At 32.3% G+C, this 72,089-nt stretch overlaps 3 protein-coding genes, 1 non-coding gene and 1 pseudogene across 14 annotated transcripts; 4 read left to right on the top strand and 1 right to left on the bottom strand.

The window, feature by feature from the left end:
- Positions 1–11,374: 11,374 nt before the first annotated feature.
- Positions 11,375–16,009, bottom strand: LOC108458573 (germin-like protein subfamily 2 member 1; annotated as a pseudogene).
- Positions 16,010–18,341: 2,332 nt separating this feature from the next.
- On the top strand, positions 18,342–26,147 carry LOC108460902 (beta-hexosaminidase 1-like). The gene is made up of 15 exons (XM_017760602.2): positions 18,342–18,856; positions 18,954–19,037; positions 19,835–19,870; positions 20,165–20,276; positions 20,362–20,432; positions 20,569–20,699; positions 21,215–21,231; positions 21,649–21,697; positions 22,061–22,161; positions 22,789–22,848; positions 23,591–23,624; positions 23,810–23,908; positions 24,431–24,490; positions 24,597–24,847; positions 25,640–26,147. Exons 1-15 carry the CDS (start codon positions 18,497–18,499, stop codon positions 25,813–25,815), a joined length of 1,641 nt encoding a protein of 546 aa, XP_017616091.1. The 5' UTR covers positions 18,342–18,496; the 3' UTR covers positions 25,816–26,147.
- A 2,202-nt stretch (positions 26,148–28,349) lies between these two features.
- LOC108460478 (protein-tyrosine-phosphatase MKP1) lies at positions 28,350–34,187 on the top strand. 10 transcript variants are annotated; one of them, XM_017759995.2, is made up of 6 exons: positions 28,356–28,533; positions 28,763–28,818; positions 29,052–31,629; positions 32,582–32,765; positions 33,360–33,590; positions 33,940–34,187. In XM_017759995.2, the coding sequence occupies exons 3-4, from the start codon at positions 29,134–29,136 to the stop codon at positions 32,636–32,638; spliced, it is 2,553 nt and encodes an 850-aa protein (XP_017615484.1). In that variant the 5' UTR covers positions 28,356–28,533; positions 28,763–28,818; positions 29,052–29,133; the 3' UTR covers positions 32,639–32,765; positions 33,360–33,590; positions 33,940–34,187. The 10 variants fall into 10 exon arrangements, 9 of the variants coding, with proteins under 9 accessions (XP_052882975.1, XP_017615484.1, XP_017615483.1 ...); XM_017759994.2 differs by having other exon boundaries at positions 33,360–33,625; XM_017759991.2 differs by having other exon boundaries at positions 33,360–33,701.
- A 680-nt stretch (positions 34,188–34,867) lies between these two features.
- LOC128292404 (U5 spliceosomal RNA) lies at positions 34,868–34,985 on the top strand. The gene has a single exon (XR_008282389.1). It is a non-coding gene; the product is annotated as a U5 spliceosomal RNA (small nuclear RNA).
- Positions 34,986–43,280: 8,295 nt separating this feature from the next.
- LOC108460535 (spliceosome-associated protein 130 A-like) lies at positions 43,281–48,185 on the top strand. Of its 2 annotated transcripts, none has more exons than XM_017760050.2 (4): positions 43,281–46,428; positions 46,661–47,152; positions 47,251–47,413; positions 47,842–48,185. In XM_017760050.2, exons 1-3 carry the CDS (start codon positions 43,414–43,416, stop codon positions 47,386–47,388), a joined length of 3,645 nt encoding a protein of 1,214 aa, XP_017615539.1. In that variant the 5' UTR covers positions 43,281–43,413; the 3' UTR covers positions 47,389–47,413; positions 47,842–48,185. The 2 variants fall into 2 exon arrangements, with proteins under 2 accessions (XP_017615539.1, XP_017615540.1); XM_017760051.2 differs by having other exon boundaries at positions 43,287–46,428; positions 47,251–47,389.
- The last annotated feature ends 23,904 nt before the right edge of the window (positions 48,186–72,089 follow it).

The raw sequence follows: 72,089 nt of genomic DNA, 5'->3' as shown, positions 1-72,089 counted from the left end.
ATCATCCACTTAGGATTGAGGTATGTCACACCATGAATGTCATATGTGAATAAATCCATAAAAGAATTCAGGATCTATTCTACTTGGGTCCTGTCTGATGTACTGTCAGTCTAGTTAGTCACATCTATGTCTATATGTTCTAGGAGTCATCTTCTCCAATGCTTAAGATAAAGTATCTCCCCATTTAGACTTGATAGATGACATATTAGTCTTTCAATCAGTTTGCTCATTTCTGATTAGACTAAAGACATTTTAGATTCATCTAGTACTATAAGTTTTCATTTCGTATTACGATCTGACCACATAATACCTCTTATTATTAGTTAAACATTAGATAACCAATGAACTAATATTTACTTCCATTTTGTTTTTCGTGCAAAAACTATTGAGAAAGATATATGAAGGGTATTGACTGCCTCCATACGCACTAACGTCAAAAGTGTGAATACTGTAATAAAATAAAGAATTACGAAGCGATATTCGCAAGTATACAGATCGAGTTTTAATATAGATTTTACAACGAAATAGGTGAGTACTCTGAGGATCATACCCAAAGGAGGCGAGTACTAAATCAATTTTAACTCAAACAACTAAAGATCTAATTAATACTCTTTAATAAGTTATAGTACGAGAGTAAAATAAGAAGTATTTTTAGGGTTTGTAAACTAATAAAGTAAAATCACATAAAAGAATTAAAATTGTAAAAGATAGAGATAAATAAAGTGAATCAAATCTGGAGATAAATAAAGTGAATCAAATCTGAATATGGGTGATTAGCTCGCTTCGACAATCCCAATTAACTGTTGTCTCGAGTTCCTCATCAACCAACTAGTAGCTATCCTAGCAGGATCTTCCAATCTTCCACTAACATAATGAGTCAACAAGAACTACTTATCTTCCGACCTCACAATTCACACTGGCTTGGGGTAAAGGAGTTCACAAATAGGCAATACCAATTTTGGGTTAATTCCCACCTTGATAACTTCTCAGGGTTGTCTGACCTAGGGTTTGTTTCACATTCTTCCTTTCTCGAACAATTGATCTGTTGAGTAACCCTGCAAAACAGTTAAGAGATTATGCCTCCACTTGCTAATCCCCCATTGAAGGATTAGTTCTTTATAGCTTTCATAAACAACATGGAATAAATGGAAGAATTAATCATAAGGAATGGAGTGAAATAGAGAGTTTAAGAAAACCTTATTGATATTGATGAATAGTGTGAATCCACAAAAGTTGATCTCCTTTACAATTAGATCTCTTAAAGAAAACAAATAACTAAAACTATGAAAACTTAAGAAAAAAATAAAACAATTCTTAAACATAAAGAGGAAATATAAGCCAATGGAATACCCCTATAACATGTGCCAGAGAGGTCTATTTATAGCCTTCAGGTAGTCATCGTCCTTAACCCTAGGGTAGCTAACGTTCCTGAACTTAAAGTTCAGTTTTTCAGACCAAAATGCCCATGCTTCATGTTTTATTCTCGTCACAGAGTCGATTTCGCGACACATTAAGACTTGTGTCGTGACATAGCAACCAGCATGTTCCTCTGTAGCCATCTTCAGGGGTATGTCATGACACAGGCTGAGGGTGTCATGACATTGAATGCAGTTTCTCACTTTCTCTATTTTGCTTTCTACATTGCAACATTGGATCCCCCATGTTGCAACATAGTGTCTAATATTGACCCGAAATGCCTTCCGATGGTCTCTTGCACAATCACTGTAACAACCTATTTTTAATAAAATCAAAACAGTGATTTTGAGACCACAAATTCGATGAGTAAATTAGTATTTTATTATTTTTTTAATGTCTATAGGATGTTATTAAGGTAGTATTAAAATTGCGGTAAGAAATTTCAATGTTTACATGATTAATTAGGTAAAAAAGACTAAACGTAAAATGTGTAAAAGTTGAGTTCTAATAGCTAAAGGAGTCAAATAGCTATAGAACCTGAAATTAAAAGACTCAAATGGTAATTAGACCATTTAAGTAGTAAGTGGATATACATGGCATTGTTTTATTGAAATTCTATGGTTTTAAAATGTTAAATTAGTCATTTAGTAATTAGAAAGAAAATTAAATAAAAAAATATGAGAAAACATTGTCATCTTCATCTTTTGCTAATTAGAAAACCTAAAAACACCATTGGAGAAAGGGGGTATTCGGCCAAGCAATCCTTGTGTTCATGGTATGTAATTTGCCCCGTTTTTAATGATTTTTATGTTTTTAAAGTCGTTTTAGCTTAAACTAGTTAGCCCAAGGTTTGGTGTTTAATTCTAGATTATGAATCTTTGTTGTTGAATAAACAAGTTTTGTTAAGTGAGTTTTGATGAAATTTGCACTTACGGATTAATTTGTAAAAATGGTAAAACTTATGTTAAATTCATGAAATAAGGGTTTATTTGGGTTGATATAAGTCCTTCATAAACTTGGTTAGCTTGAATGAGGATTTAAATGTTTAGATTTCAATTTATGAGCTTAATGACTAAATTGTGAAAAGTTAAAATGCTAGAGGCAAAATAGTAATTTTGCATAAAAATGAATTATGGATTAAATTGATTTATATAAGTACTCAATTGAATGAAACTATTGTTTTAGATCATGAACGGGTTGACGATCGCGAAAAAGGAAAGATTTCGGAGTAGTTCTTATGTTTCACAATTACTACAATATGGTTCGGTAAGTTCGTTATATGCTTATTTTTAGTTGAATTGAATACCTCGTTAGTGATTAATCTTTGAATTCCATTAAGAACTATGTTTAAATATAGAAGTATATTGTTATTCAGGCTTTATGCCTAGTAGACTTTGTGCCGCTGTTATTCGGGCTTTGTGCCTAACAGGTTTTGTGCCAGTGTTATTCGGGCTTTATGCCTAGCAAGCTTTGTGCCGGTGTTATTAAGTCTTTGTGCCAGTGTATTAAAAGTTAATATCCATTTGGAAATTTTTAGTTGATAACAAATGAGTCTATTATCGAACTTACTAAGCTCTCTTATGCTTATTAGTTTGATTTGATTTTGTAGGACTCTTGGAATAGTTGCTTTGATTGGATCAGCTCGGAAGCTTACACACTTTCATCATTATCTTGGTAGTCATTTTGGTTTTTGCTCTAGTTGGTTAAAGTGGAATGTATTAGGAAAGGTCCTTAGTAATATGATATTTTAGTGAATATGTAAATATTAAAAGTTGATATGTTTATGCTTGTTGATAGTGAATGGTATTTGAACTGGGTTGCATAACTAGGTAAACCTTTTTGGAACACTTATATGTAGTAATGTTCAAACCTTTTTGGTGCAAACTGTTGGTGCATGAATGCTTCAATTATGTGGTGTATAGTATCTTAGTAAGTAATGAGTTGTGATCCTTAATTTGTGATAGGTTTTTGACATGTTTCGATAAGATATGATTGAATGCATTTGAGGTGCCTTGTTGACATATTGGTTGGATGAATTTATGGTCTATTAAATTGATTGTTTCATGCATGTATTGGTATGTTTTGATGCCTTGAATGCGGGAACAAAATACTTGTAGGTGCATGTTTGGGTTGGGGATGGAAATGGCTTGAATTTGGCCAATTTCATGTCCACATGGCCTGAGATACGGACGTGTATCTTAGCATGTGTGGTACACGGCCTGACACACAGACGCGTGGCTTGGCCGTGTGGCCCAACTCAGAGAGTTACATGGGCACGGACACGAGCTAGGACACGGTTGTGTGTCCCTATTTCGATTGTTACACGACCTGAGACACGGGCATGTATAATACCCCGAAAATTTTTACAGTAAGATATTATCCTTGATATAGTAAAATAAGAAAATAAAGTGACAAAAAGGGAAATTTTGAGTTATGTCAATATTGGTAAGTATATATGATATATTAATTCAAGAAATGACTAAATTGTAAAAGAGTGAAAAGTTTTGTTGCACAAGAGTAAATACTCAAAATTTGAGCGGTTAAAGTGTAAATATGAAAAAATTGAAAGACCAATAGTGTAAATATTTTAAGGGTGGAATGATCTAGAAACCAAGGAAAATGGATGAATTAGGACCAAATTGAATAGGTGAAGAACTATGAGGGACTATATTGTAATTTTACCAAATTAAATGATGACTTAAGGATTAAATTTTAAAAGATAATAAGGCAAAATGGTCAATTTGAAGAGAGAGAAATCTAGAAAGTAATAATGATGCTAGAGATATTTTGATATTTTATAATTATTTAATTAGATAAATATTATTTTATTAATATTTTTAATAAGATATTTTATTATTATTTTATTAGTATATAAAGAAAGAAAGATGAGGAATTCTCATCCATTTTTCCTATGCAAAACCAATGTGAGAAGAAGAAGAAGAAAAGAAGTTTTCATTTCTTTACAATTTGGTCCTTTTACCAAAAATTTACTATTTTCACCCAAAAATCAAAAGAATTTCCATAGCTACCAAGAGAGAAAAATGTTAAGGAGACTAAGTTAGAATATCAAGTTGGATTTAAGAAATAGAAGTTGAAGAAGAGAGAAAATCAAGATGAAGATTGAAATCAATAGAACAAGATAAAAACATCATGATTTCAATATATTTTTAAGTTTGATATTATTGAAAAAAAGCATGGGATTAATGTTAATATAGAGTTTCCTTACATATGGTCCTATGTTCTTGATATGTTAGTGAAGAGAAAATAAGAGAAAGTGATGAGAAATAGTGTAGAAAAAGAAAATAAGGGTGTAATAAACATGGTAATTAATATTTTGCACTAAAAGCAGTTTTGGACTAGTAGTAATAGTCTAACTTTAAAAATCACCAAAAATTATAGAAATTGAATTATAGGATTAATAAAATATTAAATTAAATATTATTGAGTCTAGTTTCTTATAGAATAAATTATGTAAGTAATGGAATTGTAAATCATGAGATATAATAAATTTTGTGAGATAAGGTTAGAATGATTTTGGGTTCCCTGTTTCGACTTTGGAAAATCATAAAAATTGGAGAAAAATAATTAGGGCTTAAATTTATATTTTATAATCTTGAATGAGTCTATTTTCAAAAGAAATAAACTGTAACATCATTATAAATATGTATGAGGAGATAATTAATTTTTAGTGAAGAGGGTTAGAACTATTGGACAGCAAAAGCAGGGGTAACTTTAAATAATAAACTATACTTATTGGATAAACAAAAATTCTAAAATTTTATGGTAAGAATATATATGAGTCTAGTTTTAGGAAAAATTATAGGATCTTAATTTTAAGTTCTATATCTTCAGATATAAATAATTTAGTGACTATGACACAAATAAACGACTTGAATATTCATAAAAGTAAAAAATAAAATTATAGATAATGTTACTTACAAGTGTGTTATATACATTAAGGATGTGGAATGGAGAGTCGGAGAAGGAAAATATATATGAATATTCAGCTAGCATGGCTAATTTGCATGTTTTAGGCTTAGGACTAAATTGAATAAAATTAAAAATTTCAGGGGGAAATTTTGTAAAAATGTCAAAAATGACCAAATTGAAGGGAATGAATTGTTTTATTATTTAAATTAATAAATTGAATGAAATTATCAATTTAAGATCAGGTGAAAATTGGGAAAATAATAAATTACCAAAATACCCCTAAACCTTGATATTTCTGCAATTTCGCCAAGTAAGTTCGTGTAACTTGAATTATATTATTAAATGCTTGAAATGTATGTTATTGATATGAATATGATTTGAATGTTCATTGTATGAAAATTGATGAAACATTGATATATTTGATAAAAAGGGAAAGAAATCCCGGTTGAATGAAAGGAAAATTCGATGGATCTCTGAAAAGGAATTGATGGTAACAAAGGATCTAGCCCGGACGGGTGATCCTATCCTGTTATAGCCCTCCCGAAGAATATGTGCAAAATGGATTTAGCCCGGACGGGTAATTCGAATTAGGGTCTAAATTTAGCCTGGACTGGTAATTCAAATCCAAGCTCATTAGAGTAATTGTCGTTGCAGGGGATTTAGCCTGAATTGGTAATCCAAACAATACTCTATGAGTTTATATTACAGGGGATTTAGCCAGGACTGGTAATCCCGCTGTAAGGATGAGCTTCACGGGAGTGTGCTCTCCGAAATGAAATATGTAAGACCATGGTTGAAAGATACCATGGCAACTTGTGTGTAAGACCATGGTTGAAAGATACCATGGCAACATGACAGAAAATGAGTAAGACCATAGTTGAAAGACACTATGGCATCATGTCAAAGATAAATAAGACTGTGGATGGGAGACGCTATGACATCTGTTGAACAATTGAAATTTAGGTAATATGTATCAGATGATGAATAGTTATATGAAATGGTTGTGTGAAATGTTTACAAGAACTGGTCATATGGAAATATATGTACAAAATAGTTTTATGAAATAATTATGAAGATAGATAAACGAAATAAGTATAAGTACATGGAATAAAATTTATGTTAAGTTGATATAAACTATTATGGAATAAATATACATAAAATATATGGAAATGATAGAGCATGAAATATTGATATAATGAAATGAATGATATATACTTATGAAGAAACGGTAATATAATGATATGTTTCATGACATGTACATATATGATTATCTTTGATATGTTGATACAAGAAAATTATGTAAGTAAAGACAATTATTAAACTCAAGTGTGACATGTCGAGAAAATAAGTATATCAATGTTGAATTTATATAAAATATGTACTAGTATACTAACAATGTCGATGTTTGATGCTTATACAAGTGCCAAGCTGTTGATTGAATGGTAATATATTTATTTATATGATACATTGAATCGGTAAGTATTTAATTGAATTTTTTTAGGTGATCTGCAAATTCTAGTAATGTCTCGAAACCCTGTTTCGACGTCGGATACGGGTTAAGGGTGTTACAGCACGTGTCTCAGCCGTGTCAGTCACACGGCTTGGCCATACGGTCGTGTGACCCCTGTAGTTCGATTTTTCTAATTTTCTCTTAAATGTTCCAAATATTTTCTATTTAGTCTCGAATTGTTTCTAAAGTGTTTCTTAGGCCTCGACGGCTCGATTAAGGGATGTTATACATATACATGAATGGTGATTGATATATTTATGTTGAGAATTTAAATGTATGTTTTAAAGTTATGTTTTTACAGTAATGCTCCATAACCTTATTCTAGCGACGAATACGGGGGAGGGGTGTTTCACTCACAAAGTATGTTAGCTCTCCCTTAGGCATCATTCGTCCTTTAAGGTTAATAAAAGACTTAATGTGCACATTTAATTGAATGTAAACAAAACTAAAGAAACTGAATTAAAACATAATGAAAATGTTTGTATTCAAGCTCCTTAAATGTGAAAACTAGTTTAATTCGCTACACCGAATTACGACAGATCAGGTATTAATATAATTCATGAATAATTTTTATAAAATCAATTTTTTCGAAAAAATAAAAGTGTATAAACGAATATACTACACTTAGGGCACTAGATCCAACAGTCTCCCACTTGCCCTAGTTGAGTAGATGAGTCATATTTCACATTCACATGCTCTCCATGTTTTTCTCCAAACTCCTAGCTAGTAGAGTCTTGGTAAATGGGTTCGCAAGGTTTTCCTCTAATTTGACTTTGAATACATTTGTGATTTTTTTTTGCTATTACCTCTCTTATTATGTGATACTTTCTATTAATGTGTTTCGTCCTCTTTTGGCTTCTGGTTTCCTTGGTGATAGCTTTTTCCATACTAGCAAAAACTTCAATATCCTTAAGGAACTATTGAAGTCATATTACTTCTTTCGTAGCTTAAAAAACAACCACATATTTAGCTTCCATAGTGGATTCAGCAATATAGGTCTGCTTGACACTTCTCCACACTATAGACTCGTCGCCTAGGATAAAGACACAGCCCGGTAATGATTTCCTCAAATTCTGACATGTTTGGAAGTTAGAATCGGTATATCCGATAGCAGTAAGATCTCCTCTAGAATACACAAGTATATAATCTCTCGTTCTTCGAAAATGTTTGAGTATATACTTAACTGTTTTCTAATGTCTTAGACCGAGATTCACCTAATATCGACTCACCAACCCTACTGTAAAACAAATATCTAGATGTGTGCATAACATAGCATACATGAGACTTCCTACTGCTAAAGCACAAGAGATCTTTCTCATGTTTTATATTTCTTTCGTTGCCTTAGAACAATCCTCCAAAGAAAGATAAAATCTAGAAACAAAAGTTTGAGTTCCCTTATTAGAATCGGTCATTGAATAACATTCCAATATTTGGTCAATGTATGAAGCTTGTGTTAATGCTATCACTTTGTTCTTTCGACCCCTTAGGATACAAATATCTAGAACAAAATTAGCTTTTCTCAAGTCCTTCATACTAAATTGTTGAGTAAACTACAGTTTAATCAATGACAATGTCCCTACTTCATCTCCACTGAATAGAATGTCATCGACATATAGAACAATAAATACCATATTTCTATCCCTAATATGTTTATAAACATAAGGTTCATTTATGTTTTTCTCAAATTTGAAAGTTTTGATCGCTTGATCAAATCTTTAATTCCATAAGCGAGATGTTTGCTTAAGTCTATATATGGATTTATGAAGTTTGCAAACTTTATGCTCATTTCCTTTGCTATATATTCGATGGGTTGTATCATATAAATGCTTTCTTTAAGATAGTTGTTCAAGAATGCTGTCTTGACATCTATTTTCTAGGCTTCTTGTTAGTGTTATTACAACATTCACCAGGTGATTATCTTCTTCGATTTTGAGATACTTTTAGTTAATGATTATATATATCACAATATCAATAAGAGTAAGAATAGTCTCGATCAATGCCCTAATAATGATTTTGAGATTATAGGAATTCATAAGATTCTATAAATTTCAACAGCGGGAAATTAAATGTATGTTCAAGCTTGTACGCATTTGGATATTGAGTACATTGTTGGGATATTGTGAAAACATTTGAGCAATTCAGGTATGGATCATTGGAAAGAAACCAAACCATTCATACATTATATTTAGAAAACAAAATATTACTTGCTCACATACCGGAGGTTTGATAAGTTAGATATTGTCAGGTATACAGACTCTAATTTTATGGAATATAGACATAAAATTTTGTCACTAATGTGCAAGTTATGACAATAAATTGCAGTCTTTTATTCTAATAACAACAAGAGCACATCAAAGTCAAAGCACATAAACTTTAAAATCCTAGTTGTTAAAGAAAGACTTCAAAGTGGTCAGGTGTCCATAAAGTATATTGCAACAAACTCCATAATTGTGGATCCGCTTACTAAAGGATTACCACCCGAGGTTTTTTATGAGAAAACTGCTCACATGGGCTTAATTTCATTTTGGTATATCTAGTTTTAGTGGGAGTTTGTAATTTTAAAAGTTTTTTTTGTTATAGACACATTTTTGGTTTTTAGTTTACAGTTTTTAATTTTATTTTCTTAGACTAAGACTCCACGAAAGATGAGTCCCTATGTTCAGAATTTGTCACGATACCGCACAAAGAAATGCCACAGGTGAGGGAGAGAAGATACGATTGCAGTAAAAATAGAAGCAAAAACTGAAAAGAAATGAGATGGGGAAATTTTTGGTAGGGAGAGAGAAAGTAAAATCCGACAGGAGCAAGGAAGGAAAAAATTGAAAAGATATCAGCCAAAATCTAATAACCCCCATCCTTTCCTCTTAATTCTCTCTGCCAACTCCCCACTACTTAAATTTTCAGTGAAACTCAAACTCTTAGCTGAATCACTCAGCAAAAATAATTCCTTTGCTTACACGGTGATTTGAACTCCAGACCTCCTACATTCCAACACACACCTTAACCACCAAGCCAGCAGGCCCATTCTGCTATGATTCTACCACTATTAAATAAAAGCCTATTGAACCCAAATAAGGCTTTATTCAGAAAAAATACCAAAATTTTCCAAGGCCAATGCTTGAACTTGGGACATCTCACACACACCCAGAACACTGAACCAATGAAGCAGATACAGTTTTACGTTACTATCTAACAGAATCAGAAATATAAATTTTGGGGTGTTACAATTCTACCACCTTAAAAGAAAATTTTGGCCTTGAAATTTACCTGATCAGCCATAATTAACAGAATCTCACCCGTGTCTCGCACACTGCCTACCAGCCATTACACGGCTGTGTCGATCACGCTTGTGTCGCATGTGCACTGCCTAGTTTGTCGATCACACGCTCATGTGCTACCACACGGCCTACCACACGGGCGACCACACGCCCGTGTGGTATCGATAGAGAGCTTTTCGGCTTTCTCTGAATCTCATTTTCTGTGCAATCGGAGTATACACCTGTTACAATTCGATGCTTAAACGATCCTCGAGCACTCTAGAACCCCCTACGCCTCGAAAGATTCGACTGAGACTCCATGAAAGAAGAGTCCCTCTATTCAGAATTCACCGCGATATTGCACAAAGAAACGTCACAGGTGAGGAGGAGAAGATACAATTGCAGTAAAAATAGAAGCAAAATTTGAAAAGAAAGGAGACAGAGAAATTTTTGGCAGGGAGAGAAGAAGTAAAATCCTACAGGAGCAAGAAAAGAAAAAACTGAAAAGATATCAGCCAAAATCTAATAACCCCTATCCTTTACCTTTAATTCTCTCTGCCAACTCCCCACTACTCAAATTTTCAGTAAAACTCAAACTCTTAACCAAATCATGCAGCAAAAATAATTCCCTTGCTTACACTTCTACTATAATTTTACCACTAATTAAATAAAAGCCTATTGAACCCAGATAAGGCTTTATTCAGAAAAAAAAAAAACCAAAATTTGCCAAGACCAAGGCTTGAACTTGGGACCTCTCACACACACCCAAAACATTTAACCAATGAAGCAGATACAGTTTTATGTCACTATCTAACGAATCAAAAATATAAATTTTGGGGCGTTGTAGTACTATTGCAGGAACGACATGGAAAATTCCCCAAACTAAAATTTCAATCTATTAGTATTTAGTATTTAGTATTCAGTTGGAACACATGAGAAATTAGTTATTGAAGCGTGATAAATATTTTTAATAAATCAAAAAATCATGTAATTTATATACAATCACAATTTTTTTTCATATCGTTTAATTCTTAAGATAAGCAAAAACATATAATAATATATGCTACTCCTATTATACCAACTAAAATGTCACATTTAGCAACATGGTTTGTTTGCAATCAAATCAAGTCAAGTAAATCCATTTATAACAATATTTTCTTGGTTATTAATAAAGAAAACAAAGCTTGTAGTTTTAGATCAAATTATAACTTTGTGCTTCTTTAATTCTTAATATAAACAACAAATATTAACTTAATTTAGTCTAATTTTTAGGTTTCAATTTCAACTTGATTTTCTCAACTTCGTTGGTATCAATTTGGAATGCCTTGCTCAATAAATCAGTAGGAATTGTTGGCATGGCTACAAATAAGGTGGATACAATAGATTGTGTTCCCAGATTTTTGCTATTAAAGGTAGTAATAACAGCAGCAAGCATCCTTCTAATGTTCTTATGGAAATGAACCAATCCTTTAGGGAACAAAAATATTTCACCCTTTTTTATCAGCTTTGATATAAACATGTTAGATGTAGTTAAAAAGCTAACCTCTAGCTCGCCTGCCAAAACAAACACTATTTCCATTACTCACGGGTGTGTGTGGAGAGGGTTGACCCCACTTAGGGAATAGTCAATGTAAGACATGGTAACGAAAAGGGTGTTAAGACATAGGATTTTTTCCACATTAGCCACTGTGACAAGCAAGTCTATGGTGTTGTTTAGGACGCCTGGTTGGGCAAACCAGCAAAGAAAAGTCATTTGCTCTGTAACACCGTACATTTGACCGATCGCCAAATTCAAGAATGAAATGTCATATTCATTGTCGAAGCAACTCAAACTACTAAAGCACAAAATACATTCAATTTATTCATCAAAATAATTCATAAGCATATATTCATAAATTCAATGACTTCATTTTAATATCTACAAGGTTATATAGTTTAATGTTAGAGTTAGAACTCAAATCCAAACTTAAATGTCAAATTTCAAATTCATGTCTCAAGACAGGTAATAAATTATTTAGGGATTTTTAACTTTGAAGTTAGCGTGTCTCGAGACATTACACATTATGTCTCGAGACTAACCTCCCCTATTTTCTTATTTTTGCTTCAAATTTTGATTATCTCAAGACGGATCAATTATTTCAAGACTGTACAAATATGTCTCAGGACCTCAGGTTATTGAATGCAAAATTTAAATGAAATAAGTTTCAACAGTCTTAAGACATGTTCTTTCAATCTCGAGTCTTAATGGTCAAATGGAAAAAAAATGCACAATTTCAAACATTCAAACCTCACCTAATTGTACCTAAAACATACCCAAATACTAAACCAATACAAAACCACCAAATTAACACATGTAACCACAATCAAACGTCATTAAATCATAGTATCCAAAACATTAAAACTTAATATACAAATTAACACATTCAAACTTACATAAACAAGCATAGATAATCACAATTTAAGTGATAAAACTTAACCTTAAAAACCTTATAAGTCATAATACAAAAAGTACCAAATATTAACTGAAGAGCATACTACCCAACCTAGGTACATGCCACAAAACTCGAAACTTTTACAAAAAGATTGAGATGTCTTTTGAACTAATTTTGGAGCAATTAGATGCTTGAGCTCGAGTCTACTAAGCTCTTGACCGAGACCTACACATAGAACAAACAAAACCTTACGCTAAGCAATAGGGTGCAGTGGTGCTAACATGATTTAAAATAATTAAAAACAAAATAACCAAATACATTTAATATGAAATTAAACTATAATATAAATCATGTTTACATCATGTATTTAATATCATGTTTTATGCTTATTATCATGTCATATATCAACATTTGAATTCATCTATTATTCTATCTCAATTACATACAAATTTAGATATAACATATAAGCCATTTTACCTTTTTCATTTCTACTCAAATCCATTTATTCGTATTATAACTGTATCGGCTCGTGAGGCTTGTAATAACTGTATCACATGGTCTTTCACATGCTATTATCTATGTTATAATGTTGATATAAAAAATCAACATCATCATTCAATATTCATTATCATTTATCAATTTGCATATCTAATAATCCCTATTAATCGGACACGGACTCAAGACGGATAGATGGATCAACCAACCATCACACCAATATAAGTTGCACTTAGTGCAGCATCAGAACGTCTGAAGTATATTATGCTTTGTGCCTCATCGATATAAATCGAATTAATATATGTAAATGTGCCTAGTATTTCATCAATACGTCCAAAGTATAATGTGCACTCCACATCTTATCGGTATAAACCAAAGTAAAATATCGTACACTAATCCTATGACATGTTAACTATATCTGACTCTATCGAAGACCATTAATAGGTTAATCAATATCTCAAACATATATATATTTCACATTTTATCAACCATCACATGGCAAATTCATATCAATCAAACCATTTGCATATAATTACTTAACATATCACATATCTTCAATTTAATCATAACATGAATACTTACCAAACCATGAGACAAGTATCAGTGTTACCTTAATTAAACTATACTTATCAAACCCTATACTTATTGAATTCAAAGTCATGAAAGCACAAACCAAAATAGGCTACTCATCTACGGCCTTCGCCTTTCCTTTTTCTCGAGATGGCCCGACATTGTCTTTTGCTACATGCGATAAATTCGATAATAGAAATAATATCGCTTTTACACAAACACATGAAAACACAACAATTTAATATAATTTTTATTTTATTCATTTTAGTCCCTCTATCCAAAATGCCCATATTTTCTGATATTTAGCATTGAACCAAAATCCAATTTTATATTCTTTCACTAGTGACCCCAAGCTTTCAATCTATAAAAAAATTTATTTTTCTTAACAACTTTCACTTCATTCAATTTAGTCCCTAATATCATAAAATTACTATAGGGATTAATTAAATTTCCAATTAAATTCTACTCCTTTTACTACTTTCTATTTAGTCCTAACATAATCTAAGCTTATAATCAACAATCTCACCAAAATCAAGCTTAAAGCTCACTAAACCCTTTAATGACAACTTGAATAAAACTCATTAACTTAGAAATATAAAGTATGGGTATGTAAAATCAAGCTTAGATGATCAATTATTTGTAAAAATCACAAAGAAAAAGCTTAATTTCCTTACCTAATTTAATGGTTGAATATGTTGGAGAAACTAGCAAAATTTTCTTTCTTTTTCTTAAACAAAGGACGGCAACACCAAAGAGAAGAATGGCCATTCATTCTCTCTCCCACTCACTTTATTTTATACTTAGATTAAAGGTATGGTTGAAACTTAATTAATCTTAATTTAGCTAACTAAATTAAGGTTACTTTATATATTATAAACAATATTAGTAATGATAATGGATTTAATCATCAAATGCCACTAACTTAATTTTCTAATGGATAAATAACCATTAGGCCCCTAGCATAATTGCTACATAGTCCTTCGTGCATTTTCTAAATTAAAAATTTAATAGCGATTGCATTTTTACAATTTAGTCATTATACTATAATTAACAATTTTCTTGATTTAATAACTTGACCGTCCACTAATATATTTTAATACTAAATAAATAAATTCTTCTATTCATAATTTCATTGACTCGATTTACAAATTTCGATTCTAAAACTGCAATTTTCGATACCAACTATAAATCAAGTCGTTACATGCTCTCATAGTTGAAGGGTTCTTGCAAGGGAACCCATTCACTTTCACTCGTGTTTACATTGACACATAATATCTATTATGTATACAAGTATTTAACAAAAAAAAATATAGCTAATGTTGTATCTAAAAGCCCAATGTTTATACTTTTTTTCGAGTATACATAAATAATAATAAATAAGAAATTAATTATTATGGTAAATGGCAAAAAGAAATGACATATATACAATAGAATATTAGCGTATAGTGCCGACAATACCTGAAGAAAGATCGACAACACATATATCTTGAAATAAGTTTGGATCAACATGGGAGGCACCTAGTAGTAAAGCAAAAGTTATGAGAAAAAGAGATTGAAAAGCTTCCATGTTGAATGATGTTATTATTGTTGTAGCTGATGTAAGAAAATAAATAAATAAAAGAATCAGAAGGGATAGTAAATTAAGAAGAGTTAAGTAAAAGAATAATAAGAAGATTAATAGATGAAGGAAAGAAAGAGTTGCAAATCAAATTTATAATGAAGTTTGGATACTTATGCGTACCATTTGTTTTGGGCATAACATAATTGTTTTAAACAAACAACAAACAACAAACAACATGAAACATGCGTTTATTTTAGTTTTTGCATTGTCAAATCTAACCTAACTATATAAATACATAATAGATAACTAAATATTAAGTAATCGTTGCCTTTTTTTCTATCCATCGCATACAACATTTCGCATGTTGAAAGTCTGTATTTTAATAATTAACTAATTAATTAATAATTCTTGTTTTAGTTTGAATTAAGGTTATAATGTTAATAATCTTAATGATGTTATCACTATTACTTTTCTAAAAAGTAATTAAATAATTCAACTCTTCTTTTATTTGAGCATAAAATTAATCAAATTAAGATTTGAATATGTATTGTTGATATACATCACCGAATGATTATGTGAATGCAAGATATGCACCATGATTAATGGTATTCATGATGCATCATAATAGTATGACTTTTAATATGTTGATTCCATTACATTTACTTACATTTTCTTTTGTAAAAGAAGAGAGTCAGGCTCAATAATACTGACATAATTACATTACACAATTTTTCTCAAATGTAATTCCCCTAACATCGCTTGTAAGTATACATTGCATTTCTGAAGGTGGTTGGTCGAACATGTAAAGTCCTTGTGCACTGATTAAGATAAAGGCCATTAAGTCAATTGCTCAATTTGCTTTCCAATAGATATGCCTAAGTTCGATCTCCCAAGATCGTCAATGCTTTTGATTATATTGAAATTGTTACATCCAATATCGTTTCAAGATAACATCTGGACTATCACCATATTATTCATGTCCACCTTAACTTTTTGGAGCCCTTTATCCTAAGCTAGCACTAGTCCATCTAGTATTGCCCACATCTTCACATCTTAGTTATTGTTGAATATTCAAATTTTACTCTAATACTTATCCAAATAAATTGATAATATGATTTTTCAACTAATCGAATAAACAAAAATAGGCAAAGCAAGTTAAAACAAAATAATCAATCAATAATAAAAATTTAGGATTACAATTTCATCTAATGAATTAGTTAATTGTTCTACCTCCACCCAATTTATCCTAATAGAGTTGATTACTAACCTGAGAAACTGAAATTCCCTTAATTCTTTTCCAAGCAATTAAAGAACTAATTTAACCTAATTATTGAGAAATATTTCTACATCAATAATTTAGACCAAATTAATTAAGAACAAACCCTAATTATTGCTACCAAGATAATCAGGCATATTTTTATCCTAATTATAGATCAAGAATCGACCTATCTAATTTAGATAAAGAATTATTCATTCAAGACCTAAAAAGAAAAGTCATTTTTCAATTTCGTTAGGTTTGTCATATTAATAGTTGGTCAGACTGTTATAAATAAAGAGGGGTGGAAAAAATATTCAATTAACTAAACATGGAATATATTGCAATCTAAGAAAAGAAAATTTAGTTCATGGAAGAATTAAAAAACATTTTGAAATAAAAACGATAACTAATCATAAAAAAAAAAAAATGGATGGAGAAACTTGGTCGTCTCAATGAAATCCATTGATTCTTGATGCTAGGTCTCTTTTTATCTTTTATATTCCATCTAGAAAATTGTTCAAGTACTAACATCCCTTCCAATTAACAAACTTTCCACTTTTGTCTTCTAGCATTCATTAAGGCAGAGAATTGCCTTAACATCGTATATCAAATTATCCGTCCTCCATACTATGTCGAACCTACGTTAGGTAAGAAACATAAAAATAAATCTAATTTAAAATATATATAATTAATTAAAACATAAATAAAATAAAATTTTAAAATCTACTACTACGCTCCTACAAAATAAACTAAAATCCTACTAAAATAAAAGAGAAATAACTTTAATATAATGCTTATGAATATTAGGTTGAATCCTCAATACTTTTTTAAGAATAGATTTTAGTTATTTTATTTAAATTAGTGTTGAATTAACTTAATTCTTACTTTAGTTTTATAACTAATTTTTTCACTTTATTTAAAGTAAAAGATAATAAAAATATAATATTAAACATAATATTAACCAATTTTATCGAGTTAGTTTGCTTAAGGACAAATTTTACTTTTGAGTTGTAACTTAGAATCTGGCACAAATTATAGTTTGACGACATATAATTGGTTTAAATAATGATCATGTGGCAAGCATTGAAACCAAAATAAATAAATAAAAGGATAAATATCAAAATAATCACTTTTATTTGTTTCAAGTTACATTTTACTCATTTATATTTGAAATGTTACGGTTTAGTCACTTACGTTATCGTGTTGTAACATTTTACTTACTAAGCCATTAATTACTATTAACGGTGTAATGTTAAACTAACATGATACATTAAATCATCATTTAAAACTAAAATTTTAGGTTAAATCTTACAATTAGTCCCTATATTTTTCCATTTTGAGTAATTTAAATTTTTCTTTTATGTATTTTTAACTTTTTTCTTTTTTTTCATTCTCTCCTATTTTTCTCTTTGTTTTTCTCCTTTTCATTTCTTTAAATATATTTTTCTATGTTTTTCATATATTAAAATTAGTTCACAAGCCTATCTAACTTTAAAAATTAAATTATTCAAAAAATAAAAGTATAGGGACTAGTTTTAACAAATAAAAAAATAGAAAAACTATGTTAAAAGACTGGTAGAAGGAGAAAAACAGGATGAGAAGCATAACAGAATGAAAATGAAGGAAAAAAAAAGGAAAATTAAAAGAACATAAAATAAAAAATCTAAAATGCTTAAAACGATAAAATGTAGGAGACTATTGTATAAATTAACCTAAAATTTTTATTTGAAATAATAATTTAATATGCCACGTCAGCTTAACGTTACAATGTTAATACGACAATTAACGACTACAACGCGATATGCAAGTGACTGAAAAGTAATAATTCAAGCAGAAGTGACTAACATGTAAACTGAGTTAAATAAATGTGACTATTTTAATAGTTTACCCTAAATAAAATTATTATCACTGATGTCTGGAGGCATCGACTATGAAGAAACTGAAGGGAAAAAAAGAAAAAGAAAACTCCGCTTACAGTTCACTCCAGCAGTTTACAATAAATTATCCCCTCCCTTTGTCTACCAAACCAACCCCTTCCAACTTCATTCTCTCCCAAAAAGTATCAAAATGCTACCATTTTCTCAAAATTCTCACTATAAACTGAGTTTCTTGTTATTATTATTATGGGTTTCTCACCTTGTTGATTCAAAGTCTGGGTTTGAGTTAGATGATTCGTTGACTTATCTTTGGCCTTTGCCATCTGAGTTCACTTCTGGCAATCAAACCTTGACCGTGGACCCAACTTTATCTTTCTCTGCCTTAGGAAAAGGAGGGAACTCCAAGATTTTGATTGAAGGATTTGAGAGATATAAGAAGATTATATTCAAACATGTTTCTGGGATTTCACTTTTTGATAAATCGAGAGGGATAAGATCTGTTTATGATATTAGTGAATTGAGAGTCATTGTGAATTCCGACAGTGAAGAGGTATGTTGGAAACTTGCATTTTGCCCTTTAAAATTCACTTGAACATTATATACATATACATATATATTGGTGACATTTTTGGGTTTGATTATGGCAGCTTCAATTGGGTGTGGGTGAAAGTTATACTTTGTTTGTGGCAAAGAAAGATGGGAAATCTATTGTTGGAGAAGCCACAATTGAGGTAAAGTTTGAGACAGCTTTTTAAGGTTTATCATATTGATGATCATGGTCATATGTTTGCCGTTTTGTTTCCAGATGTTTCTAGCTTTGATCATTGGTTTCTATCAGTGTCCTACGCATATTCAGACTTGGGTATCGGAAAAATATCTGCATACAACATTGACCATCAAGTCCTGATAACATAGGGGCCTAGTAGTGTCTTTGGTGGTTGTTTAGTGTATGTAATAAGTCCAACACTTGTTTCCAATATATATTCGGACATAGGTACGAAGTACGATTCTCCAAATATATAGAAAAACTTAGAAAACTTTTGATATAATCGTGTAGAAAACATACCCGCATCCAAAATTGATTACATAGGTGCTTAGAATTGTCTTTGGCGGTGTTTAGTATGGGCACATGTTCTGACATGGGTATAGAGTACATCCTCCAAATATAGGAGAAAAACTTAGAAAAAATTGAGTACAATTGTGTCAGATAAATACCCGCAGTTGACACTCACCACTAAATCGGGAATAACTTGTTTTCTTAGTAGTGTCTTCGATGGTGTTCTTAGTGCAATAAGTGTATGGCATTCCTAGGTGTGAATACACTGTGGAGATGCACTTCCTTACTGGTAATCATCCTCAGTAGGCAAGGATAATGTATGCTTAGTTTTGAATTTTCTAATTTTCAAGTTTAAAATTCATTTCTATTGATCTAATCTATTTCTGAAGATGAGTCAACTTGAAATCTTGAAGTAAATGTGTGATGACAGCTGATATTCACTCCTCTTGTCTCTCTTTGTATTTTTGGCAGGCAAATACTGTTTTTGGTGCCTTAAGAGGGTTGGAGGTATGCCATCAATCTGCTACTTATATGCTGTTTATCGTGTGCATATAATCTTTTGTGTTTGTTTCCCAATTTTAAGTGATGGTTATAAATGTCGATCAAAGGGATACCAATAAATGGGTGAAATATACTCCTTCCTAATGCACCTCTGCGCCACCATATGTAGTATAATGATGACTACCTTGTATTCAGAAATTTCTGGGAATTATTTGCTGCTTAAGGCACATGCTTGTGATACATTACATTGAAGTTTTATTTATGTTTCTTCTTGCATCCTTCTCTTTTACAATGTTGCAGACATTCAGCCAATTGTGTGCTTTTGATTACGAGACTAAGTCGGTGCAAATATACAAAGCACCATGGTACATAAAAGATAAGCCAAGGTTTGCGTTTCGTGGGCTTATGCTTGGTAAGCCTCACTTCCATTATTTTCCCTTTAAATAATAATTTCTGAAATAGTACTTGATTCAGTTGTATATGCTTATCTGTTACAGATACATCAAGGCACTATTTACCGATTGATGTCATTAAGCAGATAATTGAATCTATGTCTTATGCCAAACTTGTAAGAAATGCTAGTAGCTGTTAGTTTTTGTTCAATCCTATATTTTCATGGTCAGAATTCATTTGAGCGCTCACGAAATTATTGCTCCATCTCTTTTTGTACATGTCATTCTGATTTTGCGGATTGCATTCAGTAGAATGTCCTTCATTGGCACATCATAGATGAAGAGTCATTTCCTCTAGAAGTACCTTCATATCCAAAATTGTGGAATGGTGCTTATACAAAATGGGAACGCTATACAATTGAGGATGCGAGTGAAATTGTTAGGTATGATACATATAAGTCCTGGAATATGTTCCTTGCTAACTTCTAAACATTCCTTTGGTTTTTATGCTTACTTATATCTGTAAAGCAAGAAACTATTGCATCTGCATGTTGGGTACAATGATAGATGCTTGTGCAGCCTAGCTCAAAGAGCTGGATTTGGTTCCCTCCCTCCCCTGGAATTGTAAAAACTGAACTTTCAGCAGATTAAACTAAATGCTCTAAAATTTGGAATTATGTCTGAAAAATATAGAGAAGTGATATGTTGTCAGCTCGGATTAAAGTTGTTAACCTTTGAATTAAAGGCTTTCAATGGATAAAGTTGTCGTCTTTTGTACTGCTTTTATCCAAGATTCTCAGTTTAGTTTTCAGATTTATTAGCTATCCAGATTTATGACTGAATATATATCTCTGCTTCTCCATTTTCTTTCTTTTGGTATTTCATGCTTCTTGCTCAAATATACATTAATTATGTGCTTTTTTTTTTTTTGGACATATTTTCATGCACAAATGTGAAGCTTTGCCAAAATGAGAGGTAAGATTGATCTTTCACTTTTGTTGGCAATTTAAGTAAATATTCACCGTTTTCTAGGGGTCTCTAGATTTCTCTTCCCTTATAATTCACGGCAAGAGTGTCAGATTCAAATATGTGTCTAGCACAGGTATTTCTATTTTTTAAAAGTTCTTTCATGTATTTGGAGGATCTTAGGGGAGCCATATCTCCATATCCATGTCTTGATATACTTTAGACACAGGTGTTACAAGAAAAATGAAGAATTGGAGCAACATAGTTCTTCCCTTACTGTTTTCCTTTAATTAAAGTTGTTGTTATTTAACCCAATTTAGAAATAAAAGCATAGTGCAACTAGTTAAAACAATTAATAAGACTGCCGGTCTCATGCTGTCTATTCTGAAGATAAGTTTTCTTATTATTTCTTATGATGTATGGCAGGCATCCATATAATGGCAGAAGTAGATGTTCCTGGGCATGCAGAGTCATGGTAAGTTGCTTTGTAATGCCAGTATTATCTTGGCCTTATACGATAGGACTCTGAGTACATAAAACTTTTTTCTCTTTTGAGTATTCCCACTAGGAAATTCATCATGAGGCAGTTGAATCTTCTTGACACTTTTCTTTTTTTTCTCGTAATCATGCAATAAGAAGGACATAGTTTCTCAGCTAAACCTATCCAACTTTAATGTATCTTGAAAGGCCAGTAATATGAAAGATGCCCGATTTCTACTCTTTAATTTCATTTCAATAAAAGAAATGGAAAAGTTTTATCTTAATTTGCATGCTGGCTTTATATTTCTTGTTCACTTATTTCTTAAACCCGGATTTAATCTTACTTTGTCTTCTGTAGGGGAGCTGGGTACCCTGATCTTTGGCCTTCTTCTACCTGCAGAGAACCACTTGACGTTTCAAAAAATTTTACTTTTGATTTGATTTCTGGCATTCTATCAGGTTAAGATCTGCAAAAGCCTTTCCCTTGGTAGTATAAGTCCTAGTCCGCATCTGTGCTAGTTTTGTGGATCGACAATAATCTTTCCGATATGCTATTGATAAGAATAATAGTTTTGTTCTTTATGTTATCCTGTCCTATCAAAGCAGATTAGTTATTATTGAGTTGGTTGGTTCACCTATAGGCATAGACGGCTAGTTTTCAGTAAAGTTGCAGTCAACTGTCAACACATCTAGTTAACCAAGTCAAATTATTCTACTGCAAAATGACTTCAAAAGAATTTTGGTAATATAAAATTTTGTCAAGCTTCAGTTTTAGGTCATGCGTCCTATGTATTGGAATAACTTCATGCTGGTGTCTTGGTAATCTGAAACATTTTATCCCGGATATAACTATTTACATCGTTAATTCAGGTTAAGTACCTTTCTTTTAAAAAAAAAAAAAGAAATTATGAAAGAAGTAAACCTTGAATATGATGAAAACTGAAAGAAGCACATATTTCAGTTTTGCTGATCACCGTAGGTACTACCCTACTTGTTACAGACACATATCGCACACGGATGCTCTAATTAGTAACAGTTACCTTTCCCATTTGCTATCTAGTTATGATTGAAGTTTTTGTTTTACAGATATGAGAAAAATTTTCCCATTTGAGCTTTTCCACTTGGGTGGAGATGAGGTTCATACAGGTTGGTAGATTTGATTTCTTCTTGTTAACAGGCATTTCTGCTTTCTCTTTGTTAATAATGCGACTGTGTTCTTCCCACTTTTTAAATTGAAAGCAAATTTTTTCTCTGAACTTCTTTCGATTTTGAGTGCTGTCTGCTAAGATTCATTATATATGTGCATGCAAAGTTACTTGGACTCAATTGTAAGTGTCAGGTCGGATATATGTCTGACACAGGTATTTTTAATTTTTCCCAAGTTTTTTCATGTATTTGGAGTCATATCTCTATTCCTATATTCAGATATCCATTGGCCACGAGTGTTGAACATGGATGATTTAAGAAAAAGTGTGGGAACAACATAGCACGCTAGACCATGATACTATGATACAAACCATGTAATTTAAACTATACGTGTGCTCGTAAAGTCTTTGAAATCATTCAAATTTATCATTTTCTTTAAAATTTTAGATTGATAATTCATCACTGTTTCACCCTAAATCTTGTATGTTTATCTTCTCAATAGCGACAAAGCATTTAAGTGATTATCAAGTGCAAGTCTATGAGTAAAGGCTGGTCATTGTCATCAACTTAATTTTATGTTTAAAAGCATGAAATGAACAGTTTGATTTTCTGATGCGGTTTTGCTTATATAAATGAATGGACTTCTTTTTTCTACTCTGTTTGTTGTTATTTCGATGCTCGGTTATGAATTTTATTCTCCCTATATGAAGTTTATTAATATTGATAATAATTATTTTGACAGATTGCTGGACCTCTACTCCACACATAAAGCAGTGGTACGTGCCCAACTCTTCTTGTTGATCAGTACTTGTATGCCGATTCATGTTTGGAGTAACTTCTACATAAATTGAACTTGATGATACTTTAGCCATTCAATGTTGTAATGCTGGGATTAACTGTAACCTTTTGCTTCAAGCTGTGCCGTCTTATAAACCATTAATCCGATGAAAATGAATTGCAGGCTCAAAGACCAAAACATGACTGCTAAAGATGCTTATCAATATTTTGTACTCAAGGCTCAAGAAATCGCAATCTCAAAAAACTGGACGCCTGTCAACTGGTATGTCTGTATCCGTACCCTATGATTGCTGTTTAATGTTCTAAGAATGACTTCCGGTTTGGGTTTTTCGTCCATGGAAAGCTATTCTGTCTAGCCTCACTTCTTCTCACTAAGTTCTCAATACTGATAACATAAAAATTTTCAGATAGAGCAAAATAAATATAAAGTAAATTACCTAAAATCTTAAAAACATGCATGAGATGAAACCTATGCTGCTCTGACTCTTCACTTTTTTGTAAGTACCTGTGTCTAGCACCCGTACCTGATGCATTGCCGGACATGGATATGGCTTACAGGGATAAGATCCTATAAATATATGGAAAAAATAACTTAGAAAAATGTGAACATACACATTTATGTCTAACACTCGCATCTAAGTCCGAGTAACTTATGATGAAACCAAGATGTTATTTCTATAAGCTTCTATAAGCTTGCTTAAGTAAATATAAAGTTCAGCCATCAAAAGATTATTTTTCTCATCTTTTCCTTGTATCTGAAGAATCTGACAATTCTTCTTTGCAGGGAAGAAACCTTCAATTCTTTTCCGTCAAAGCTTAATCCACGAACTATTGTGCACAACTGGTGAGTTTTAGACCCTTTTTTTTCTTTTAATTTTGACTGAAAAGGTTCTCATCCAAGAGTTGTTACTTTAAATTTCACGCCCGAATGATTTGATATAAAATGCTAGGTTGGGTTCCGGGGTTTGTCCAAGGGCTGTTGCGAAAGGATTCAGATGCATTTTCAGCAATCAAGGTGCTTGGTATCTTGACCATCTGGATGTTCCTTGGAATGAAGTCTATAGTGCAGAGCCACTAGAAGGAATAAATAATGTGTCCGAGCAAAATCTTGTTCTAGGAGGTGAAGTTTGCATGTGGGGCGAGACAGCTGATACATCAGATGTTCAGCAAACAATATGGCCTCGAGCTGCTGCTGCAGCAGGTACGTTATATGCTTCAAGAAAAAGTTATTAAAACCTGAGTATTTATTTGAAGTCATTATCATCTTAAAACATAAATGCTCGAGTCTTGCTTTTTCTTTTCTGTGATGAATTCTTCTTTTTCTCCACCAATAGTACCCCATCTTGACCCAAAACACGAACAAGTAAATATCAAGCAAAGGATGTAAAAGATCTTAAAAGCATAGTTTTAATAGGTGCCATCCATAGGGTACAATAAAATTAGCGATACTTATTTGGGAGTTTTTTGACCCAGGCTGTCAATTTCGCTCTTCGACATACATGTTAAAGGATATGTCATAGGTAAAACATGTGTGATTTATAATGTTTGGACCAAAAGAAATTTATTTAAACTGTTTTGGAATGCGGAATATTTTTCTCTTTTGTGTCCTAACCATTTCGAATTATGACTTTCGATTCTGTATCACTTCTCTTTTTTATGTTCCTGCCATACAGGTGAAACCAAATGCTCGGATTTCTGTCTGTTAACCTCATTCTTTCATCCCTTGTAATGATTAATGGCTTCCAAAATATGCATATTCGATAACTATAACTAAATCACCCTTTTTAGCATCTCGTATTTGGCTGCATTCAACATAGATTGGTTTAGACGCAATTAAGCATTTAGGGCAAGCAACTAAATTTCATATTTCCGCATATCATGTCGGACTCAATGGTTAAACTAACATGGACACGATCCGTTTACTTACTCTGCTTCTTCATTGCTTGGTTCTTATTTTGAATGATGCCATTTGCTTCGAATTGTCTTCCTACAGAGCGATTATGGAGCAAAAGGGAGGCTGTATCCGCACGAAACATTACCTTAGCCATATTACCCCGGCTTCATTACTTCAGATGCCTATTGAATAGGCGCGGGGTTCAAGCTGCTCCCGTCACAAACAAATACGCTCGACAACCTCCATTTGTTGCTGGATCATGCTACGAGCAATAGTTCCTCAGTTCATTACTAGTCGGATTGCTCCAGACCTGCCTGTATCTGCTCTTGTATATGTTGAAAGTACATCTGGAACCTTAAATTTCCACATTTTCTGTGTTTACATACAGTCCATTGGTGTTTATCTCATCTGATATGCTCATGTATACGTCAAAAGTACATTCAAAAGCTTAAATCGCCACATTTTCGGTGTTTTAGAACAATCAATTGGTGTTCATTCATCTTGTGCTATATTTTAGTTTGATGTTGTGATTATCACACTTAATTTAAATTTGTACCTGTTTGTGTTTGACTAGTTTATCTCCATGGTATAAACTTCATAGATAAAATCTTTTCTGCAACTTGCCATCAGTAAGCTATGTTATTCGGACTTTGATCAGAGTTACGGGTGTAGTTGTGTGTTTTACTTGGAATTAAACATGTTGATCGATTATGGCACGAAATGTGATTTCATAAAAGCTGACATTATGGTTGCTGAACTTGCTCTTAAATTATGTGGTTGGAGCTTTGATTTTTGTTCATGGAAATTAAGTATATTTCATGGTCAGCGCTTACTATTGATAGTGAATATTTTGATTTTGAAAAACAACCTGCTAGACGGTATAAAATACAATTACCATGATGAATAAATAAATAGTAAATTATCAAAATAGTCACTTTTATTTATCTCAGGTTATATTTTAGTCACTTATGTTTAAAATGTTACGATTTAGTAACTTACGTTATCAGGTTATAACATTTTAGTCACTGAGCTGTTAATTATCGTTAACGGTGTAACGGATTATACAATTGGTCCTCATAGGTCCTCATATTTTTTCGTTTTAAATATTTTTTTTTCTGTTATATTCTTTTTACTTTCCCTTTTCTTCCTCCATTTCTTTTAACATAATTTTTCTATGTTTTCCATTTGTTAAAACTTATTTATGTTTATGAAAAAAGAAAAGCTAAAAGCTTAAACTAAAATAAAACTTATTTTGCATATTCTCACCCCACAATTACAAACTCTCGCCATCCATCACTGCTTGTTGTGACTTATAGCAGTCTACCTTCAACAAAGTTTTTCGAACCCATTCCCTCAACCTCCTAACTAACCCCCACAACCACCTTATTTATCTTACCTACAACATTCTTGCCCTCTTGATTATGTTATTTTATGAATTCTTCAAATGAGTTCTACACTCTCAATAACTAAAACGACCACCATACCAAACTTACCCTCAACTTTACCCAAACTAGTTTGCTTCCATGCTCCCTTTCTCTCTTCAGTTCATCTATGCTTGACTTCCAATCAAGCTTGTTCGGGAATATCCAAGAAGGTTTAGATCAAATTTATCGTTTGTTTAATTTTATTCATCAAAAAATAAAAGGAAAGAAAATGAATAATTCATACGATTTGTAAACATTTGAAAACCAAAAATTTATATTCAAATCGAGATCGATTAAAAAGTATTGGTATTCGATTTTGAGTGAAATTCAATTTAGGAATAATATGAAAAAATAAGGAATTGATTATTTAGTGGATAGAGATTATGTGAAATATGAAAAGGAGAAAAATAAAAGGGAAGAAAAGAAATTAAAATAAACAAATAAAAAGAAAAAATTAAATTGTTCAAAAAGCAAAAGTATAGGTATTAGTTTTAACAAATAAAAATATAGAAAAGCTATGTTAAAAAAAATAGAGAAGGGAGGAAAATAAACGGAGAGGGAGAAGAGAATGAAAAATCAAGAAAAAAAGTTAACATAAAAGAAGAAAATAAAATTGCTCAAAAAAAAAATATAAGGACTAATTTTATAATTTAATCTAAAATTTTCTTTTAAAATGATAATTTAACATGCCACGTTAGCTTTTTGTTACACTGTTAATGACAATTATCGACTCTAATGACTAAAATATTACAACACGATAATATAAGTGACGAAAACGTAACATTTCAAACATAAATAATTAAAATGTAACATGAGACAAATAAATTTAACTTTTTAAATAATTTACCTACGAATAAATAAAATATGAGCAAGTTTGAGTTGCATAGTTTTTGGCAGGAATGGTTGAAAAGAGGAAGGCATAGAAGAAGGGCCAAGCCGAAAGCTTGGGACAGCTAAAGTTTAATTAAGTTTTAATTCCGTCATAAATATAGGTAACAAGAAAACATAGAAAAAGGATGTGTTTTTTAAGGTTGAAATAATTGAAACCCATTCCCAATTCAATCAATCCTCTTATTCAATGCATAATATTTGATTCGCTTTCCAAATTAAATTTAATAAATTAATTTTTTTAAAAATCAAATATTGGACTCCTCTAAAAATAAATTTTGAAATTTAATCTTCATATAAAAGTTAAAATTTGAATAATTTAATCAAAATTCCAAATTAATTAAATTTTGATAAAAAAATACTTATAATTTTAATAATTGCATTAAAAAGTAAAAATATTACATTTTAAACTTTTTAAAATAAAGGAATTAAATCTTAAATTCTGTCAAAATAAAAGGAGTGACGTGATATTTTAACCCTGAAAATAATATATAAACACCATTAAAAGTTCTCACTCCCTCAAACACACAGAGAGTCAAATAAATAAAGAAAAGAAAATTATTGAAAAAGACTGCTATCATCGCTTCATCACTCTTCCTTTTCCTCTTTTTCCTTTTTATTATTTTTTTCCCTCTCTCCTCTCTTTCCATGGCTTCTTCTTCATCTTCCTTTCACTTCCCTGTGAGTCTTGTGGCCTTCTTTCATACTTCTTTCTTTTAATTTTATTATTTTTAATCTTTTGTTTCTAAACATACCCAGCTAGATTTACAGATTGGGGTTTCCATTTTCTGTTTCTTTTTTGATTAATTTGCTTTATATTGCTTCTTTATTTTTTTTTCTGTATTTGTATTTTTTTAAGATGGGATTTTGATTTACTCTATTTTTTATTTTTATTTTTTTGCATTTGCAGTGACCTGTTCTTCATGGTTGATCTGATATGGGTTTTTGATTTCTTCACATATTGGGGTTAGTTCAACTTCTACTATCTCTACTCGTCCTTTCAAGTAAGGGTGTTTTTTTTCTTTTTTAAATTCGAAGTTGGATTTTTTCTATAGGGTTCCATATTTTGCCTTAGATTTATATTGAATTATTGAAAGTAGTCATGGTGAAAGTGGGTAAAATTAAGGGGTTTTATTAGGATTTAGGATTTGGGTCATATATGTTTGATGAGCTTATTGAGGTATTTATAATGGTGGCAGCATTGTGAATAAGGAGTAGGGCTTTGTTGCAATTTTGTGTTTCTTTCGAAATATTACTGAAGGGTCATATTGTAAAGTGGAAATGGTGGGCAAAGAGGATCCTCCTGCTAGTCCTAGGGCTCCATCGTGCCAGCTTTCAGGCTCGCGAAAAATGTTTTGGCGTTCAGCTTCGTGGTCCTCTTCCAGGACGAGTGGTCAAATTCCCTTAACTGAGGACAAAGATCTAGGAGCAGGTTCCAATGGTAATGATGGTATTAATAATGGGCAAACTCGCCGGTTTCCTCCTCCTCCTTTAACTCCTCGTTCTCAACAAAATTGTAAGGCCAGGTCATGTTTGCCACCTTTGCAGCCACTGTCAATTGCACGAAGGAGTTTGGATGAGTGGCCAAAAGCCGGTTCTGATGACCTTGGTGAGTGGCCACAACCGCCAACCCCAAGTGGGAACAAGAGTGGGGAGAGGTTAAAGCTTGATTTATCATCAATTCAGCGGAATAATGATAAGAATGGTGGGCTTGTAAAGAGGGATAAGATTGCTTTCTTTGATAAAGAATGCTCGAAAGTGGCAGAACATATTTATCTTGGTGGAGATGCTGTTGCAAAGGACAGGGAAATACTTAAAAAGAATGGTATTACTCATGTTCTAAATTGTGTTGGGTTTGTTTGTCCAGAGTATTTCAAGGCTGATTTTGTGTACAGAACTTTGTGGTTGCAAGATAGTCCATCGGAAGATATTACTAGCATACTTTATGATGTTTTTGATTATTTTGAGGATGTTCGGGAACTGGGTGGAAGGGTTTTCGTTCATTGCTGCCAGGGGGTATCGAGGTCCACATCGTTGGTGATAGCATATCTTATGTGGAGAGAGGGACAGAGTTTCGATGATGCCTTTCAGTATGTAAAGGCTGCAAGAGGAATTGCTGATCCAAATATGGGTTTCGCTTGCCAGTTGTTACAGTGCCAAAAGAGGGTCCATGCATTCCCTTTGAGCCCTAGTTCCTTGTTGAGGATGTATAGAATTGCACCTCATTCTCCTTATGATCCTTTGCACCTAGTCCCTAAAATGCTGAATGATCCATCTCCTTCGGGTCTAGACTCTCGAGGTGCATTTATTGTCCATATACCTTCTGCAATATATATTTGGATTGGTAAAAACTGTGAATCTATCATGGAAAGAGATGGGCGAGGTGCTGTTTGTCAGATTGTTCGGTATGAGAGAGTGCAGGGACCGGTAATAGTGATTAAGGAAGGAGAAGAACCAACTTATTTTTGGAATGCATTTTCAAACTTTCTACCACTGATGGATAAATCTGGGAACAAAGTTGAGTTAGGGGAGTCAGCAATTAAAATTTGCTTGGGTGAGAGGAAAGTGGATGCATATAATGTTGATTTCGAGATTTTTCAGAAGGCTATAAGGGGTGGCTTTGTCCCTCCATTTGCTTCATCCGAGAATGAACATGAAACCCACCTTCCTGCAAGAGAAAGCAGTTGGAGTATGCTTCGCCGTAAGTTTGCCTCTGGCATAATGAAGGACTTTGTCTCGGCACCGAAGATATTACTCTCCAGGGTTTATTCAGATTCCATGATGGTAGTTCATGCATCATCACCGTCATCGGCATCATCCTCGTCGTCTTCTTCTTCCTCACCTCCTTATCTCTCTCCAGATTCCATCTCTTCTGATTGCAGTACTTGTTCAAAGTACTTTTCTGAATCCTCTCTGGATTCACCTTCAGCTGTTTCGTATTCTCTTCCGGTTTCTTCGACTTTGTCTAACTATTCTAATTTGTCTCTCATTTCATCCCGAAGTTCTCCGCACCCCAAAACTAATAGCTCAGAAATTGCCAGTGTCAATCTCACTTCTCAACCTTGTTCAAAATCCGCATTTTCACCTCTAAAAAAGGTTTCACCTTCCCTTGCTGAACGCCGAGGTAGTTTGTCAAAGTCTCTCAAGCTGCCAGTGATGAGCGATAGTATAAGAGAAACAAATGATTGGTCTTGTTTTCTTGTTAAGCAAGATGGGGTTCGGATAGATACTAGCTCATCATGTGAATCAGATATTGAAATTGTCTTTGACTCCAAGCGTGGTGTTAGAAATGGTGGGGATATTTTGGTTCAAGGTTCTGGTTTGAAGATATCCCCAGGTAGACTAGCTAATGTTGGCCAACGTGATTCTGAATCTACTTTTGTTAATAGTTGTTGTGAAAGTCCAAGAAACCATTCTCCTCAGGATGGTCTCCTGTCTGCTGTTCCAAACAGGATGGAGGAAATTATTCCAGCTTGCACGGGTGTAGTTCAGCCTTTAGTATGCCGCTGGCCCAGTATAGAGAAGATGAGAAATTTTACTAGAAGTGATCTAGATTCAAAGTCTGCTTTTGCAATTTTTTTGCCGACTGCAGCCGTAGACGAAAACAAAGATAGGATTCTATATTTTTGGATAGGAAGATCCTTTCATCTTGAAAAAAAAAGATCAATTCAACTAGATAGCAGCAGAGTGGTAGGGGATAGAGAAGATATTGACTGGAACCAAGTTGCTTATGATGTACTCACAAAAGTGGGTCTTCCGAATGATACCCCTGTTAAGGTACGGAATATTGAAGTTTTCTACATTATATTATTTGCGCCTTGTTCCCATGTTTATGTACAGATTTATGTTATATATTATGATATGTTTGCTTCTGATTTTAGATTTTTAATAAGATTGAAGCACTAACAACTGTATATCTATGTTCAAAAATATCATACCATAAGATGTGTCTGAAATATCATACCTTAATTCTTGTCATTTAAAAGTAGAAACTATATATATGTTTGATTTGTTGACTTTAACTAAATATGTCAAGCTACCTGCTTGATTATTTTTAATCAACCATTGGACCAATGTCATAGATTTTTTTTACGGGAATGGATATTCTATTCAGAATATCAATTTAAGGTTCTAGTTGTGCTTATGCCAGTGTAAATTATTCTGAGATTTTCACCACTGTTAAAAAAACCGGACAAGATGTTGAACCTTTCAGACCTTTTGTTCATGGTTGAACCAAGCGGTTCGATGTTTTCTTTATTTTTCAATGTTTACATGCTTTTAACCTTTATTTGATGTAAAATAAATTATAAAAATAATTAAGAATTAACAAAAATACATTTAGCTTAATGTTAATATCTTTAATATAAAACTAAGAGATTATATTTTAAAGTTGTAAATCTCATTCATTACAAATAAAATATTCAGGGAAAATGGATTTATAAAAAACCAGTTTTTTACCTGTCCAATCTGGTTTTATCGGTGTTTGACTGGTTCGACGTGTAGCCACCGGTGGTTTCCCGCTCAACCAGTCTGGATTTTTATTCCTCGATGTTCACTTGTCTTTCTCTGTATGCATCTGTCAAGGCGGAAAGCTTATTTACCTCCATAAAAGAAATTTCTAAAAGTCATCTATGACCTCTGTTTTGCAACATATTTCGTTTGATTTTGATTTGTTCTGTTATATTGCCTTTTAACCTTCTATATGTACCTTGGTATTTACTATTTGCAGATTGTCAAAGAAGATGAAGAACCAATGGAATTTCTTATGTTGCTGAGGACATTGTAGCTTTACTGCAATCTAGGATATATCTGCAGGCCGATAGTTCATAGATTATCTTTTGTCTCTTCAAATGGCTTATTTTTGCTGTGGAATTTCAGGCATCAGGCATAATTCCCGCGGCAAAACCAATGAGGTAGGTAACCCTTTTTTTTTCCTGTTGTTTCTTATTGGTAATGTAAATTTCCAGCAAGATACCTCTGTTGCTCCGGGTCTTCATTTTCCTTAAAGTTTTTGTGCCCATAATCATGTTCAATGCATGATTCTCCAAAAGAAACACTCTTGAGACATGGAAATCTTGGAAAACTTTCAACATATCTGTGCCCGATACATCGGAGTCTGAGTACATAGCTAGGTGCTGTAGTTGGCATAGCAGCTTTTTTGCAGATTGATATGGTTTAATTATGCACCACTCTTCCAGCCATCTGCTGCATGCAGGGATTTTAAGACTATCATATTTCAACTAGGTTTAAAAGTTTGCAGATATTCTACAACATTGTTTTTCTTATGGCTTTGTAGGCCACAATTGATCATTTGAGTGATAGAATAACAGGAAAACTTGTTCTGTTTTTGCTTCTTTGCAATCATTTTTGACGTTTATTTGAGGGCTAAATTCTTGCATGACCCTTCCATTGTTAACATGAAAACATGAATATGATCTATGCACAACTTTCGATTGTGCCAGCATAGTCCTCTGCAGGTTTTTATCCATATTACTTGTTACTTTCAGATGTCATTCAGCTACAAGGGAAGTCCATGTGAAGATCAGATCCTGTTGGTTGTTTTTAGTTCATTTTAAGTAGACTTCAGTTATAGAGCATGAAGAGAATGCAAGCAAGATGTCAGTCGGCATGTGTTATCTAAGAAACTATGCTTTAGAGACCGGGGGAGGGAGGGGCGCAAAGCATGTAATTTTGACAAATTGGGAGTTTCTCGCTATATATGCTGAAGCTTAGTGCATGTAAGAGTCAGGACCTTGGTGACACCATAGTAAATGTAATTTCCCTGGATGTCCCATTACAGTGTCCTCTGGCTGCCATAATTTTCTTGTTTTGGCTCAATCCAGTGCTGGGTAAACACTTGCACACTTTTTTGTATTTGAAGGTCGATTGTTCACTGTACTGATGTTGAAGTAGGGTGGCCAAGAACCTGGGTTTCTGGAAAATTTTATAGAGTTGAGCTTCGTTATCATACAATCAGGTTACAATAGGCGGAAATTACTTGCATTGCATGCAGCCATTAACAAATCTAGCCTTGCATGTTTTTCACATCATCAGTTTGTTTCACTGTTTGTCTTTGGATGTTTGCAGGTAGCTACCATGTCGGAATTCACCTGGTTGTACAGCACCATCGTAACTGATAATCATTTGTTTCGGTAGACAGTTATTGTATATTCAGTGGTATTAGAATCAATTTCTTAAAATCTTAGTTATCCATTCCAGCCTCAATAGATTCACTGTAATTTCCCTTGTGCCTGCAACTTCATTTCGTTTCTCAAAACTGTTCAATTCAATACTCTTTAGCATGAACTTTCTATGGCAAATGTTGGATTCTTAAACTGGGTATCGCTTATTTCTCTCTCGCTTAATATATATGATATTTGTTCTGCAATTTTGATTATATATATAAAAAACCAAAGATGACAATCTGCAACATTTTGGGCATCATACTTGTCCATTAGGTTATTGAATTGAACTTGTTTAAGTTTGATGCGGATCCTTGTTCAAGATCAGTAGTAGAAGGTTTGATTTAACTTGCCAAAGGTTTCGGTGTGGTTTTTATTAAATCAGTTACGATAATAATAAAGTATAATTAATTTGGTTTACAAAATTTTGTTTTTAAATTAATTTTGAAGTTTTATAATATATATTTTTTATTTTTAAAAATTTAAGTATTAAAGAATATAGATTTAAAATATTAGAAAGACGGATGATCTAATAAATCAAAAGCAGTACTATTAGCATTAAATGGTGTTTTTACAGAAGGTCATGTTTTTGTTAGTAGAGATCCCACTGTAAATTAATGCTAATACAAAACTCCAAGCAAACCCTTTCCATTTCATCAAATGGAAGAAATACTTCTAACTGAAACTTTAAAAGCATGAAAACTAGGAAGGAAGATTTGAAAGGAGGCGGGCTGAAGCTTTTAACACAACAATCCCACATCATTAAGCGACAAGCAGGTGCATCCCAAGTGCCCTTATAAATTAAAGCCCGAGTGTACTTTGACATCTCACGGAGCCGTGCGATGAGCACAGAGCGAACTATTCTTTCGCCTTTTACTAAAGAACACCGTGTGCTCGTCGCCAAAAGCGGCATACGCCTATTTTTGGAGGGCCGGGTTTTCGAGAACGGGCCCCATCAATTCATAGTTTTAAAAGTTTTCGGTTTTAGCCTGCAGCAACATGCACGACAAAAAGAAGGAAAGGTGGTGTATTTGGACACACCTATCAGTTTGCAACCCTCTGAAAGCAACACCAGTCTCAGTGGAGAAGAGTTGCTCCCAGGCTGATCTTTTTTAATTTATTTTCAAATCTTACCGTCTAATTTGATTCATTTGTTTTATTAGAATGATTTTCAAGTAGGTTTTTTATTTGGTTAACATTTTTAGAAGTATTAATATATAATAAAAAAACATTTTAGTAGTATTAATACTATTTATTTTTAATAAATGGGTTATAAAATTATATCAAAATTAAAATTATGTATAATTGTTGAAGTTTATTATGTTGTCGCTTGTACCATGTATACTTTTTTCATGTTGGGATTTTTATTACGACATTGCATGTAAGATGTATAATAAATTTCTCGTCTTCGCATTTTAATATTTCTAGGGTATGGTATAAAATGTCATATTGTTTTAGTTGGAATTGGAATAGTAAAATTGAAAATCATAATATCTACTTTGAAATCTTCATCGTGTAGTTTTATTTAATTTTTAAATAATTATGTACATATTTTATATAATAATATAAGAAAATAATAACACTATTGTAGTTGTATTTGTTACTTTATAAATAGAAATTTTTGTTAGCTATTTTTTTATTGAGTTAGTGTTCAATTAATTTGTGATATCAATATGATTATACTTTTAAGGATAAATATCATATTTATACACGACTTAAGTTTAATGTGCCATTCGATACATGAATGTTAGTTTAATGTAATTAGATGAATGAAACTAGAATTGTGGTTTATATATATATATATATATATATATGAAACTTTAATTTTGATTCAATTTCAACATTTAAAGAAATAAATACATACATTTATTTTCATATTGGATAAATATAATTGTTGGTGAATGCAAATATCAACGTAAAATGGTACTAATTTGATAATGTTACTACTGATTTGTGAAATTTGAATCAAATTAAAATTGTGTATAAAATTGCACAAAATCGAATTTACATATAATATTGAAGATCGAATCAAAGTTCATATATAATTTTAACCTATTTTTAATATAAGATAGAATAAATATATAAATTAATCATCTATGATTTACTCAGAGAAAGTAATCATGAACTCTAAACACGGACCATAGAATGGAAATGAACATATCAAGGAAAATATTAATTTTAAAATTCTATGAGAATTTTCATAATACTTCTATAATATAAAATTTTAAAAATTCAAAAAAAATTGATTTTTTTGTATCTATCTGAGGTTCTAATCTAGAATGATATTATTTTGAATTTTCAAAAGAATTCAGTTTTTTTAATAATGTATAAATTGTTATAAAATAAAGAGAGATGGGGAGAATAAAAACAAAGAAAATATGAAAGCAATATAGAATATACTTTATTGATAAAAAAGGGTGATTACAATGCTTCATCAGAGTCTCTATTTATATGCATAAGAAGTATAAAAGAAGTAGAAGAAAAAAGAGTACACAATTTATACTACGCATAATATGCTGCCTCATTAAAAACTTTACCAAGAAAACCCAATGGGACAAAACCTCAGTTAAGGGAAAAAGAATACAACGCGTATTTACTCCCCCTCATGAAAACATCACATATTTTATCATATTCTACATACTCAATCTTGAATACTAGTTTTTAAATGACTATTTGAATGTATTTGCTAAGCATTTATATTACCATTATTTAAAAGTCATGAGTAAAGGAAATTTGGGGAAATATATTTTGATCTCTTCAGGAGATTCAATAATAATCATAACAAACTTTAATCATGATTCTTATATAAAAACACAAATAGGTATTTTGGATCATTTTATAATCCTCCTTCAACTATTTAAATTTATCACATATGTTCAAATTATTTCAATTCATATAAATGTATAATTTCTAGAATTTCAATATGGCTTTAGCATTCTAAATTCTTCAAGGATTTTAATATAAACTTACTATATTGTGATTTATAAAGGTTGTAACAATAACCATTAGACGCAAGTTAAATCTTTTATGAATTATCAATTTAATAATATATATAAAGGTTATTGATCCACCACAAAAGAATGTTATATCTTTTCATAATCAATACCAGTACTTAGTGAAAAACTTTATATTTTTATTCCGCTTTTACAAAACTATTTCATTTGCACCCTTATTGGCTTTATACCTTTAGATATTTGGACTAGTGGTCCAAAAACTCCACAAATTTAATTGTACTTGAATTGCGTCTTTCTATTTTGATCAATTTATTCCATATCTATATTTCTCAATAGATTTATTCAAGATCCTCATTTTATTTCATTATTTCAATAATAATATAGCATGCAAAATCATTGTCGACCACTTTTATTATTTGGTTCCACATTTTCTCAAATTGACATAACTTATCGAGATCTCTTATTTTCATTATTTTAAAATTCAATTTCAGGTACCTGAATCTCTTCTGAAGTTTTACTTATTAGTTATGTCTTGGGTCTCTTCTGGAGCACTCGCCTCACTAAATGACCATCTAGAATAATTTTTATCTTTGGAATCGATCAGTCTATTATTTATTCTAACTGATTGTCCTACTGGGACTTTGATTCAAATTAAAATATTAGATGGTATATAACACTTGGTTATTCTCATTAAGATTGTAAATACATCTAACAATTAACTTGTAATGAGTTATCCTTATTGAACTTCTGGTTCAATTACTCTCCCCCTAACTCATTACAAGTTATTGTTTCTCTTCCCCTAATGTTGAGAAAACTGACAACTCATGTCACAATTAAATCTTGAATTAATTGCTCAAGAATATTAAAAGGAGACTCATATAAATATACATTCCCAATCTTTTATTATGACCTGTGTGTTGTGGTGGAGCAATTGGAATAGATACCTCACATCCAAAAATTGTTAAATGGGAAATATTTGGCTATTGACCAAAAATCAATTGTAATGGGGAGTATTTATAATTTATTGGCTTAATGGTACAACATGTAAACCAATACAAGCATGAATCTCATGCTGAAATAGAAAGTTTTGTTCTCATAAGTAATGGTTTAGCTATAAGTTGGAGGCATTTGATAAACAATTTAGCTAAATCATTTTGTGTGTGAACATGAGTTACAGGATGTTCAACTTTTATCCTAATTGACATACAATAATCATTGAAAACTTGGGATGTAAACTCACCAACATTAGCAAGATGAATTGTTTTAATTGCATAATCTAGAATTAATCATTTAAACAAGTAATCTCGCAAATGACAGGTTGCGAGTTGATAACACATGTGATTATTTTGTAGATGCATATACCAAAATCATATAATATCAAAACCATTCACATGGTGGATGAATGGACCCATATTCATTTTAGAAATGGAAAACATTAAATCTCAACTTTAGCTAGTGAGTTTCTAATAATCAATTTTCATTGAGAACAAACAACAAATGAGAATTCTTTAAATTAAAGAATCTTTTGGTTCTTTAATTGAATGTCCATATGAATTCTCAATTAATTTTCGCATCATATACGATCCAGGATGGTCTAACTGGTCACGCCAAGTAGTAAACACATTTGTATTAGTAAACTTCTAGCATGTGTTTCAATTGTACTAAATGGTAACAAATTGATAATTTTATTATCATTCCTTTTAATTTGTATCCACATATAAGTACTATTGTGACATTTACTACTGGAAATGTCTAAATCAATGTGAAGTCTATAATGCCACCAAGTCAATAAATATAATTTCCAAATAATTGTATGCAATATTCACTTTAGGGAATATATCAAAATCTTCAAATGCCCAAAAATCTATTAATAGCAAACTTTAAGAGTGAATCTTATTTTCCATGTGTATAATAGCTACATAACCAATGACTTTTCATACATAAGTTTTCTCTCTTGTAAGTTCTCATCAGTAATATTTTACCACGTAATTTTAATTGAGAACTTATTTTGAATACGTAGAATTATACTCACAATTTTTAAAAGATACTTGCAACTTTAGATGCATCCTACTTTAATAAGCTTTAGATAGAATTATCATATTCTATTGCTCATGAGTAGATCTTTCACAGCCAAATATTTTGCTTTCAACCCTTTAATAGGGATGATGACAAAAGAATATCATAAATATTATAAATTAATAATTCAATCCCCCCCTTTTTTTTATTCATATGAAATATAATCTTTTCCTCATTCACAATCTCAATATGAGATCCATTACAAATAACTTTTAAAAGTAATGCATTAACCATCACAAATTTTGTGCATTTTAGATAGTGGTATATTAGCTCTTCTGGAGCTTTCAACTAATTTTGTATTATCAAATATTGAAATAATATTTGTTTGTTTCAGTACGAAATAAGATAAATATTTTCTATCTGTAATGATAGAATTCATTACTACGTTTTCATATCATTCCTCAAAGAATATTAACAGAAACAAAATATTTGGGCATATGCCACATATATGGCCAATAATTTTTCATATTATATTGATAATATAAGTTATTTTTACCCTTTGAAAAGTTATCTTGAGAATTCTCATTGTTCTCTTATTCATTACTATGTTCCCACTTTTAGTGGTCCATGAGTATATCTTTTATTTTCTTTATGTTTACATTCACTTTGGAGAATGCAACAAATTTAGTAGAACGGATTTATAAACATCCCAATAGATTTTTTATTTCATAATTACCATAACAAACATGCGTGAGATTTCAAATCAAAATCTATCTACGCATGTTGTCATGATTAGTCTCCAGTTATAATAAACAATAAATAAAACATAGTAAAATATACTTGAAAATCTTTAACATCATCGTAATCACTAGAAGGTATGAGATAGTTCCAAAATATTCTTGATTCCATATGGATAACGATATCAAATCTTTTACCATCTATAAAAACTTTGCATCTTGCCGTCAAAGAAATTAAAAATCATGGAGGATAAATTTGATCATCGATAAAAGAAACTATCACTTTAAGCAAGATCGTGTTGATAACGTACTATAAAATAAAGAGAGATGGGGAGAATAAAGAACAAAGAGAATATAAAGCAATATAGAATATACTTTATTGATCTAAAAGGGTGACTACAATGCTTCGTCAGAGTCTCTATTTATAGGTATAAGAAGTATAAAAGAAGTAGAGATTTAATTCTAATAACTATTAGAATTTAAAGTACATCAAAATTTTATCTTAATCATGATAGACATCCACTTAATAAGATATTCATAACATAAATTATATAATATTTCAAAAGTTTAAATTGTTTATAATATTATAACAATGATATAAAACTCAAAGATATACAAGGTAATAGTTTTTTTTTAAATTGAACTTTTATTACTTTTTTTCACTTTTAAATTTTTAAAATATAATTTACTAAAATTTTTACAATTATATATATTTTAAATTAATTTGATTGACATATTTTTCCCTTTTTAATTATTTATTTTAATAATAACTTAGCAAATTTGAGATGGAATTCTTGTAACTGTCATGCTGTTGAATTAATAAATTTAAGTGTATGGTTAAAATGTATACATTAACTTTACATCAGTTTTTCATTCAATTATACAAATATATAAATTTGCTTATTTTTATATTGAATTAATATAATTGTTAGTATAAAAAGTATATAAATATAATGGTACTATCTTAATGATATTATTATTGGCTTGTAAAAATTTCATCAAAATAAAATTTCATATTCTAAATTATACAAAATTAAAGTTCATGTGTGGCGTACACGTTGAACTAAAGTTTATGTTTATTTTTCTATATTTATCTCTTTTTATTTCAATATAATTAATTTTGAAATGTGTAATGGATAAGATCATCGAAAAATATTTTTGGAGTGATAATCATATTGAAGTTAAAAAAATAATTTGATTGTTTAATTTTTATTTTGAAGTAGATATTAATTAACTCTAGTACATACATATCCAATTGCATCTTACATTATCACATGCTCGTGTATGTTGAATCTTGGGTAAGGATTACCTAACAACTTGGAACAAGGTCTTTTAACATCTTGAGTTCAAAGCCTTCCATATGAAATAACTTGGCAATATAATATGCTACTCTATTACAAGGGTGAATCAAGGGGGCTAGCAGTTGCATATTACCCCCCTAAAAATAATAAAATTTTAATTTAATCTTTTAAATTTTATATTTTTACTATCGAAAAAATTACAATTTAATTTTGACCCTTCCTAAATTCTTTTTTGGTTTTGCCCCTACTCTATTATTCTCCCTTAGAGTATATTGCATCTTGACAGTCCATTTCCACCATAACATCGATCAAATATTGCAATCATGTCCATCATCTAGCATGTCACCAACCAGCCATGTCACTCTCTAGAATTACCAATTGATAGTCTTTACCCTGTGCAATCTTCAAATCCTTGTAAGCTGCTCTCAACTTGGTAGAAAGTAGGGGGGCCACGCCAATCTTCCTCATAAAAACACAAATCGACGCTCTTTGAGCATCTTGTATTACCCATCCTATAGCGGCCTCTCCAGAATCCACATCAACAATAATGTCTACGTTAATAGCCATCCAATTCTGTAATGACACTTGCCACCCAACACATCCTCCACCGTCCTCCATGCTTCAACACTACGCCAATGCCCACTCATACCTGCTTGCCTCTACCCAGCATTGCCGAACCACTTGAACAACAGGCCGTATGACACTCTCAAAGGCAATCATTTTGCTTCTTCCACAAGTGCCATATCATGGTCCCAAACATTGTTTCCCACTCAACAGCTGAACCATTGACGCTAAATGCCTTAGTCACCCGTTATAGGAAAAGTCATATAACATCGATTTCAATAGTCCAATAACTTAAATAAAAACTTTTGAATAGTTTAATAGTTTAAATGAAAACTTTCGAGTAGTTCAATGATCAAATTATAATTTACCCTTTTATTCATAGTTATATTAATGGTTTACAATATATAGTGGGCTTCACAGTGAGCTGAAAAACCCTTGAAGAAGCCATTTTCTAAATCCTGATCCATTTTCGACCCTTCAAATTTTGGATTTTAGGGTTTAAATATTTGGTACTTTAGCATTTACTCCCAACAATATTTATTAATTAAATTAAGGGTAAACTGCATAGATAGTCACTCAATTATTAAAGATTTTTATTTTAGACATCTAAAATAAAAAGTTTGTAATTAAGCACTCATGTTATTTAATTTAGTCATTTTGGTCACTCTTGTTAATATTACAAACGAGAAGCTAACATAGAAATTAAAAGATCAGTATAATAATAAATTTAATCTTCAACTTTTAGTCATAATTTTTAAAAATAACTCTCAAAATTTACAAATAATTTCAATTTTAATTCTAAATCTTAAAAATATAGAAATATATAAAACACATAAATATTTTCAAAAATATAATAATAAATTTAAAATTTATATTAATATTAAATAAATATAATTATATTAATATTACATAAAATAAAAATCCCCACCCCACCTCGTCCCTCTCTCCCTCCCCCACCATCATTTCCGTCCCTCCCCCTCCTCTTTGCTTTGAGGTTTCGATATGGTTGCCATTAATTTCCCGAGAACCTCTAGTATCTGCAACAACACCATGGGGTTTTCTTATTGGCTTTCTCGTTTCAGGCCTATGAACTCTTCCGCTTATATTTTTCCTAAGAAGCCATTGAGACAAACTCATTCAAGATGATAACAAAAAGTGTAAAGTTGTGGGGGAAGAGGAGAGGGAGGTCCGGTGGGGAAGGGGGAGAGGGAGAGGGAGAGGGGTTTTTATTTTATTTTATTTAATATTAAGATAATTATATTTATTTAATATTAATATAAATATTAATATAAAATTTAAATTTATTTATTATATTCTTTTGAAAATATTTATTTTATATATTTTATATATTATTATTTCTTGTCAAGATTACTTTTTAGTTTTATATATTTTAAATTTATTATTATATTTTTAAAAATATTTATGTATTTTATATATTTCTTTTAATTTTTAGAATAATGATTAAATTGAGATGATTCAGAAATTTTGAGGTTAATTTTTAAAATTATAAATAAATTAATGATATATAAAAGTTGAAGGTTAATTTTTATTATATCGATTTTTTAATTTATTTTCTCTTTGTGATTTCAGAGTGACTAAAATAAGAGATCATGTAAAGTGGATGTTTAAATTGCAATTTTTTTTATTTTAGGTATCTAAAACGAAAGTTTTTTTTATAGTTGGTGCCTATATGTGTCGTTTACCCAAAAAAACCAATGAGAGGGAAAAATCATCTCACTGTGTCTTCGTTTCATTTCTCAATTCACTCTCCTCAAAGCTTTGGATGTACCAAAAACCCTAACCAGCAATGTATCTCTACAACTTAACTCTTCAACAAGCCACCGGCATCGTCTCCGCCATAAACGGAAACTTCTCTGGCGGCAAAGTCCAAGAAATCGTCGTCGCTCGTGGCAAGATCCTTTCCCTTCTCCGTCCCGACGATCTCGGTAAGCTCCAAACACTTCACTCTGTCGAAATCTTTGGCTGCATACGTTCTTTAGCTCAATTCCGGCTAACCGGCGCCCAAAAGGACTATATTGTAGTAGGGTCGGATTCTGGTCGGATCGTTATCCTTGAATACAATAAAGAAAAGAACGTTTTTGATAAAGTTCACCAAGAAACTTTTGGGAAATCTGGATGTCGCCGGATTGTCCCGGGTCAGTACTTAGCTATTGACCCCAAAGGAAGAGCTGTAATGATTGGTGCTTGTGAGAAACAGAAATTAGTTTATGTTTTAAATAGAGATACTGCCGCTAGGTTAACCATTTCGTCGCCTTTAGAAGCTCATAAGTCACATACTATTGTTTATTCAATTTGTGGTGTTGATTGTGGCTTCGATAACCCTATTTTTGCTTCCATTGAATTGGATTACTCGGAGGCTGATCAGGATTCCACGGGACAGGCTGCTAATGAGGCGCAGAAGCATTTGACGTTTTATGAACTCGATTTAGGGCTTAACCATGTGTCTAGGAAGTGGTCAGAACAAGTTGATAATGGGGCAAATATGTTGGTCACGGTACCTGGTGGTGGTGATGGGCCGAGTGGGGTTTTGGTTTGTGCAGAAAACTTCGTTATTTATAAGAACCAGGGGCATCTGGATGTTAGGGCCGTCATTCCTAGACGGGCTGACTTGCCGGCAGAACGTGGTGTTTTGATTGTTTCTGCTGCTACTCATAAGCAGAAATCTATGTTCTTCTTCCTTTTGCAGACAGAATATGGGGACATTTTTAAGGTTACACTGGAACATGGAAATGAAGGAGTTACAGAATTAAAGATTAAATATTTTGATACAATTCCTGTTACAGCATCAATGTGTGTGTTGAAGACTGGTTTCCTATTTGCAGCTTCGGAGTTTGGAAATCATGCTTTATATCAGTTTCAGGCTATTGGAGATGACCCTGATGTTGAGTCATCGTCATCTACTTTGATGGAAACTGAAGAAGGTTTCCAGCCAGTGTTTTTCCAGCCTAGAGGGCTTAAGAATCTAGTTAGAATTGACCAAGCTGAGAGCCTGATGCCAATAATGGATATGAAAATTGCTAATCTCTTTGAGGAAGAAACACCTCAGATATTTTCACTCTGTGGGCGTGGTCCTCGTTCGTCTTTGAGGATATTAAGGCCCGGTTTGGCCATCAGTGAGATGGCTGTCTCACAGCTTCCTGGTGTCCCGAGTGCTGTGTGGACGGTGAAAAAGAATGTTAGTGATGCCTTTGATGCGTACATTGTAGTGTCATTTGCCAATGCTACTCTTGTTCTTTCCATTGGTGAAACAGTTGAAGAAGTTAGTGATAGTGGTTTTCTTGATACCACTCCTTCTCTTGCTGTTTCCTTGATTGGTGATGATTCACTAATGCAAGTCCACCCTAATGGTATCAGGCATATAAGGGAAGATGGGCGTATTAATGAGTGGAGAACTCCTGGGAAAAGGACGATTGTTAAGGTTGGCTCAAATGGGCTTCAAGTGGTTATTGCATTGAGTGGAGGGGAGCTTATATACTTTGAGGTGGATATGACTGGGCAATTAATGGAAGTGGAGAAGCATGAAATGTCTGGAGATGTGGCTTGTCTTGACATTGCCCCTGTTCCTGAAGGAAGACAGAGATCCCGTTTTCTTGCAGTGGGTTCATATGATAATACAATTCGTATATTGTCTTTGGATCCTGATGATTGTATGCAGATTCTGAGTGTTCAGAGTGTGTCCTCGCCTCCTGAGTCTCTCCTTTTCCTTGAAGTTAAGGCATCAGTTGGTGGGGAGGATGGTGCTGATCACCCTGCCAATCTTTTCCTTAATGCTGGTTTGCAGAATGGAGTGTTGTTCCGAACGGTAGTAGATATGGTTACAGGGCAGCTCTCTGACTCCCGTTCACGGTTCTTAGGGCTGAGAGCCCCAAAGTTGTTCTCTGTTAAAGTGAGAGGCCGACCTGCAATTCTTTGCTTGTCCAGTCGGCCATGGCTTGGTTATATTCATCAAGGACATTTTCTGCTAACTCCGCTTTCTTATGAGACACTCGAATTTGCTGCCTCATTTTCATCTGATCAGTGTGCTGAAGGTGTTGTTGCTGTTGCTGGGGATGCATTGAGGGTTTTCACCATTGAGCGTCTTGGAGAAACCTTTAATGAGACTGCTATTCCTTTGAGGTATACTCCTAGGAGGTTTGTCATGCAACCAAAGAGGAAATTATTGGTAATTATCGAGAGCGACCAAGGATCATATACTGCAGAAGAGCGTGAAGCTGCGAGAAAGGAGTGCTTTGAGGCTGCTGGAATGGGTGAAAATGGTAATGGTAATGTGAATGAAATGGAAAATGGTGGTGATGACGAGGACAGAGAGGATCCCCTCTCTGATGAGCAGTATGGTTATCCAAAGGCAGAGTCGAACAAGTGGGTTTCTTGCATTAGAATTCTTGATCCGAGGACTGCTACCACAACTTGCCTTCTGGAGCTTCAGGATAGTGAAGCTGCTTTCAGTGTATGCACCGTGAATTTCCATGATAAAGAGTATGGAGCTCTCTTGGCTGTTGGAACTGCCAAGGGCCTGCAGTTTTGGCCCAAAAACAGCTTAGTTGCGGGATTTATTCATATTTATAGGTTTCTTGAAGATGGCAGGTCACTTCAACTTTTGCACAAGACACAAGTGGAAGGTGTTCCTCTTGCTTTATGCCAGTTTCAGGGAAGGTTACTTGCTGGAATAGGATCTGTGCTCCGATTGTATGACTTGGGGAAAAAGAGATTGCTTAGAAAGTGTGAAAATAAGCTTTTCCCTAACACTATTGTCTCTATCCACACTTACCGTGATCGAATATATGTTGGGGACATCCAAGAGGTATGGTTTCTGATTTTTTCTGAATTCTTACTTCTTTATCAGTTTCTTTTAAAAATTACTTTACATCTTGTATGCATGTCTCGTCTAATAAATGGGTTTTGAAAAATTGATGAAGTTGAGTTTTAATGCTCCCTTTGTTCCAAAACTGTAGTCCACTCCGATTATGTGTTCTTCTGTTTGCTTTCTTTGTCGGTTATTCTAGATCAATAACAAATATGATCCTTTATTGCAGTCATTCCATTTTTGCAAGTACAGAAGGGATGAAAATCAACTGTATACTTTTGCTGATGATGTTGTTCCAAGATGGCTTACTGCATCATACCATATAGATTTCGACACCATGGCTGGTGCAGACAAGTTTGGGAATGTCTATTTTGTGCGCCTACCACAAGATGTATCAGATGAGATAGAAGAAGACCCAACCGGTGGAAAGATAAAATGGGAACAGGGAAGGCTCAATGGAGCTCCTAACAAGGTAGAGGAGATTGTTCAGTTCCATATTGGAGATGTGGTAACTTGCTTGCAGAAGGCATCTCTGATACCAGGTGGTGGAGAGTGTGTTCTTTATGGTACAGTAATGGGGAGCTTGGGGGCATTGCTTCCATTCACTTCCCGTGATGATGTTGACTTCTTTTCTCACCTAGAGATGCATATGAGACAGGAGCACCCGCCCTTGTGTGGACGAGATCATATGGCTTATAGATCTGCATATTTCCCTGTCAAGGTGGACCTCAAATGAAATGTTTATTTTCAGATCATCATGTTCTCAGATGTAGTTAATTTTATTAGTTCTGGTTTTCAAAGTTTGAAATGATTTTGCAGGACGTTATTGATGGGGATTTGTGTGAGCAGTTTCCTACCCTACCTTTGGATTTGCAGAGAAAAATTGCAGACGAGTTGGATCGGACTCCAGGGGAGATATTGAAGAAACTTGAAGAAATCCGAAACAAGATTATCTGAGGTAGCTAACGGCATCATGTTTAAGGTGCTTTTCCCTTCCCTCTCCTTTTTTGGCTTTCTGTACCATTTTTGGTTTATATCTACGTAATTATGTTTAAAGTAGGCTAAAATAACAAAGAAAAGACCCTAAACTTAACTATAGTATCCGGAGAAGCCCCTGTGGTTTTATTACACACAAATAAGCCTTTGAACAAGTCCCTAACTTTTAATTTATACTGCAATAAACCCTTGAAACAAATTAACCACTTGTCTGGATAAAAATTGGAGGATAAGGTTTCTTTTTGTACAATCAAAGTTTAGGAAGTTATTTTAAGAATGTGATATGGTTCAGGGGCTTCTTTCCCTAGTATTTTAGCCTTTAGTGTTATTGCTTGAACTGTAATTAGGCGGTTTAATCAGCGTTTCGAGTAGTATAACTGCATATTGAAGGGTAGTTTGTGCTTTGTGTATCAGTGTACCTGGAGTTGTCAGCACGAGTTGCCGGTAGTCAGTCGTGGTGTCACAGTTGTGAGGAGCAATTGCCCGAGGCAAGTCAAGTTGAAAACGAGAGGTAACGAGTCAAGTCGAGAAGGCTAGGCAACTGAGGGGGATAATTTTATATAATCAAACAAACTAGTTGGCGTTAGAAGCAAAAAATTAGTGTTAGTATTCGTAGAGTTGACATTTGTTGTTGTAATTAGTTGGGATCATCTTGTGAATTTGTATGATATATTTTGAAGTTTGATGTTCACGCTTCGGTTTTGTTTTAAAAGGAAAATATCCAGTCGTCGTTGATAGTCGAATTGACTCAAATTAAATTTCTCCCATGCAACATTGGTTCAGGTTTATTTATTTATTTATTTTTTATATCATTTTATTTCATTTTTGGTTAACCGGAGTATTATAGAAAAAAGAAAAAATTTAAAATTAAATTAAGAAAAAAGAACTTGGTTCGTTTGTATAATTGCAGTTTTTTTTTTTTAATATAATTTTGTTGAGGACTCGAGTAGGCGCGGATTCGGGCTTTCCAACATCATCTAGTTTAACAATGGTTAAATTGTCATAGATAAATAGAAAATGAATGATGGAAAAAATGGACCAAAACTATAAAAATAGAAAGGTTAAAATTGGCATCAAATCAACATTACCATAGAAATCTTGCATTACTTACCTGTTTTATTAAATCTTAACACTATTACTAATATAAGATTATTAACTTGAAATAAATTTTAAGATTAATATAATTATGAGTTTTAATATATCTATTTGCAGAAATTATTTAGGATTTTACAAGCAAGATTCAAAGGTGAAACATGTGTGGGAAAAAGAAATTAAAATGTTAAATATTAAAAAGTGAAATATTTAATGAACTATAATATTCTCAGTGTCACATTGAATATTAACTAATTATGTAGTTGGGTAATAAATTAAAAGGGTGTGGTTGATCTGTGAACAGTACCTGATGAAGTTTCATTGTCATGTTATGTTTTTCTGTTAAGAAAGACATGAATATCGGTCCTATAGGTGAAGTCATTTTCATTTAGATACGTTGAGACAGTATCACACATAGTGGGTCCGTATAGGTTGGGATTTTATTTATTTTGGCGAAAAAGGTTGTATTTTTATTTAGATTAAAATTTTATTTATTTAAATAAATGTAAATTATAAAAAAAGGCATTTTCTTTTTATATATTTCAATATTTGTCGAATAAAACACCAAATGGAATGGGAAGGAACATACTTGTCGTAGTCTCTTTATTTAAAGAAAGCTATTCAAATCTTCTTACATATGATAAATAAATCATTTATCTTTTAAAAAGTATTTACTTAACCTTCATTTAAAATTTACTAACCTTTCTAGGATTTATTTAAAGGAAACTACCCCTAATGTTCCTGCTTTTTAACTATCACGATATTTGGCCAATTGAGTTTTAGCTCGGTTATCATCGGTATTATTGCCAATGCAAAAGAACGTGGGTTTGAGTATATTGAAGCACATTATCCTTTTATTTAAGAGTTGGGGAGGGGCTATGGGTAGTTCGACACATTGTATCAAAAAGAACAGATATGATAAGAACCTATAATGAGATTAATGTTTTAAAAAAAATTTATCACGACATTTGAGATCCAATCTTGATACATGACTTTTTCTGGTGAAATTATCAGCTACAAGCTGATCAACCTTTCTTTATATAACGTGGACCATTTGTTATTGTTTTTGCTAGGTAAGTTCATATGAAACTTACTAAGTTATTCTACTTATGTTTAAAATTATACTTAGTGTTATTAATTTACATTAACTAAAAGGTTGTTGATTTTTGGCATATGAGGGATTAAATTGTAAAATATAAAATACATGACGAATACGAGTAAGTATTTCTATGATTTAACACTTGTTTAAATTTCATATTTTGTGATACTTTACATTGTATACTATCATAATGAACTATTAAGGATGAATTAGATTGAATTGGAGTATTTGAGGTTGAATATTTGAGACAAGGACTGAAATGAATAAACTAGAAATTATAGATTTAATTAGTATGAAAATTAAGTTGAAGCATATTGAAACTATGATAATTGATAAGTTTTGAATTAGGAAATATAAATTGGTTTTATAAAACGAAATGGTAGATGGATGATTTGTAACATACGACATGTGACGGAGCAATAGGTGAACCATTGGGCTTGAAACGATAAACCATCGTTTTCGAGAAATACGGGGTGGTAAGCTATCATTTTCGAACAACCCAGAATGAAAAAATTGAATTGATAAACCATCGTTGCCGGGTAATCGGAGGTGGTAAGCCATCGTTGTGGGGTAACCTGGGGGTGGTCATCATTGCTAGGAAACCCAACATGATAGAATTAAATCGATAAACCATCGTTGTCGGGCAATCCAGGGTGGTAAGCCATTGTTGTTGGGCAATTTGGGGTGGCAGGTCATCGTTACTGGGCATCCCGGGATGATAGAATTGAATCGATAAACCATCATTGTCGAGCAATCCAGGGTGGCATGTCATATTTTTTGGGCAACTCAGGATGATAGAATTGAATCGATAAACTATCATTGTCGGGCAATCCGAGATGACAAATTGAAATGAGTTGAAAATGACTTATGAGCTCAAAATATCATCGAGAAGATTACACGGTTTGAGATTTTACATATTAAAAATGTATATTGAATGATGAATTCATGCTTGAGTTATAAAGAACAAGACTCTTAGATAACAACTCCATGTGTGGTGAATTATACTATCTCATTATACTATTTGTGATTCATAGGAATACTCCTGACTGATATACTCATCATACAATTTATTTCTTGTGTGCAGGATAGGTTAATAGCTACATTTCAAACATCCGCTTCAGCATCTCGTCAAGATTCCCGACTCCATAAAGTTTGTGCCTTTTGTTTCTAGTTGAATTTGGTATGTACCTTGTAAGTCTTATATGTGTTTTATTTTTGTAAATGATGTTAAACATGGATGTTGGTTTGTAAAGCTCATTTTTGGTACAATATATTTGTTTTTGATATGCATAGGTATAAAAGTATATATGCTTGTAAGTTTGATATGTCAACTTATAGAATGGTGATTAGTTTTTGTTGTGAATATACCTTGAGCATGAATTGAAAGTGTTCTTAATGTTATGCCTTTAGGGAATTAGGTGTTTTGTGATTATATTATGTGAATGGCATATGTTTGATGCACATAAATATGAGTATGCAACTTAAACTTTTCATATTTTGAATGTGCTTTAGTCATGTTAAAATTGTTTAGCTACTGTTCATTTGGTCTAAAATGAAATTATAGTAGGTTTGCACTGTTATGCCTTTGAATTGTAGGTTTTGAGAATGTGAAATTACAGAAATAGTTAGTGACATCGTTTGAACGACGTTGGGACTAGGATATCACATCATGACGTAGTGTGTTTGTCGTCGGGACGAGCTTGAGTTCTAGGTCACGGCGCGATGAGGTAACCCGTCACCACGACAAGTCCATAACAGTGAGGCACATTACGACAAGTAACTCCCTCATGTCATGGCGCCGACCCTAAATTTTGAAACTTTTCATTTTAGTCTTTTTTTATTTCGATTTAGCTTTAGAAATTCAGTAAGTTCATGCAAAACTCGAGAATGATTGTATTACACATTGAATGCATAATTATTTGATTTTATCTTTAAGATTGCATAATTTCAAATGTGAATTGATCATAGCGACAACAAATGTGACATTCTTTATTTCAAACTTGACGATCGGGTCGGGTATAAGGTGTTACACTTGGATCCAAACTCAAGGTATGTACTAGCATATATGTTGTTGACTGGCTAAACACATTAACATTTTCTTTAAGCAAATTGCATAAAAATGTGTTTTTCACCTTGTGGCAAAACTGAGGCGATGCAAGTCACCTTTTCCTTTTAAGGACACTATGAAAGGGTTTGTTCAGTTGGATTTTCTCTATATAAACTTGTGCCTGATCTTATGTCTAGACTTTCAAGAGATATCATAGAATTATCAATCACCTTTTGGAAAGAATCATCTTCCTCATTTGTCTACCTCCGAATTAAACACCCAAAACACCATTATTAAAACTTCCCAAGTTTGGCAATACAAAACTCCATGCATGTAAGTCATTTTGTTACTCGTTTTCAGTAATTTTTATGTTTTTGAGATCGTTGCAGCTTAATCTAGCTAACCCAAAGACTAATTCATAAAACTGTTAAATGTTTTGATTTATGTCATTGATGAATTTGTGGTGTTTTTGAAGTTTTATGATAGATTGTTAAGCTTGATAGTTAAATGCGACTATTTTGTAAAGTGATTTTGGTTAGTATTTAGTTAAAGGATTAAATTGACAAAATAATAAATTAGGCATGAAAATCTTGTGAAAATTTAATAACTCTGAGCTGAAATGGCATAAGGGAAAATTTGGCTAGCATGAAATTGATGAAATTGTGACAGATTTGAAAGTTTCGGGTTTAGGGACTAAATTGTATAAAAGGTAAAAGTTTAGGGTAAAAGTATAAAATGATTATAAAGGGTCAAATATGTGAATTTAAGTATTTTATGATATTTTAATTGGTTAATTGAATGAAAATTGTTATATTTAGATTAAGAAATGGATCAGTTGGTTGATAATCGCGGGAAAGGAAAAGTCGACGAGTAGTTGTCTTTGAAGTGTCCATAGCTATTGTGGTTAGGTAAGTTCTTGTTAGGTTTAGTATGTTTATAATGATTTGAATTCATATATATATATATATATATGTTTATGAATATACACATTATAGTTAATATGATTAATTAATGTAAGGCATGAGACTGGAAATAAAGGATTGATTTGTAAAGCATAGTAAATAAGTATGTGTGAATTGAAGGTATAACATATGAACTGAATATGACCAGGTTGATCATGATATAATAATATAAAGATGAAAAGGTTATAGAATATAGGTTATAGCTCGTGTGAACGTAGTGAGTAGCTAGGATACAAATGATATGTCATTAGGATTTATATTCAGCAGATACTATGTACCAGTGTTGGCTATGTGCTATTTATATTTAGTAGGTACTATTTACCGGTGTCGGTGTTATATTTGGCAGGCACTATGTATCGATAATGGATACCATACCAATAGCTTGAGATCATGCATGTGTTGCAAATTCTCTAAAACTTATGTGAGCAGTATTGTGTATTGGTTAATGTCCTTTTGTCAGCTTGTGTGAGAATTACCCTTCCGTGTATCCGAAGTCAATTTTCTATTGTTCCTCGGGCAAAACAGTTAATTATTGAAATGGAAATGAAAAGAGATAATTTGATAAATTATGTTGTGCTGAGAATAGCTTGATATATGGATCTTGGCAAGTTATGTTTTGATGATTCGAATTATCCAAGCTTAACCAATTGACATGGTAGAAATTATGGATCAAGATAAGGATTGTAATTTTTATGTTATGTATGAGTAGTAAACTTGAATTGACAGGTATTTAATGTTTGTTTTACGAACTTATAATCATTATGTAAGCTTACCTTAGTTGGTTTTCTTCTTTGTAGATCATTGGACTCTTGTCGTCAATTGGACATCAATGGGGATCACACTATCCGACAACTCATTCAGTAGCTATTTGTTTATTTTGGTCAGTTATAAGTGACATGTAAATAGGGTTTTGGTATGTTTATGTTAATAGGCATCTTAGTGATGTTTTATGCCATTTGAAGAATATAATATGTATATTGAAGTAATTCTAATTGATATTTTGGTATAAATGTCTAGGTAACTTGGTAAACTTTGGTTGGTAATATGTTGGCAATATGAGCAATGGTGTAATGTTTTTAATTTGGTATTGAGTTCATGGAATGGATGATTGGGATATATTTTCATTGAAAGGTTTGGTATAAATGGTTGATTATAACATATGTTATTTGAGACTTATTTAATGATTGAATAAGGTTGATGTGTTGAGTTTGTTTTGCTTTGGATAGTTGTTGTTTATGTTTAAATTGTGGTGCTAGTGAGGGCATATTGGTTGGGCACAAAGGTTGGTTGTGAGATGGTATATTTCATCATGTTTTGGCACATTTTGAATAATTTTGAATGTTGCTTAATGCATGGCTTGGAACTTAAGAATTCCTATGTGATTTAGCTTGTCTTTGAAGGTGTTTTTGGGCACACATGACTTGTGACATTGTTTGTCACACGACCGTGTGATTGTGTGCAGCACACGGTTGCATGACACAACCATGTGGTTTATTTGATTTTTGATGCAGGTTTGTCCACACGGTTGCAGTGAGTTACATGGCCGTGTGACCTCTATTTTTACTTTTTACCTAAATTTGTGTAAAGGTTTCAGTTTAGTCCAAAATTGTTCTCGGTTTATTTTAAATGCTTCGTATGTTTGATTTAGGTCTGTATATGATTGATTAACATGGGAATGGTTGTAATTGAATAATTAAATAAATTATTTGGTTATTTACAACAGGATAGTAAACAATGTTAATATTTTACAATTGTAATACCTTATAGCTCGGGTCAGGTGACTGAATCGGGTATAGGATGTTACATTTAGTGGCATCAGACCTATGGTTTAGTCAATTTTAGGGCTGAACGTAACATGTATTGAGTCTAGAAATACATGTCATTTTATAACCTATAATAGTGTGATGACTCTTGATTAGTTTGACTTGCTTTATTATGAACTAAAGATATTAACTGAATCCAATAAAGCAGATTTCGATGGAGTATAGAGTTATGTTCCAGCCACCGATTAAGGGGTTGCTCATAATGTGTCGGAGTTTCAAGATCCTAGAGAAGAGGCTCATAGTATTTTTTTAAGTATGATGAATGATATGTTTAACATGTATATGAGAGTCAATTATGTGGCTTAACAACCTCCACCCCTCGTTCTCAAAGTCCCATACGATAGAATATTTCCATACTTTCTATTGATAAAGTTCAAAAATGCGAGGCTGAAGAGTTTTGTGATAATGTAGGTGATGATCCAATCAGAGTTAAGTACTGGTTAGAACACACCTAGAAAGTTCTGAATAAAATGTTGTGTCCTCTTGAAGATTGTTTGAGATGTGTAGTGTCATTATTTAAAAAGGAGGCTTTTTACTAGTGGATGACTTTAATTCCGGTTGCACCTAAAGAACGAGTTAACTGGGAATTCTTCAAAACTGAGTTTTGAAAGAGATATGTCAACAAACAATATCTTGATAAGAAGAAAAAGGAATTTGATGACGTCACGAACTAACTAAAATACGACAAAGGCAAGCGCACATATCGAATGGTAGTATAGCTACAGTGAGTCGGGAATATCGTATCCACGAGGGTTAAAAGTACTATTAATTACTATCTTTTTATTATCTAGCCTATAAATTGAAGGAATTGTTTTAACCTAATCTAAATTTAACTAAACTGATTACTAAACGACAAAGAGCAGATTGGGAAAATAATTAAAGAAAACTTATGAGAGAGACAATACCCAGGAAAGAATCCACCTAGACTTCACTTATTATTTTAAATCTGAATTAAACAATTTATTCATTTAACTTTATCCGTAGAAATCCCTAAACTATATTAATATCTCTTTCGAGAGTAAAAATAACAACTCTAGGTTGATTAATTAAAAATCTCTTTCTAATTAAAACCCCTATCGTCTCATTAACTCGATCTATGGATTCCCTTATTAGATTCGACTCTAATTCGGTAGATTTATGTCATCCTATTTCTAGGATTGCATGCAACTCCACTCAATTTTACCAGATCTACTCTTAAACAGGGACTTTTGCTCCACTGAATAAGCACATCAATCATGAATTAATATCTGAAAACATTAAACATGAAGGTAAATAAACATAATTGAGATCAAGAGCAAATATTTATCATGTAAATTAGAAAAATCAAATAATAAGATCTATCATAGGTTTCATCTTCCCTAGGTATTTAGAGAATTTAATTCATACTTGGAAAGAAAAACATCTCAAAAATATAAAAACAACAAAACATAAAGAAATCCAAAAACTTCTAAAGAAATTGAATGGAGATCTTCAGTCTTGAAGGAGATCCTGTTTCTGAGTTGAGTCCATCGGCGTTCTTCGAGTAATTTTTGCGTTCTACTCTGCATGTCTCCATAGGTCCTTTTCTAGTCAGCAGTTATAGACTTTAGAATGCTCAGAAACCCTAAAAATTGGCTTTTTCTACGTGTTTGGGAAACAGGGAGCGATATCGACACGGGCTGCCACACAGGCGTGTGTCCAACCCGTGTGGCTCACACGGGCGTGTGCTTAGCCAGTGTAGAAATAGTTTTGGCCATGTAGATCTTTAAATCAGCACGTTTTGCCCGTTTTCCGCTCATTTTTGTTCCCCTATGCTCTCCTAAGTATAAAACATGAAATTAAAGAATTAGGAATATAAAATTTACTAAATTATATAATAAATCATCCAAAAACATACCAAGTATGGGATTAAAACATGTTATATTTATGGTTATCAGAATTCCTCAAATTGAAATAGGGAAATAGATTAGTTGGGGAGTATGAGCATAAGTTTGTCCAACTCATTAACTATGCTCGGTAAATTGTATCTTATAAGAAATAAATGTGTATTCATTTTGAAGATGGTTTAAATGACGAGATCAAGCTGTTAGTTGGTGCGATGAAAATTAGAGAGTTTGTGGTTTTGTTTGACAGAATTTAGAAAATGGAAGAGGTATATAATAATAAGAAGCAAAATGAAGCTAAAGTTCATGACTTCAATAAACGCAATTCAACCAAAACATTTTTTGCTCCCCCACCAAAGAAGATGAAAGAATTGAGCAGCCTTTCTTTAGTGCCATCAGAGTTTTTGGGAAAAGATCTATCGAAATAGAATAATATAAGATCACTAGTGCCTTTAGTAGCTAACATGGGTAGCGTCCGAAATATAAATAAACCTGAATGCAAACTTTGTGGCCAAAATCACTTTGGAGTGTGTAGATTGAAAATGGATCCTACTTTAATCGTGGATCTCCTAATCATTTCAAGAATGATTGTCTGAATCGAACTAATTTAAATAGAGATAAGAATGCAAAACCTATTGTTACTTCTACTAGAGGCAAATAGCCAGGGAATAGTGGTACCGCATGAGTTAGTAGAAGTGGGACCAAAGACACAACAATTCAAGCTGAAGCTCGAGCTTTTGCCAGAGCTTATTTGATTTGTGTACGCGAGGAAGCCTCCATTCCTAATGATATTGCTGGTACCTTTTCTATGTTTGATGTTATTGTGTATGCATCAATTGACCATGGGTCAAGACATTTATAGATATGCACTACGTTAGTAACGAAAAAGATTTTATTGGTTATGTCAACTGATTATGTTTTGAAAGTAACGAACCTTTTAGGCCAAAATGTCATAATTGATTTGGTTTACAAACAGTGTTCACTGAAAATTAAGGGTTATGATTTTCTTGTTTATTTGATGTTACTTCATTTTGATGAATTTGACATTATTCTAGGGATGGATTGGTTGATTGTATACAAAGCTATCAAGAATTGCAGACAAAAATGAAACAGTTTGAGATATCAGAATGGTGAAGTAAATAATGTTGAATTGTTAAGTATGATTGTGTTTCAAATACGATTTCAACAATATTAGCACAAAAATTAATTAAAAATATTGTAATGTGTTTTAGCTAATATCCTGGATTCCATATTATTGAAAATAAAAGTTGATCAAATACCAACAGTTTGCGAGTTTACAGATGATTTTCCTTAGGAATTATCGAGTTTACCGCCAAAGCGAGAAGTTGAGTTTGCTATAGAATTAATGTCATGAACTGCTCTGATTTTGATTGCTCCGTACAAAATGGCTCCAATTAAATTAAAAGAATTAAAAGCTCAGTTTCAAGAATTAATTAAATCACTAAGTACAATATTGATTATGATAATAGTATATATTTTCAAAATTGTATATGTGTGCTAAACAATGTTGAGATTATACAAGACATCTTACACGAGGTTCATAGTAGCATTTATCTAATTTAAGCCAGACAATGAAAAATGTGTAATAACTTGAGACAAATTTATTGGTGGCCAGGAATAAAATTTGAAATTTCAAAGTTTGTATCGAGATATTTGGTATGTCAACAGGTCAAAGTTGAATATCAAGTTTTGTCTGGGTTATTATTGTTAGAATAATAAAATCAACTCATTTTATTTTAGTCAGAATAGATTACTCGTTTGAATGGCTAGTTGAGTTGTATGTATTTGAAATTCACCTCTAAATTCCGAAGTAAACTTCACAAAGCTATGGTGCAAATAGACAGACAGTCGAAATGGGTAATTTAGATTCTAGATGACATATTACAGTGTTATATCATCAAGTTCAATTGCATGAGAACAAGCTAGTTGGTTTTGATTTGACTTGAAAAAAAGAAGAGTCTTTGAGAATACAGTAACCAAAACTATTATTAGGTGAGAAATTTTGATGACGAAAATTTTTAAGGGGGAGAGTTGTAACAACCTATTTTCAGTGGTATTGGAAACAATGGTTTTGAGACCACAAACCTGATGAGTGAGTCCGTAAATATTATTATTTAATATTTATGAGTCAAATATAGTATTATATTTAATGTTGATTTGATAATTATTGATAATTAAATGAATAGTTAAGTGGTTTATCCCTAAAGTTAAGTGGTTTTGAAAAATGAGGTATTGAGACCTAGTTTTTGTAAACTGAGCCCGTAAATATTCTATGGAGTTGTTATATAGGTAAATTGAAATTTGGTTAAAAAATTTTAGTGATTTTTTGGTTAATTAAAAAAAGGACTAAATCATAAAAGTCATAAAACTTAATTGCTATTAGGTTATAAGTGTTAAATGGGTATAAAAACATGAATTGAAGGCTTTAAAAGGAAATTAAACCTTTAGTAATCTAAGTGGACGGTTAAATAATTAATTTGAAGTATTATATATATGTTAAAATATGTCCAATTATTAATAATTATATGATAATTAATAAACAAAAGAAAAGAATCATCTTCCTCATTCGTATACCATTGATAAACACCTAAAACACCATTATTAAAGCTTCCTAAGTTTGGCAATACAAAACTCCATGCATGTAAGACATTTTGTTATCCGTTTTCAGTAATTTTTATTTTTTTTGAGATCGTTGTAGCTTAATCTAGCTAACCCAGGGACTAATCCATAAAACTGTTAAATGTTTTTATTTATGTCATTGCTGAATTTGTAGTGTTTTTGAAGTTTGATCATAGATTATTAAGCTTGATAGTTAAATGACACCATTTTGTAAAGTGATTTTGGTTAGTTTTTAATTAAATGACTGAATTGATAAAATAATAAATTAGGCATGAAATTCTTGTGAAATTTTAATAATTATGAGTTGAAATGGAATAAGGGAAAATTCGGCTAGCATGAAATTGGTGAAATTGTAATTACAAAAAATTGAAATTATAATTCTAAATACATATGAATTTAACACAAACATACCGTATGAACTTATTTGGTCAAGACAACAAACAACCAACTCTCGAAGGACTAATCAACAAATTTTGCAATTTCCCCACTTCAATTTGGTCTAATTTCTGATCTATTCAATAATTCAATTCAATTTATCAATTTTAAACCTCTTATTTCATCCAATTATAAACACGTATCAACTCAAATTTCCTTATTCGGTTGTTCCATAAAATTTTACATTTTATTCAATTTAGTCCCTAAAACCAAACTTATCATATCTTCCAAATTTGAACTCCAATTTTAAAACCACTTCAATTATGTCCATATACAACCTCCTATTATCACAATTAACAAAATTTTCCTATCAATTTCAATATATTCACAATTTAGTCCTTAAGCTCAAACATTAACAAAATTTACTTAACAAATTAATCCCATTTCATTTCTAAGTTTCAAATTCTACCATAAATATTCAAAAACTTAAATTAACATCAATGACAACTTTAGAAATCTTTAACAATTTTAAAAATGGATATACAAATTAGTTGGACCTAGTTGCAACGATCTCAAAAACATAAAAATTACAAAAAATGAGCTTAGAAAATATTATCATGCAAGAATGATTGTTGGCTGAAAATGAGAAGCTCCAAAAAAGGCTATTCGGTGTGGACACAAAGATAACTTCATTTTTTTTTAATGTTTTTAACCTTTTAATTTATTTACTTAAACTTTAATTTAACTAAATATTTACTTATAAGTAATTAATTATCATATACATTAACCACCCACTAAGATAAAAATGGATTAATTGTCATATAGAAACTAAAATAAATGTTAATTATGCCTTTTAACAAATAATAGCTAATACCAATTAACTTTTATGGTTTTTACGATTTAGTCATTTTTCCTTAATTGACCAATCAAACATTAAAGTTCTGTAACATCCTGATTTTAAGCCTAGTTGGAACAGTAGTTTCGGGACCACAAATCCGATGAGAAAAATTTATTTTTATCATATTTTTATAGTCTAAGATTTGACGAAATAATTTTGTGAAAATTTCGTTCGAAAATTTTGACGTTTGGGCACTCAATTTGGTCATAAGGACTAAATCGTAAAAAGTGAAAAAGTTGAGTTCTACATATTAGAAGTGTCTAATTGTTATGAGTTTTTAAATTAAAGGTACTTAAATGGTAATTAGACCATTTTGAAGTTTTTGGACAAAAATGGACATGGTATGATAGGTTTTTAAAAGTTTTTCATTAAGGGCATTTTAGTAAATTGGTAATTAAATGAATTAAAAATGCCAAAATAAGCCAAATTTGCTTATCTTCTTCCTCATGGCCGACTGTCTCATGAAAAAAAGCATGCTAGGGTTTTCAAACTTTCCAAGCTCATTTGTAAGTGATCCCGAGCCCCGTTTTTAATGTTCTTTACATTTTTGAAGTCCTGGTAACATGTTCTAGCTATTTCTACCATTTATTTGAGCTAGGGTTTGTGTTTAAAAATTTACCCATGAAAGATATGCATGTACTTTAATGTTTAATGGTAGAATATGAAGCTTGAAATTGTGTTAAACAACTTTTGCTGAGCTATTTTACGTGAAAATGAGGAAAATGACATAATCGGTAAAAATACCTAATGTTCATAAGTACATGTTAGAGTGAGAATTTGATGTTTCCATAGAATGGAAAAATGATCAGTATGTCATAAAACATAAGAAAATAGGATGAAGTTTAATTTCCGATCCTTGGGGAAAAAGTGTAAATATGCAAAAGTTTAGGGGTCAAAATGCAAATTTGTAAAAAATGATTTTTGGACCCGTATGAATAATGTGACTAATTAGTAGGCTAAATGTGATATTATAGATCAAGGAAATCGAGATTCGGGCATAAATCGAGAAAATACAAGGTTATGGACTAAAATGGTAAATTGCCGTTTCTGGATCGAGGTAAGTTTGTGTGTTAATAATAATGCAATACCATGCATGAATTGTAATTCTCTATTGATATGACATAAATTTTATGATTTAATATGTTTAAGAGAAGTTGATGGATGGTGTGTATGATATGGAAAAATGTAATGCTTGTTGTGTTATGTGAAATTGAATGGTAAATTATTGTTACATGAATTGAATGTTAAATTACTATTACCTGGGTTGTATGAATTGCTACACGGTTGTACTTGACGAGATTTTGACAAGTAAGTTCAGATAACTTAAAGTAAACTCCTAACATGCCTAATTGTATGATTTATGAGTGCATGATAAGTGCATTTATTGATGGCATGAAATTACATGAAATGCATCTTTGAAAATAATTTGTCGAAAAATGTCTCGGTTGAGGTTAAAAAGGGAATTTGATGGATAAACCATGATTTACAAGCGAATTGAGATCCTGCATGTGTTGTAGAAAGGATTTAGCCCGGACGAGTAATCCGTTGATCTCAATTATGAAAAGGATCTAGCCCAGACGGGTGTTCCTTTGGATGATCGAGCCTCTCGAAGAATATATGTGCATTGGATTTAGCTCGGACAGGTAATCCAATTAGGGTCTGAATTCAGCCTAGACTGGCAATTCAGATCCAAACTCAGTAAGGGTGTATGTCGCAATAAGGGATTTAGCCTGGACTGGTAATCCCGCTGTAAGATGTGAGGTTCGCGGGAGTGCATACATGAAATGATCATTCTTATGAATTGACGATAAATGGAGAATCCATCGCAATTTCCTAGAAACTCAATGGGATTAATATGATGTATATCAATGAAATGATAAATGATGAGCTCTTTTAAGAAAAATTTACATGGTGCATTTTCATGAGACTAATTTGATGATTAAGTGCATGTGATAGGGAATTATCCTATACTTGGAATGTATGACTAAGTGTGCCCATGCGAAATAATAACTTTTATATTGAGATCTATTGTAAAAAAATGAGTAAGGGATCCATGAAATAGTAAGTTCATGATAGTTGGAAATGATCTTATGATAGTGATCATTATATTGTACCAAAACCGATTTGGACAGCAGCATTAGTCCGACTTTGAAAATCCACTAAAAATAGTGGAAATTGAGTCAGAAGCTTAATAAAATATGAAATTAAAGCTTAATGAGTCTAGTTTCACATAAAGGAAACGCTGAAAGGAAAAGAATTATGCATCGTGATATATTTGAATTCTTGTGAGACAGAGTCGGAGTGATTCCAGACTTCCTTGTCTCAACTTTGGAAAATCACTAGAAATTGTAAAAAAAATAATTATGAATTAAAATTTATATGAATGAAATCCTTAATGAGTCTAATTTCAGGAGAAAGAGGCAGAAACATTATCCAAGTCTCGTACTATGAGATAAATAAATTTTAATGAAAAAAGGTTGAAGCTGTCAAACAGCAAAACATGGGAGACTTTGAATAATAAACTGTACTTATTGGCTAGACTAAAAATTCTGAGTCTAGTTTCTGGGAAAAGTAACGAATTTTAATTTTGAGTTTTATAGCTCCGGATATAAATAATTTAATGACTATGACTTGGAAAAACAGCTTAGCTGGAATTTGAATAAATAGAAAAAAAATGAAAATGACATGTTATCGCATTGCTTATTATTTTCATGCGAGCTTACTAAGCGTAAAGCTTACTCCCTCCTTTCCTTTTCTTTTAGTTTTGTCAGATCAGCTCGGGGTTGGAGATCGTCGGTGACAGCATCACACTATCGAGCCATTATCCGTGGAGTATTGATATGTTTATGTTAAATGTTTTCAAATGAGTGGCATGTATAGGGATTTAGTTTTTCTATGATGACTAATGTTGTGATTAGCCAAAACGTATTGGTTTATATTGATTTGTTGTTTATAGCCATGAGATATGGCTTATAATGATTTTGGCTTGGAAGCCTATTTATCCATGATATGTGTTAATTTCTTGTGATGTGGTTATGTGATTGTGCTTGTTCACTATGTATGAGAAGTATATGGCATATGTACATGATGAATGCCATTGAAATCGTGTATGTGTGTGTATGTAAAGATGACAAAAAGGCTTGGAAATTAGACTAAGTCTTGACCACACTGGTAGAGACATGGCCGTGTGTCTCAGCCGTGTGGAAGACACGGCCTCTAGCCACGGGTTTGTGCCTTGGCCGTGTGCCCTTAAATGGTTGCTGATGTCATAAACAGAGAGTTACACGGGCTGAGGACACGGGCGTGTCCTAATCCACACGGACGTGTACGACGACACGGCCCAACCCACACGAGCGTGTGACTCTCCAAAGCTAGAAAATTATTAAGTTGCCCAAAGACTTTCGAAAGTTCTCGGTTTAGTCTCGAACCACCCCAATGTATGTTATAGGCTTCGAAGGCCTGTATAAGGGACAATATGTATGTGTTTGAAAAGTTTTAATTTTGGGCAAAATTTGGTAACCCAGTTTTGTATGTTTGTGAATGTTTAAGTCCGGTGACGCCTCGAACCCTGTCCCAGAGTTGGATACAGGTGAGCGGTGTTACATTTAGTGGTATCAGAGCTATGGTTTAGTCGGTTATCAGACTAACCTAGCATATGTATCAGAGTCTAGCTATACATGCCACCGATCCGTGATAGTGTGATGTCTCCCAATGTGTATGAGAGCCATTTTGTTTAGACAAAGGTACTCTCGAACCGAGCTACACCGACCATGTTGAATGTGATGCTAAAATATTCGCGTAATGTATAGTCATGACGAACTGAAACTTAGAAAGGTACGAATGAGGATTCATGAAATGTGTACATGGTGAAATGAGCTTATCTATGATTAATAGATAATTCTATGTGTAAATGGTCGATTTGCTTGAGTGAATGCATGTGTTTAGATAACTTGCCAAAGATATAGTTGGAATGAACATTTGCGTACGCTTATATGAAAAATCATGGTTGATAAGCTCGTATAGCTTAAGTAAATGTGTTAAATTGCTTGGACTTATTCATATGATTGTAACGATATGTCTAAATGATAGTGTACGAGGTAAAAGTATGGATTGTGATAAACTTATCTGTATTTGTTAACCCATGTATGATATCATGTGCATGACTTATATGATTAAATGAATAGATAAGTAAAGTTATCCAGAAAACATGGAATGTATGCATAATTATACTTGACTAAACGAGATAACTGGAAAATAGGCATTAAATCAATATGAATGTTAGTTACTCGAAATGAATGACATGATTGAGATATGATTGCTATGATAAAAACTGTGCTACATGTATATGTATATGAGAGTTGAGTCAGAGGCCCTACGACCCCCTCCCCTTACCAAAGTGGTGTTTTATAATGGAAATTCCTGAGCTTTATGTTGAATGAGTTTCCAGGTGAGAAACCAAAGAGTTCAATGATGGAATGGTTATAAGCATGATTAGAGATTGAGAATGGGTTGATAAGTACAGACATGAGCTAGAAAGATTTGGGATTGACCGAAAGATTGTTTAACTTTCGCAACATCGTAGTTAGCAAAAAGGGTTAATTTTGGTAAAACGATCTATCCTGGTATGATGTCGAGAAATGTATTGATTGAAATTCCCCTACGAACTAGTTTTCTTAGTGAAGGGAATGTTACGGAATTTGGGATGGTAGAAATAGTTAAAGGAATAATGTTCGAAATATGAAAATGTTCCTTGATCTTAACGTTAGACGAATGTGTTGTTAGTCTGATTGGATTATAATCTGCATGGTTCTGTTTTTCTCTGGTATTTTGTTATATTCCGCCTGTTGGATATCGATGAGAAATTGTGTATGGTGCCATGATTCTATTTCTATCGATCATCGCTCTGATTGATTTTATATATATGAGAAGCATATAGTTCCGGTCGTATTTGTTGTAAGTGGTTTGGAATGATGTTATTCTGGATTTCTTTTCTTTGAAAAACCATTGGGGTCTTTCATATTTTTATGAGTCTGGTTCTCAGTCTTCTGATGTAGTGCTGTAAATTGAATTTCCTTATCATGGATTTCTTTATCTTGGATTTCTTTATTCTGGGCTTCTTCGTTTTAGATTTCTCTATCTTGGGTTTTCTGGATATTTTATCTTGTAACTTGTTGATCATGGCTTGTATTTAGAGCATGACCTCCAACTTGTGATTGATGTGTATAAAGAACAAATATGACTATACCTCTGAATTGATCTTGATAATGTGGTGAAATTTCAAGTCCCAATGTGTATGGTGGATTTCCTTTTTCAAGTAAGTTAATCAGAGTTAATGTACTCAGTTGAGGTATCAGTATTACTTATGCTAATGCATATGTTATGGTCTTCGATTGGCATGATGAGTGAATTTAGAATGATGCATGTTGAATCATTCTGTTGACTAGAAGAGAGAATTTCTTGAAATATCAGTTATGGATGAATAAGGTCAACTTGATTGTTTTAAAATCTAATGAAATGTTCATGCTCAAGAGAATAAGACTTTATTTCTTCACAGGTAAAAAGATGAATAGTCTAGTTAAGAAGTGTATGCTTCCTAGAAGAATCGCATGCGATAAGAAGACCTGATATTGATAATGTGAAGATAATCTGGGTATTTAAAAATGCTGAAATGATCATTATTTATCTTTGAGTACAAATTCTTGAAATGTTTAAAGTTTAATGATGTATAGCAAGAATCATTAGAATTATTTTTTGCCGTTTGGGAATTAGAATGGAAATAGAAAAGGTTAATATGGATTTTCTTGTCTGGATCGTTCTTGTCCTTGAAAGAGGAAAGTAATATGTAGTGTTGTTAAACGTTATGAGATGTGTAAATTATGCTAGTATACCCAAATGTCTACTCACCAGATTCATAGGATTTCGTGTCTTTATATATGTTGGACATCATGGAATATTAATATCCACTAATCGAATTGAGATCCGAGATTCTTAGCATGATTTCTTGGGAAAGCTAGAGGAGGTTTTGAAATGAAAGGTAACTAAGAGTTGAATTGGACTGTGTGGAATTATAAAGAGTATGAGGCCGAGATGAACTGACTAGTTTCGCTATTTGAATTCGAAAAGATTGGGGTGCGATTGTATATGTAACATGATGGTATGGATCAGACTTTTGAGTACACGTTCTGGTACAGATTAAGTTTCGGTGAAAGTATTGTAAAGTGAATAACACTTATGATTTTTGTATGTGAAATTTAAAGAGATAGGCAGTAAAAGCTCAGCTTGAGTGAAAGTTCTTTGACATTGATTATAGGATTGAGGAATCCATGTGAAAAACCAAAACCACTTTCGTGGTAAGATTTTCGGGGACGAAAATCCCTAAAAGGGGGAGAAATGTAACATCCTAATTTTGGGCCTAGTCGGAACAATGGTTTCGGGACCACAAATTCGATGAGGAAAATTTCTTTTTTATCATATTTTTATGGTCTACGATTTCACGGAATGATTTCGTAAAAATTTCGTTCGAAAATTTCGACGTTTGGGCACTCAATTTGGTCATAAGGACTAAATTGTAAAAAGTGAAAAAGTTAAGTTCTTCATATTAGAACTGTCTAATTGTTATGAGTTTTTAAATTAAAGGTCCTTGAATAGTAATTAGACCATTTTGAAGTTTGTGGAAAAAATGGACATGGTATGATAGGTTTTTAAAAGTTTTTCACTAAGGGCAATTTAGTAAATTGGTAATTAAATGAATTAAAAATGCCAAAATAAGCCAAATTTTCTCATCTTCTTCCTCATGGCCGAATGTCTCATGAAAAAAACCATGGCTAGGGTTTTCAAGCTTTCCAAGCTCATTTGTAAGTGATCCCGAGCCCCGTTTTTAATGTTCTTTACATTTTTGAAGTCTCGATAACATGTTCTAGCTATTTCTACCATTTATTTGAGTTAGGGTTTGTGTTTAAAAATTTACCCATGAATGATATGCATGTATTTTGATGTTTAATGGTAGAATATGAAGCTTGAAATTGTGTTAAACAACTTTCGCTAAGCGATTTTACGTGAAAACGAGTAAAATGACATAATAGGTAAAAATACCTAATGTTCATAGGTACATGTTAGAGTGAGAATTTGATGTTGCCGTAGAAGGGAAAATGATCAGCCTGTCATAAAACATAGGAAAATAGGATGAAGTTTAATTTCCGAGCCTTGGGGAAAAAGTGTAAATATGCAAAAGTTTAAGGGTCAAAATAAAAATTTGTAAAAAATGATTTTTGGACCCGTATGAATAATGTGACTAATTAGTAGGCTAAATGGGATATTATAGATCAAGGAAATCGAGATTCGGGCTTAAATCGGGAAAATACAAGGTTATGAACTAAAATGGTAAATTGCCGTTTCTAGATCGAGGTAAGTTCGTGTGTTATAATAATGCAATAACATGCATGAATTGTAATTCTCTATTGATATGAAATAAATTGTATGATTTAATATATTTAAGAGAAGTTGATGGATGGTGTGTATGGTATGGAAAAATGTAATGCTTGTTGTGTCATGTGAAATTGAATGACAAATTATTGTTACATGAATTGAGTGTTAAATTACTATTACTTGGGTTGTATGAATTGCTACACGGTTGTACTTGACGAGATTTCGACAAGTAAGTTCGGATAACTTAAAGTAAACTCCTAACATGCCTAATTTTATGATTTATGAGTGCATGATAAATGCATTTATTGATGGCATGAAATTACATGAAATGCATCTTTGAAAATGATTTGTCGAAAAATGTCTCGGTTGAGTTTAAAAAGGGAATTCAATGGATAAACCATGATTTACAAGCGAATTGAGATCCTGCATATGTTGCAGAAAGGATTTAGCCCAGACAGGTAATCCGTTGATCTCAATTATGAAAAGGATCTAACCCGGACTGTTGTTCCTTTGGATGATCAAGCCTCCCGAAGAATATATGTGCATTGGATTTAGCCCAGACGGGTAATCCGATTAGGTTCTGAATTTAGCCTGGACTGGTAATCTCGACGTCACCTTATGAGTTTACGATACGTGGGATTTAGCCTGGACTGGTAATCCCGCCGTAAGATGTGAGGTTCGCGGGAGTGCATACATGAAATGATCATTCTTATGAATTGATGGTAAATGGATAATCCATCGGAATTTCCTAGAAACTCAATGGGATTAATATGATGTATATCAATGAAATGATAAATGATGAGCTCTTCTAAGACAAATTTACATGGTGCATTGTCATGAGACTAATTTGATGATTCAGTGCATGTGATAGGGAATTATCCTATACTTGGAATGTATGACTAAGTGTGCCCATGAGAAATAATAACTTTGATATTAATCTCCATTGTAAAAAAATGAGGAAGGGATCTATGAAATGGTAAGTTCATGATAGTTGGAAATGATCTTATGATAGGGATCATTATATTGTACCAAAACAGATTTGGACAGCTGCAATTGTCCAAATTTGAAAATACACTAAAAATAGTGGAAATTGAGTTACAAGCTTAATAAAATATGAAATTAAATCTAAATGAGTCTAATTTCACATAAAGGAAATGGTGAAAGCTAAATAATTCTGTATCATGAAATATTTGAATTCTTGTGAGATAGAGTCGAAGTGATTCCAGACTCCCCTGTCTCAAATTTGGAAAATCAATAGAAATTGTAAAAAAATAATTATGAGTTAAAATCTATATTAATGAAATCCTTAATGAGTATAATTTCAGGAGAAAGATACGAGAACATTATCCGAGTCTTGTATTATGAGATAAATAAATTTTAGTGAAGATAGGTCAAAGCTATAAAACAGAAAAATAGGGGAGACTTTGAATAATAAAATGTACTTATTTGATAGACGAAAAATTATAAAAATTTTATGATAAGAAGAGATATAAGTCTAGTTTCTGGGAAAATTAACGGATATTAATTTTGAGTTTCGTAGCTCCGGATATAAATAATTTAATGACTATAACTCAGGAAAATAGCTTAGTTGGAATTTGAATAAATAGAAGAAAAATGAAAATAGCATGTTATCGCATTGCTTATTATTTTCATGCAAGCTTACTAAGCGTAAAGCTTACTCCCTCCTTTCCATTTCTTTTAGTTTTGTCAGGTCAGCTCGGGGTTGGAGATCGTCGAAGGCAGTATCACACTATCGAGCCATTATCCGTGGAGTATTGATATGTGTATGTTAAATGTTTTCAAATGAGTGGCATGTATAGGGACTTAGTTTTTCTATGATGACTATTGTTGTGATTAGCCAAAAGGTATTGGTTTATATTGATTTGTTGTTTATAGCCATGAGATATGGCTTATAATGATTTTGGCTTGTAAGCTTTTTTATCCATGATATGTGTTAATGTCCTGTGATGTGGTTATGTGGTTGTGCTTGTTCACTATGTATGAGAAGTATATGGCATATGTACATGATGCATGCCATTGAAATCGTGTATGTGTGTGTATGTAAAGATGATAAAAAGGCTTGGAAATTAGACTAAGTTTTGACTACACGGGTAGAGACATGGCCATGTGTCTTAGCCGTATGGAGGACACGACCTTTGGCCACGAGTGTGTGCCTTGGCCGTGTGCCCTTAAACGGTTGCTGACATCATAAACAGAGAGTTACACGGGCTGAGGACACGGGCGTGTCCCAAGCCACACGGACGTGTGCGACCACACAACTCAACCCACACGGGCGTGTGACTCTCCAAAGCTAGAAAATTATTAAGTTGTCCAAAGACTTTCAGAAGTTCTCAGTTTAGTCCCGAACCACCCCGATGTATGTTATAGGCTTCGAAGGCCTGTATAAGGGACAATATGCATGTGTTTGAAAAGTTTTAATTTTGGACGAAATTTGGTAACCCAGTTTTGTATGTTTGTGAATGTTTATGTCCGGTAACGCTTCGAACCCTATCCCGGAGTTGGATACGAGTGAGGGGTGTTACAAGTTCCCTGACAAAAATTTGATTCAACTGTATATAACTTCGAAAATATTATAGAAAAATATTTTCGAGTTCAATTTATGAAAACGAGGTGCCAAAACCACTGAATTTTGATACGAATCTCTTGTACTTTGACTAACTGACCAATTGATAAAATCTATTAAATCAAAATTCAAAATATAGCCATATTTAATTTATAAATTTTAAATAATAATATTTATGGTTCCACTCATTGGAATGGTGGTCCTGAAACCATTATTTTTGACACCATTAAAAATCGGGTTGTTACAGTAAGTTCCATCACAAGAGAACCAAAACAAACAATAAGCATATTAAATCAAATTATATAGCCTAAATCACATATTAGCAAATTTAGAATATCGGAATAACATAACAATTTTCACAATGTATAAACAAATACACATATACCATATCATATCGGAATTTTCAGAATTTCAAGCACATGCTTTACAGATGCAAACAATTCCGTATAATAGATAAAATGCTACCCCACCACTACACACCATATGAGTTCCCCAGAACCTGTTCATCCCTACACTTCGGGTTTTCGATGAACCACCAAATGTTGCAGCTTAATACGTTGCCGGATGATTGTGAATACACAACTTTATTGCAGATAAAAGCTACCAGATAATGGGTGGGCGAACCACCAAATTTTCAAGTTAATACACTGACAGATGGTTGTGACTACACAACATGTTTGCAAATGAATACTCACAGATAATATGTGGATGAACCACCAGATTTTGCAGATTTTTCAGATTTATAGTCTGCCAGAACTTGTCCTTTCAAAACGTCTCATCTGATACAACGATTCAAACATGCTTATAACATATCATAAGATAAACAATTATCATGCCTATAAGTAACGAAATATAGCAATAATACTTTCAACTATTCAATATACAAGCAAAACCACATGCTTTTCAAAGATCCAATTTGGCGGTTTCATGAGGCATGTAATATGAAAATCACAAGTACAGATACAAAAATATAATTATTCACAATTCATGTAATATTTATATAAATGTATGTGATATGTAATGCATAGGTTTGTGCAAGTGTACACAGTCATTATCAAGTAATGAGTAAGTAAAAGAGTTATCATCTCCATAGGGATTGTACCTGTTAATCAAATAATTACAAAATTATGAATTTACAAGTTTTTAAAGAAAACACAATAATTTTAAAGTGATAGATGTTAAAATTAAATTAATTAACTAGATGCAAATTAACCTAAATGCAAATGATATCAAATAAAATGAAGGGTGATGGTGTAAGGCCCTAAAAATAGGTCTAGTAGTTTCAGGTAAATTTACCGGGTTTCAAGTGAAAATTAGGAGTTAATCGGGTTTATTAGTAAATTCTTAGTTAGCTTAATTTCATTTAAAAATCGGGAAACAATATTCTAGATAATAAAAATATTTTTATAAAATTTAATTTTATAGTTTTAAATAAATTTTGGGTAAAATAAATGTTTTGGGTCAAATTGGAATTGAAAAATAAATTAAAATGGGGCTTTAATTTAGAGGATTTGAAATATTAATTATATAGGACTATTTTGCAAAACAAGGGAAATATTTGAGTGGTCCTATGGAAAATTACCCATATTTTTGGAATTTTGGAGGGAAAAGGATTATGTGGTAAAACTAGAGAATTGTGGTAGTGGCCTGATAGTAATTTCCCCAATTTTTGGAAATTAGGTGGGGGTTCTTCAGTTCAAAAATGTTGTTGCCTCCTTACTTCACTCACAATTCTCACTCGATTTTTAAGTATTTTATGTTGTTTTTCTTTTCATTTTTGAATTCCACATATCAAAGATTAGATCTCATCTTTTATTCTATCAAAATTCTCCAGAAAAGATTTCAAAGTTGAGAA

The sequence above is a fragment of the Gossypium arboreum genome, chromosome 4 (genome assembly GCF_025698485.1).
Source record: "Gossypium arboreum isolate Shixiya-1 chromosome 4, ASM2569848v2, whole genome shotgun sequence".
In the NCBI taxonomy this organism is placed as follows: domain Eukaryota; kingdom Viridiplantae; phylum Streptophyta; class Magnoliopsida; order Malvales; family Malvaceae; genus Gossypium; species Gossypium arboreum.
This window is presented reverse-complemented; position numbering and strand designations above follow the sequence as displayed.

Bases quoted from the DNA above. Each gene is read 5' to 3' on its own strand.
- LOC108460902 (XM_017760602.2), top strand. From the start codon at position 18,497: ATGCTACCATTTTCTCAAAATTCTCACTATAAACTGAGTTTCTTGTTA. The intron at 18,857-18,953 runs GTATGTTGGAAA...TGATTATGGCAG, and splicing joins TGAATTCCGACAGTGAAGAG to CTTCAATTGGGTGTGGGTGA. The intron at 20,433-20,568 runs GTAAGAAATGCT...TGCATTCAGTAG, and splicing joins CTATGTCTTATGCCAAACTT to AATGTCCTTCATTGGCACAT.
- LOC108460535 (XM_017760050.2), top strand. From the start codon at position 43,414: ATGTATCTCTACAACTTAACTCTTCAACAAGCCACCGGCATCGTCTCC. The intron at 46,429-46,660 runs GTATGGTTTCTG...CCTTTATTGCAG, and splicing joins ATGTTGGGGACATCCAAGAG to TCATTCCATTTTTGCAAGTA. The intron at 47,153-47,250 runs GTGGACCTCAAA...ATGATTTTGCAG, and splicing joins CTGCATATTTCCCTGTCAAG to GACGTTATTGATGGGGATTT.
- LOC108460478 (XM_053027015.1), top strand. From the start codon at position 29,134: ATGGTGGGCAAAGAGGATCCTCCTGCTAGTCCTAGGGCTCCATCGTGC. The intron at 31,630-32,581 runs GTACGGAATATT...TACTATTTGCAG, and splicing joins CGAATGATACCCCTGTTAAG to ATTGTCAAAGAAGATGAAGA.